Consider the following 72089-nt stretch of genomic DNA (forward strand, 5'->3'; position numbering starts at 1 on the left):
ATGTTTAATTTACAATGCATTATATCCAAAAAATGATTTTAGATTTCAGAAACATAAAATCATTAAGTATAATTAATGTAAACTTCTTGGAATCATAAGTGTTTTAGATTTAAATTTTTAAATATTAGCATTTATACTAATTATGTTTGTTATATAATATATATACAATGTATTTGCTTATATCATATATTATATAATATATGTAGAATAATACATAAAATATAATATTTTATAATACATATAATTTATAGGCATGTGTTCTATATTATATCCTATATATACTTAATATTATACATGGTATAAATAATATATTATTTTTTATTATTTTTCACTTTTGTATACTTATTTTTTTATTGGATGTTTTATTTGCATTTCATATGTTATCCCTTTACCCCATTCCCACTTGCCCAGAAACCCCCTATCCTATCATTCCTCCTCCTGCTTCTCTGCGGATGTGCCCCTACCTACACCCCCATTGCCACTTCCCCACCCTCAAATTCCCACCCACTGGGGCATCCAGCCTTCATGAGACCAAGGATCTCTTCTTCCACCTATGCCCAACAGGGTCATCCTCCCTTACATATACAGCTGGAGCCATGGATCCCTCCCTAAGTGCTCCCAGGCTGGTGGTTTAGACTCTGGGAGCTGTGGTTGGTTGGTATTGTTGCTCTCCTCATGGGGCCATGAACCCTTTCAGCTCCAACAGTCTTCACTTTGATTCCTCCACTGGGAACCCCATGATCAGTTCAATGGTTAGCTGTGAGCATCTGGCTTTGAATATGTCAGACTCTTGCAGACCTCTAAGGAGACATCTATATCAGGCTCTTGTCAGCATGCACTTCCTGACTTCCATATCAGCATCTACCTTTGGTGACTGTACATGGGATGGATACCCAGGTCTCCAGGTCTCCAGACAGCCCCTCCTTCAGATTCTGTCCCTCACTTTGTCTTCATATTTGCTGCCTTGAGTATTTTCTTATTCCTTCTAAGAAGGACCAAAGCACGAAATTCTCAAATTCATTTGGAATTTAATATATTATAATATAAATATAATGTAATTTATAGATTAGTATTATATATTATATCCTATACACTATCAATATTATATGATATATATTATTTAACATATAGAGTGCTTACATATGGATCTATGTCTAAAGATAGAACTCACCTATATTATATTCAACTATTATATGCCTTGACTCTTTGAACTTGGAAAATTTAGCAATACTAGCACAGTTAATACATAATAAATACTCTTGGACAAGGACAGAATATACTCTAATTTTGAGATAATCATGAGTCTCTGATAATCAGAGAGAGATTACTGTAGTTTCAATTTCATATATCATGGGTTAAATGCTTGGTTCCCAGTCAATGGTGTTATTGGATAGTGGTAAATTTCAGATACCTTGTCTTAGTGAAATAAGGCAATCAACCCTGAAAATATCAACAAAACAATAGATGATCTGAGGAAAAAAAAGAACATGGAGTTTATTTTCCAAAATTTCCACTTTCATGTTTTAGCTGAGCAGTGGATGATATATATCTTTAGTTTATTACTCTTGTCAGGTGACCCTCTATTTTGAACACAGGATATATTAGGCTATAGGAAACACATGCTTTCTAGAAATACCTAAATATTCTCTTCTTACAAGTATCTCAGAATACCCAACAATTTCTTGATTCACTCATGCTTCTTGTTTATTATTAATTTTATAGCTATATAAAATATCAATTTTTTATTATTTTTTATAGTCATCATTAATGTCATATTATATCTATTTTTATTTTGATACTTGAAACTTATACACAGAAGGCAGTTTTCTTCCATTTTGTTCTCTATAAATCTATCTATCTATCTATCTATCTATCTATCTATCTATCATCTCTAAAATCAAGATCATATAAAGGGGAGTATTTTTGTTATATTTGTCTTTCTGAATCTAGTTTATATTTCTTTATACAAAATTCATCAAATCTATCAATATTTTAATTTCTATAAATGGTCTTTAACTATATAGGTAGTCTTATTCTAACACTGTAAGTGTCATATCTATTTTTGAAAGAACTCTGTAGAAAATATAAGAAAACTCTAAGGTGTAAAGGGGAAGAACAAGCTCCTGGAATATCAATCTGGAAGATACTGATGTTAAGATTTTTAACAATAAGTTACTATAGTCACATCATTTCAACATTAATTATTCAATCTCTCCTTCCATCCACCTTCCCTTTTTTGTTCTGAAAGAATGGATGACACTCCATGTAATTTCCCCCACCCTACCATATCAAGTCTCTTCTTTGAGGGGTTCCTGTCTCCCTATAGGATGTAGCCAGTAGCCTCTTTCTTTCTTTCTTTCTTTCTTTTTTTCTTTCTTTCTTTCTTTCTTTCTTTCTTTCTTTCTTTCTTTCTTCCTTCCTTCCTTCCTTCCTTCCTTCCTCTCTCTCTCTCTCTCTCTCTCTCTCTCTCTCTCTCTCTCTCTCTTTCTTTCTTTCTTTCTTTCTTTCCTTCTTTTATTTTTTAAAATTATTTTCATTGGATATTTTATTTACATTTCAGATGTTATCTCCTTCCCCTATTCCCCACCCCAGAAACCCCCTATCCCATGCCCCTTCTTGGCTTCTTTGAGGATGTACCACCACCCTCCCACCCACTCCCATCCACCCATCCACTCCAACCTCCCACAGTTGACTTCCCCCACACTGGGGCATCCAGCCTTCATAGAACCAAGGACCTCTTCTCCCACCTATGCCCAACAAGGCCATCCTGACCTACATAAACAGCTGGAGCCACGGGGCCATCCTTATGTGCTCCCAGGCTGGTGGTTTAGACCCTGGGAGTTCTGGTTAGTTGATATTGTTGTTCTCCTAATGGGGCTGCAAGCCCTTTCAGCTCCTTCAGTCTTCTAACTCCTCCATTGGGAACCCCATGATTAGATCTATGGTTAGCTGAGAGCATCTGCCTCTGTATATGTCAGGCTCTAGCGGAGCCTCTCAGGAGACAGCTATATCCCACTCATGTTAGAATGAACTTTCTTGCATCCACATCAGTGTCTGATTTTGGTGACTGCCCAGGTGGAGCAAGGAGGTAACCTTTTTAGGTTCCATATCCACACTTCTGTGAGTCTCAGTTAATGTTACCACAAATGATTTGTGGGGGTTGCCCCTATCCCAGGTCTTGGGAAAGTAATCAAAATGCCCCCTAACTACCACTCCTGCCAGATTCATATTTCCATTCATTGTTATAGCCATCTGGCCATCTCCCCAGTCTTACCCCACACATGATCTTGGAACCCAAACATGTTTTCTTCATCTAATTAAGTGATCATGTAATTTTTTTCCTTCAGTTTGTTTCTATGATGGATTATGTTATTAGACTTTTGTATACCGTACCATCCCTGCAGCCCTGGGATGAAGCCTTCTTGATCATGGTGGGTGATATTTTTGATGTGTTTTTGGTTCAGTTTGTGAGTGTTTTTAGTAAATTTTGCTTCAATATTTAAAAGAGAAATTGGTCTGAAATTCTCTGTGTAGAGTATTTGTGTGGTTTAGGTATCAAGGTATCTATGGGCTCAAGGAATGAATTTGGAAGTGTTCCTTTTGTTTCAATTTTGAGTAATAGTTGAAGGATTATTAGTGTTAGCTCTTATTGGAAGGTCTGGTAGAATTCTGCACTGAAATCATCTGGCCCTGGGCTTTTTTATTTTGCTTTGTTGTTTTGGAGTCTTTTAAAGACTGCTTTTATTTCTTTAGGAGTTAAGGGGCTATTTTCATACATTACATGATCTCATTTTAACTTTGATAAGTAGTATCTGTCTAGGAAATCATCCATTTCATTAAGATTTTCCAATTTTATGGAGTACAGGCGTTTGAAGTAAGACATAATGTTTCTATGAATTTCCTAATTGTCTGTTGTGTCTCCTTTTTTATTTCTTATTTTGTTTATTTGGATACTGTATCTCTGTCTTTTGGTTAGTTTGGATAAGGATTTTCTTTCCTTTTTTTCCTTTCGCTGTTGTTTATGTTTTTTTTTTTAGTAGTTTTCTTTCATTTTTAGTGATTATTTTATTTATATTTCAAATGATGTTATCCTTCCTGGTCTTCCCTCTGTAGACCAATGCCCACTCTCCTTTGGCTCTTAGAGTGTACTCACCCTCCCACTCACTGAGTCCCACCTTACATCTCTAGCATCCCCCTTCACTGGGGCAACAATGCCTTCACAGGACAAAGAGCCTACCCTCCTACTGATGCCAAATGTGTTAATCCTATGCTACATATGTAATGGGAGCCATTGACCCAACCATGTATACACTTTAGTTGGTGGTTTAGTCCCTAGGATCTCTGATGGGCCTGGTTAGTTTATACTGTTGTTCTTTTTATGAGGTTGCAATCCCTTTCAGCTCCTTCAGTCCTTTCTCTAATTCTTCCATTGGTGTCCAGGCTCACTCCAATGGTTGACTGTGTCTCTATCTATCTTAGTTAGGTACTGGCAGAGCCTCGCAGAGGACAGCCCTACTGTGTACGCTATCTGAAAGGAGTTCATGGCATCAGCAATAGTGTACAGGCTTGGTGTCTACGGATGGTATGGTTCAAAAGATCGGGAGATATATGTAGGGCCTTTCTTTCCATCTCTGCTCCAATTTTTTTGTTGGCTGAGGGATTTTCTATCTTGTTGATTTTGTCAAAGAATCAGTTCTTGATTTCATTGATTCTTTGTGTTATTTTCTTTGTTTCTACCTGATTGATTTCAGCCCTGATTTTAATTGTCTCCTGATTTCTACTACTCTTTCTTGTGTTTGCTTCTTCTACTTTATTTTTGTTTCTAAGTGTACTTATAAAGTGCTAGTATGAGAACTCTCTAACTTGTTTATGGAGGTATTTAGTGCTATGAACTTGCCCCTTAGTACTGCTTTCATTTTGTACCATGATTTTGAATATGTAATGACTTCATATCATTGAATTCTAGAAACTATTTAATTTCTTTACTTCTTCCATAACCCAGAGCTCATGAGTAGAGTTGTTCAATTTCCATCAATACATAGGCTTTCTGGTGTTTCTGTTGTTGAAGTTTAGCTTTAATCCATGGTGTTCTGATAAAATATAAGGCATTATTTTAATTTCTGTATATCTAAACAGATAGACTTGGTTTGTTACTGACTATATGGTCAATATTGGAGAAGCATCTTGGGTAAAATATTCTTTACATGTCTGTTAGGTCAATTTGATTCATAGTATCAGTGAGTTTCACCATTTGTCTGTTTAGTTTTCATCTGGATGATCTGTCAATTGGTGAGAGTGGGATGTGACAGTCTTCTACTATGAATGTATGGGGTTTGATGTGCAATGTAAGCTTTAGTAATGTTTCCTTTACAGTAGTTTGTGTCCTTGTGTTTGGGGCATAGATATTCAGATCTGAGGGTCAGTACAAAGAAGCTGTGTTCTAAAGGCAGCCAATGTAATACCTTGTATTGGCAGCCAACCTTGTCACATAGAATCTAGTAGGGGCTACTAGCTTTGAAGACATGAATGTGTCTTGGAGAAGAGCTGAGGCTTGAAACTGTGAGAAGCCATGGGAAACCATTGATGATGGTGTAGCCTCAATATCAGTTGAAGTCTCAGGATTGATGGGATCATGAAGAGAATTTGTCACCTGGTACTATAAGGAAAGCCCAGGAGATGCACTTGGTTTTGACAGGCCATTTCAAGGAGTTGAGAAGATATGGCATAAATCCTAGAAATCTTAAACTAAAATTTATATTGTTGGAGTTTCATTTTGCTTTGATATGATTGTAATTATGTCCTTATTCTTCCTTCTTGTCATAAAATATTTAACTTATTTTAACTTTTTAAGAGCCCACACTTGGGAGACTTTGAACTTTTAAAGAAACTATGGAATTTTTAGAGACAATGGTATAAAAATGAGAGACGGGGAGAGAGAGAGAGAGAGAGAGAGAGAGAGAGAGAGAGAGAGAGAGAGAGAGAGATAGAACTTTTACAGTAGTAGAATTTATTAAGAAAAATTGTGGGACTTTGAAAGTTTAAGTTTAAATGTTTTATATTGCAAAATTAATTAAACTCTTGGGGACAACTAGAAAGGAAAAGATATATCTAAAATATGATAACGTTTGTGTGCCAAGTTAACAAAACATTAATTTTGTTGGATAGTTTTGGTCTATGTGCCACAAGCTAGAGTCATCTTGGAGGAATGAAACTCAATTGAGAAAATTATTCCATTAAATTGGATTATAGGCAGGCAAGCATGAAGGGTATTTTCTTAATGGGTGATTAATGTGGGCAGGCCCAGCTCATTGAGTTTTGTGTAAAAAAAAATGACTATATAAAGAAGAAGCCAGTAAGCAGCACTCCCCTATGCTCTCTGAATCAGATCCTGCTCCTAGATTCCTGCCTTTTTTGAGTATAAATCCTTTCTGCCCAACGTTGCTTTTGACACAGAATTTTTCAAACCATTAGAAACACAAAGTAAGACAGTAAATCAAATTGTTCACTCAATATTATAACAATGTATTTGTCTGAGTTCCCAGACTCAAAATAGAAATTCTGTGTCATCAGGATTTATTGTATGTTTGCGACAAATAGGACAGGTAGTGTTGTCAGACAGCCAGCGATCAATGCATTTATCATGATATTCATGAAAGCAAGGTAGTACATGAATCTTACTGTTTTGTGTGTATTGTGTAAGACAAATACTGCAGTGGCTTAATTTATCATTTTCAGAAAACATTTTTACTGGTAAAGTATTAATCTGTTCTTTGGTAAGTCCTTTAGGGTGGTTATTATGAATATCATTGAAGTTTGAAAAATCAGGCAAAACTGGCCAAGAATCACTATCATTAGATGTTTCTGTGCTTGTAACATACATTTGCTGACTGACCTCAAAAGGTTGGTAATGAAATACAATGAATTAATTACTTTCTTGATTAATTTGTGAGGTATGTGGTGAACTTATATCATTGCCAATAGTACTGGCACTTGTACTACAAAATGGTAAAAAGTGTTCACTGAAATTTGACAAAGAAAGTGGTGAGTAATTCATTCTAGAATTACTGGTAGAATTTGAATTAGAGCTGGAAACAGAACTAGAAATACAACTGTGACCAGAATGAATGCTTCTATTATTTTGATTTGACAATAAGTCACAAGACTCTAAGTTAATCTCAGTGAAATTATTATTATCTACTTCAAAAACTCCTGTCATGATGTTTCCTGATGTTCTGTAAGGAGTTATAGCTATTGTAAAATCTAAATTAGTATTTAAAGTTTCATCATCAGAAATTATTTCAGAATTTCTTATGCCTGTTTGGTTAGAACAGGAAGAGATGTCTGTGAGTTCGTTTTGATCAGTTTCTGCAGTGGTAAAATTAGTTGGTGTTACCAATGTAGACTGATTTCTATGAGCAGTGCTCTCTGTCAACATGTGTTCACTTGTTGGAAATGATGCAAAAAAATATAGTTTTTGCAACTCAGATATGGCTAAATCGTCTCTCAATGGTAAAACTGTGTGACTATTAGAAAAATTGCAAGCCTCATCATAACTAAGATCTTCAAATGTTTCAGGTGATAAACAATGATGAGCTCCCACTAGTGACACATCCTTAGTATCTGGAAGTAGCCAACTTTCAATTGTTTCTTCAAGTATCAGAACTTCTGGACTCTTGCTTCTATCGTTACTAAATGTGTCTTCCATTAAAATTTCAGTTACATTTCCTTCTTGTGTAAATGGAATTAAACATATTGACTCAAGTTGTTGATAGTCCACTTGCTTCTGGATTTTCCTGTTACTGTCATGACAGCTAAGCCCTGAAAGGTCATTTTGTGGATTTTTGTTCCCTTCATGAAAGGTAGATCTCATCCCTTCAGTGATATCATTATTGCTCAGGTTACTCTCACTTTTTGCTGTACAAACCCCCCATTCCTCTATTCCCATTTTTGTTATCTTTTCAGATTGTTGAAGGGAATTAAACTGGCCTCTTTCAGAATCACCACTATGCAGAGCATCTGCAGTGTTTGTTCCACCTGTAAATATAAGATAGAAACTAATCAGAAAGAAATTGTCAAAGTTAGAATGTATTCTTCTTTGGGAGTGCTTCAAAATAGAATTAAAACAAACACGTAATGATTAAACACTTAAATCTGAATTTGATTCAGGTTTTGTATAGAATCATACAAATGCAAAGCATGAAACCTAAATTTACAAGGGAAAAGGGTTTCAAAACTACCTTTGAAGTAACTTAGCTTATTCTAGATAAATTTATGAAAAATTAAAGTGAATCAAAGGGCATTTCATTAATTTTCAGAATTTTATATATTACCATAGAGAACAATATAATTAAGATAATAATATAACTATAAATCCACTTAAGATTTAAAAAAAATAGATTTTTAAAGCTTTACTTATGCTATATACAAGTGTATGCATCTGTGTGAGTATATATTAAATATGTTCAGATGCCTATTAAAACTAGAAGGAATCATACTCCTGGATCTAGCTTCCTAAACAGTTGTGACATTCCCAAACTGGGGAATGAAATTGAACTCAGGTCCTCTGAAATAACACAAGGTGATCTTAACTGCTGGGTTATCTTTATAACATTCAAAACAAATTCTGCACTAGATACAGCACTTGTATCAAGTACAGTTTTCATTTTGTAAATATTTATTAGTATGTAAATTTATTTCTAGACTCATGAAATACATGGTTTCATTAGAAATTTAAGAATCAAATAAAACATAATAGTGAGTATTAGTTGTATAGTGATATTTGCTATTGCTTCCTGAGAAAGAAACACAAATTGGTGGTTTCAAGTAAGATTTTTAAGTGAAGCACCAACAGTATTGTGGTCCACATGATAGTGTTAGATAGGACTGTGTGGCAAGATGGCTAGAAGCATTCTTAGCCTTGTCACACTCGATAGAATAAACACATCCACAGGTACTACCCATCATCATCATCAAAATAGTTTTGGAGACATTAATTGATGGCCCTGAGGAGGAAAATAGAATTATTCTAAATTTCATTTGTTGTTATAGATTTTCTTTTATGAATTCTCAAAAGAAGAAATACAAGTAACTAACAAATGCATGGAAAATGATGAATATCATTTGCCATCAGGAAGTAAGGGCATATCAAAACTACATTGAGAAGCTCTCTCACTTATTTACCATAGTTTAGTAGGACAATTACTATTACTAATTATAATAATATATGGTTTACAATTTACTGTCAATAAAAACTAAAATAATAGTGGATTGTTCCTGTATAACCACTATTGTTTATAGTGTTTTGAGAATATTCCTTGTTGGAAAAGCCTAAAAAAATCTACAATTTGCAACTTAAATCTTCTTATGCCAACAAAATCCTTGTCTTGCTAAAATTTTATAGCTTCATTCACTGTAATATGATCAAGAAAGTCAGGTAATATATTAGACAGAAATTACCACAATATTAAATTTGGAGAATTCAAAAGTTACTGACATCTACTTGATATGTTGGATGTTGGAAGTCCTTGGCTCCTCCTTCTTGTTCTTCTCTGAGATCTATCATATACCGGCAATATTTCAGGTTCAATTTCTTTTGATAAACACGTTGTTTTTATTATTGACTCAGATTGTGGATATTCCATTCGCTTTTGGTTATTTTGTACGTATTTTCCTGCAAAAAGTTTACAAATAATAGTGTTTTATGCAGTCAAGGTTGTACCATACACATTAATTAACACTTACCATTCTACTGACACTAGGGATGTTTGAATTATTGTGAGCTGTTGCTGTCCAAGTTGGGTATTTTCTTAGTTCAATATCTGCCATATTTTAATAATGCAAAAATCAGGTTAGACAGACCCTTAAAAATAACACTAGGTACATCCTACAAAGGATTGCCTACACCATTTACCATCAAACATCACAAGATTGGAAAGAAACTCCAAAATAGAGAGAAATAATATAATTGTGCTTTGAAATTTTGCTCTAAAAAAGTAGTAGCAAGGGGAAAAGAGGATGATATATTACACTGTATCAAGGTTTGGTATGGTTTCCAGGGCTTAATAATGATAGTAAGAGAGCAGCTATCAAATAAAGTAAGTCATGGGAGTAAAAGATGGTTGTCCGCAACAACAACAACAGCAACAATGACAACAACAACAAAACAGTGATATATTCATCTTGAAAGTCTCATTGTCAGTAGGGGCTACTTCTACTGTGAACCGAATCAAACTTATGTTTGGAGATGGAACTGAAGATGAAGAGTAAGTCTCCAAAAATTTGGATAGTACACTCGGTACCAGAAAACTTACACAGTACACTCGGTACCAGAAAATTTACAGAGTGCACTTGGTACCAGAAAATGTGCAAGGGGGAGGTAGAAAAGAGAAAAGAGCTCCTTGTGGTAGCTGTATGAGCAGATGGTGATGTGAAGACCAAAGAGAAAATAACAGTATAAAACAGATGTGAAAAAAAGAACCATACACAAATCACTGTACAGATGTTAAGTGCAATGAGATACAAATTTGGGTGTCTACATACCTTAAAAGTGCCCAGAGAATCTTTGCTTTTTGTATTTTATGGTAATAACTGCAAGAAGATATTTTCTTTCTTTCTTTCTTTCTTTCTTTCTTTCTTTCTTTCTTTCTTTCCTTCTTTCTTTCTTTCTTTCTTTCTTTCTTTCTTTCTTTCTTTTTCTAAATCTGGATTTCAACAAACTTTCTGCTGAGTGTCTATGGCACTCTACAGTTAGACATACTTATGCATAGGTGAAAGGGAAAGATCCACTTACTGGCATAAGGCATGATCTCAAGCAGGAATTAAATATGGGGAAGAACACATATTTGTGTATTTCCTGCAGAATGCTGAAGGAGCATGGTGGCTGCCAGAGTGATGGGTGAGACATGCTGATGCTAGGACAAAGAATGATGTTGACCTCTGAGCTTGCTTAGTTCCCTGACAATGGTGACTAGGAAGCTGTATTGAACATAAGTTCCTGACCCATCATTGCTTACCTATACCCTTGATGGGACAAGCTGCCTTGCCTCAAGTTCTTAGACCTTGTGGAACAGAGAATCAAAAAGAGAAGAAGATATTTTGAATATGGTTGCTTAAATCAGACTGCATAATTACTTTACCAGTATATATGTCAATATGGATAGGATATATCTAGTAAAAACCCACTCCAAGATGAAGAGCAATAGGCAGTCAGTGGGTACGGAGAGTGTATGTATAGTGAGTTTCCTCTAGAGATGAGATTCTTAACATACTTAACTCATTCCACAATCCAAAACATGAATCTGAGAAATATTCAGTGATACATGTGAGGAGTTTCAGTGAAGTGAGAAGTAGAAATGATGTAAATACAGTGTACTCATGTATGAAATTCTAAAAATAAAATAAGTCTATTAAAAGTTTAAAAAAAGAAGAAAAACAAAATAAAGCAGACTCCTGTTGATAAAATAACTAGGTAAATTCAAGAAAGAAAAATGTTTTTCTTTCTATACAGTCCACCATGTGAATCCAAGGCAAGAGACATGGTATTATTCTTTGGATCCTGGTATGTAGAATAATTCTACTTGGAGAGAAAATGCTGAATGACATTAGTGTGATGCTCCATTTAGTGGAAATATAGAGTGAGCTAGGATATAGAGAGACTAACTTTTCACCTGAATGATAAGCAGAAGGAAGTGACTGTTAAACGATTCTAGGCCCTAACTCTTGCCAGGGAAAGCTTGATGACTGCCTTTCCAGCACCTAGAGAGTTAAAAATTCCTTAACTATAAAATCTACTGTCTAGCTTACCTCACTGCTTGTGAGATGGATAGTACAAAGGGGAATATATAAAGGAGTTTTGTGATATTTTATGGTGGAAGATATGCCAAAGTCCAATTTCTTATATCTTGGGGTCATGATATTCATATGTTCAAGTAATGTATATTCTAGGTAAGATAGAATACTAGTTTTGTAATTTAACTTATATTGGCATGTAATTTTCACTATCACATGTAATTATTTATAGGATACTGTCATGATTTTGATATTTGTGATCTTCACAAAATATGACTACTGTAGAGATTGAAAAATAAAGTAATAGCTATATAGATTTGAAATCATTTACATACGTCTTTGTGGTGATTCTTATTTTTAATGTACATTTGCCATAGTGAGATAACACTTAAAGTTCATATAACTGACATATAATGCACTGCAGAAATCAGTATGATTTTTCTGGTTTCATCATAAGGAAGGAAGAACTGAAATGTGGTTTACAACAATTGGTAAGCATATTAGGATGTAAGTGATAAACATAAAGAAGAATTTGGATGGAACTTGATTTTCAAAATTCCAAATCAGTGTCACCAAAGATACAATCACTTTTTTTTTTTTTGATTTAGGCAATTTCTGGAATCCTAGAAAAATCGGTGTATTTTAATACCATGCAAAATGATGTTGCTTATATGTGACAAAAATTTAAGTTGTTTTCTCAGATAATGTATTGGTTAGTGGGTTTTGTTGTTGATTTTCTGGTTTGTTTTTGTTTTGTTTTTTTGTTTTGTTTTGTTTTTTTCTGTCAACTTGTCTGAAGCCAGAGTCATTCAGGAAGAGAGAAGCCCAATTGAGAAAATGCCTTCATTACACTTGCCTATAGGTAAGTCTGCTGTGAATCTGCCTAATTAATGATTAGAGAGAATACAGCCAAATGTGATTGTTTCTTCCCCTTGAAAAGGAGGCCCTAGGTGGTATAAGAAAGCAGGCTGAATGTGTCACCAGAGTAAACTAGTTAGTAGCATTTTTTATTGTCTCTTTTTCATTTCTCCATGTATCCAGGATTCTGCTTTGAGTTCAGATCATTAATTCCCTTCAGGAAACACTGTAAATTACAGTATCTTATACTATAAATGAAACAAAACCTTCTCTTTTGATCATTGGGTTGTATTGAAGCCATAACCTAACTAAGGCATATGACAATTATAATTTTTTCACTATTAGTGACAAATTATGTCTTAGGAAAGACAAGAAATACACTACTTCTGTGTTATGTTTTATTAATATTTGAGCAAAAGACTGCCAGGGATGAGGAAATGTTCAAACAAGACACATTTGCGCTATTTTCCATATGTTTCTTAGTGACTTGATGATTATGATTCTACATAAATTTCATATCATATTAAGTCAATATGTTGGACCTAATAATATAGAAAAGGATATTCTGTAGAATCTAGAATACTGTTGACTAACCTGCTGGATTAATATGCCAGTTTTAAGAAGAAAAACTTTTTAATCACCTTTGGAATGAGAGTAATAATCTATGTTTCACAATGAGAAAGCAATACAAATTCTATGGATAGAACATATTTTGTTTTTCAAAATCAGCAATACTGAACTTATAACAAGATGAATGATGGGAAAATATTCTTTGCATTGTTAGATATGAGAAACATTACAAATTACGCTATAATATATCACTAATAGATTGTGCCTAAACAGTTTAAGGAGTTCACAATTATTCCTCAAGATTAAGAATGCCTTCATAGAGAAACATACTTTTCTACAAGTAAGAGATGCTTGATTAACATAATGCAGCATTTCTTGCACTTTCCAAGATATTAGGAATCTAACTTTTCAAAATAGAACTATAAATATCTAACATATATGTAAAAATGATGACTTTTATTAAACAAACTGTACAGAGGATTATCAAAATAAATGGATATGTTATGAAATTCTATTGAAAATAGCTGTCAAAAAATTGATAAAATTTTCATGTCACAAATTCACTGTTGCCTGTGACACATACTGCTTAATAGTAATTCTTAGCTTAAAAAAATGAAAAAATTCTAAAACATTTTACCTAGTGAATTTAAAGGTGACTTATGTCAGGTCCAAAGGAAACACGAATTACTCAATCTCAAAAAGGCAATTCAAATATCATGAAATCAGATCCATCTAGACTATAGAAGGATTCCTGGAAGTTAGATAAAAGCTAGCATACCTTAGGAACTTAGGAAGCTAGCTCCCTGGCTACCAAAAGGAACAATTTCCTTTACTTCTAGCTGAAGGGACATATTACTCTCCAATTAACATATACTAATGTTGATTTTCTTCATATTAAGGTCCACATCTCTAGGATCCTTCCTTGTCTACAGACCAATACATATTAAAGCCCACACAGTTCTTCTGGCCCTTTTATCCCCCAAGTACTGATTCTACTTATAATCTCTCTATTCCCACTATTCTGTGCAATGTTTTCTGCAAATCTCACTAGGCTTTCTCTTTTGTCTATTTCCTGCTATTCTCCCATCTCCCACAGAAATATCTGGCTTTGTCCAGAATGCTGTCCATGTTTCTTCTACTTTTTTTTTCTGTTGTGTATTCCTCAAAAAGCCTCTCACTGTTCTCTCTCTCTTTCTCTCTGTCTCTGTCTGTCTCTCTGTCTCTCTCTCATAATAAAATAAAAACTTTCTATACCATGAAACAATCATGTTATCACTTGATACAACTTACGTTCCATCCTTGGACTTTCTCTTGAATTTTGTGGGCTTTTGCATCTTTTTTTTGTCTGACTTCTGGTATATGGACTTGTGATCAATGTGTGAGTTGCATTTCCTTTTGATGCATGTGGCCTTTCAAACATAGAATTGGATTGCACATTTTCCACTTGCCTCTGGTTGTTCTCCATATTTTCTTCCACAAGAAGTCCTGAAAAATATAAATGGTCATGTTTAAATCTGGATTCTTATAATTATCAACACTCTGTATGTTTCTGAAATTATGACTATGAATTTCTCAGAGATGTTGCTGTCTGAGATGGGCATTGTTTTTGTTTTTCTTCTGGTATGACTTAAAATTGTTCTATAGTAATTGGCTGCAAAATAGTGGTATCTCAACTAAGCATATCATGTATAGGATCTTCTTTACCTGTTATCACAAGAAGGGAAGAATTATGAAGGAATTCTAAATATCAAATTCATCATAAAACATCTCTCAAAAGCTGTATTTTATAAACTACATGTACCAGGTTCTCTGCCTATATTTTCTGGCTGATAGCTTGGTGTTTTTTGGGACTCCTAACAGTGAGAGTGAGTGTGTCCCTGACTCTTTTTTTCTTTCTCGAGACACTATTCCTCCTATTGGGTTGCCTTGTCTATCCTGGATAAGAGTTCTTTTGCCTTTTCTTACTGTATCTTGTCTTACCTATTTGGCTGTTGTCTTTTGGAGACCTGCTCTTTTCTAAAGGAAAACAGAGGGGCAATAGATCTGAAAGAGAAGAAAAGTGTGAGTGGAAGTAGGGAAGTTTAAAGAGGGAAAACTGTGGTAGAGTGTATTGTAATGAGAGAAGAATCTACTATCAATAAAAATATACTGCATGAAGAAATATATACATATATATATATATAATGAAAATATAATATTTTCACAATCAAATATGGCAATGTCAACTGGATTTAAGTAAAGAGAAGGATAGTACAAATTCATATTAGCAAGCTTAATATTTTCCTGGATAAATTTAGGAATTTCTTAGAGAAAATCAGAAAATATATCTTAAAATTGTGTCTCTTATGTATACAACTCTGTAATAATTATCAAAAATTATGCTTTTTAGTTAATTGTAAAGATATAACCAAAAAAATTTATTACAGTTAATATTCAAATACTAATGTTTTAGTTTAAATTTCAATATTATTTGATTTTCATTGGTTATTTACACTTTTATATTAGTTACATATACTTTTATTTCTAAGATACATTTAATAATACATGTAATTTTGATAATGTATGAGATTGTTTTAAAAACATCTATTATAAACACTGGAAAACTAAAAAATACATTTTTAGTAGGAATTTGAATTGCCCTAAAATTGTAGATGACATCAAATGAGTATTTAGATCAATTGTGATATGTACAAAATGCTGTTAAAGAACCAAACTATTTAAGTAGACTAGTAAAAGCAAGTACACAGTTAAGCAACCACTGGAATGACCACTTCATAGTTGGGAAGAAGGTAGATATGAAAGAGAACAGAGGAATCTGAAAGAATCAACTTTTACTCACCAGGGCAATCTCTCCAGAAAAGAGAAAATAGCAAAAATAATGTAAGAGTCCTGACAGTTATAAGAAGTTATGTTGAAAAGGGAAAAGGTTTAGTTATCTGAAACAGCTTGGGAAGTAACATAATAGTAGAATAGTGGAGGAGTTCAGAAGGGCCAGAGGAGGCTGTGATATGTATGTATGTGTATATATATATATGTGTGTGTGTGTGTGTGTGTGTGTGTGTGTGTGTGTGTGTATAATAGCTATAAAGTACCAGAGAACAGAGGAGCCTAGAAGTTAGAAGTTAGTTTTAGGCTTTGACATGTATATGCCAAAGGAAGTGGTGCTTTCTGACTGATGAAAACATATTTTACTGGTGCCTAAGGAGCACCAACTGTAGGTTTACATCTCCCCACAAGCAATCCCTTTACACTCTATCTTGAGCTAAGTCAAGACTATAATTTTGAAGTTTGTACAACCATTTGAGGAATTGTGATTCCCCTTAGGCATGAAAACTAGTAGACTCTTCATTGTATGCATGTAAGAGCATAGCCAAGGACTAAAGTATTTTACTTACCATTTGTTTGGTTGTAAGATTCCTTATTTCTCACTGGAAGAGAAAAAATCTTGAGGTTAGAGCAAGGTTTCAAAACATTAAAACTAGTAGCATTTGGGGGTAGATGAATTTTATTTTGAAGCCATCTTGTATGTCAAAGATATTTGATAGCATTCATAGTTTCCAGAGTGTAATAAATATCTGTACTTCCAGCCTCAATTGTGTTAATATAATCATTAAAAAAAAATAAGACATTCGGATATGCCCACTAGGAACAAACATCATTGCTCTCAACTGAGACTTATTGGTTAACTGTATGCAGAATTTATTTTTTTGTTGAATAATGCTATATCTATGACTTCTTCAAAATTGAAGGGGAAATAGTATACTAAAATAATGAGTAATTTTAAACACTGGTGGGTGCATACCCAATGTGTACTAAAATGCCACCTGAAGCTATTTATAGTGGCTACCACAAAAATATGTTTTCCAAATTCACATTATGTAGTTGTGTCCAAAGAATTTTCTACTGAAAAGACATTCTTTGCTACAGAAAATTTTAAAAATATTCCTGATTTATAACTTATTGAATTTTTAGCCTCTTTTTGTATAATTCTATCAGTATATCACTCACATTTGTTACAACATAGTTAGAAGCCTCATGTCATGCATAACCAAAATTTATAAAATATCTTGAGCTCATTTGTTTTCAGTCCACAGTTCTGTAGACCAGGCTGGCCTCGAACTCAGAAATCCGCCTGCCTCTGCCTCCCAAGTGCTGGGATTAAAGGCATGTGCCACCACCACTCAGCCTTCAGTCCACAGTTTTAAGGGCTCACTTTTTCCTCTCATTTTTTCTCTAGTAGGTGCAACTGAAATCATTGCTTTGGTTATATCTCCTGGTGATATGTATGTCTTTGAAAATTTAGACTCCGATTGTGGATTTTCTACTTGCTTTCAGGTGGATTCCAAATTATGTCTTTAAAAATTCCATATAAATGACAAATGCTCACTTTGTGGGCATTAATTCCCTTTAGTAGAATTCTCAATATTATTGACTTTGGGGTCTACATGACTCTATTGGAGAGCAGTGCCAGTTATTTGGCCATATTTCTAATCATTATTTGACAGATGAGTATAAAATTAATATTCTAATCCATAACTGACCCAACTCACCATTATTTCATAACTAAGAAATTTGTCCACTATTTCAGAGCCACTTGATTATAGTTTTGCAACATGTCAGCTTTGTATTAGGATGTTGAATTCTTCCATTTTAAAAATAATAATGATGAAAATGAATGTTATGAAAGTGGTGAAGCTTGTATTATTAAATACAAGACATGTCAATAAATACTAAAGGTTCTCCTCATCCCACTTATAACAAAAATTAACTCCACAGATAAAATTCACAGAATCATTATATGACTAGAGAATATTTTACTGAAAAGATATGTATTATAGAAGGAAGCTCCAAAAGTTGAACTCAAGAGTTGTTAGATGCTTTGTTAATATGGTAGTGGTACTTACCTGCTTGGTACTCAGTTCCACCAACTCCATCACAGTTGGGTCTACCCACCATCCCATTTGGACCTGATTGGGAAACAGACTGAAGAGTATGGTCTATTCAGGTCAAAGCCTACAATATGGGGTCTTCCTGAGACATAGCCAGCAGAGGCACGTACCATGAATTTCATTGTTTGGGCCACAGATTTGAACACTTTCTCAAGAAGTTCTGCTGCCATTAGCATCACACAGCCAACACAGGGAAAAATCAGATGCCTGGAGGACAGTGGAAGAACACATTCAACAAGACCAAGGGCAATGTGGCACTACTAGAGTCCAGGTATCCTGATAAAATTAACACTGGATATCCTAATGAAACTGAAACACAAGAAGAACATCTTAAATATCTTATAAAAATGATAGAGGCCTTTAAAGTGGACAAGAAACAGGAAAATGCATTCAAACAAGTAGAAGCATTGAAATAGGGAGCTAGCAAATATAAAGAAATTTAGGAAATAAAAATCAAACAGGTAAAAGATATGGATAAAACTGTCCAAGACCTGAAAAAGGAAATAGAAACAAAAAAGAAACCACAAACTGAGGCAATCTCGGAGAAGAAAAACTTAGGAAAGAGAACAGGAACTACAGACATAAGCATCAATAACAGAACACAGGAGATAGAAGATAGAATTTCAGGTGTAGAAGATACTATAGAGAAACCAAGATATTCCATGTCAAAACCAAATTTAAACAATAATTTTCCATTAAACCAGGCCTACAGAGGATATTAGAAGAAAAATTCCAACAAAAGGAGGCTAACTACACTCAAGAAACCATAAAAATAATTTTAATCATTAAAAATAATAGAAGAGAAACACACACACACACACACACACACACACACACTAAACCACCACCATCATCAAAATAACAGTAATAGCAGTCATTGGTGATTAATATCTCTTAATATCTCTCAAAACTCATTGGACTCAATTCCTAAGTAAAAAGACACAGGGTAACAGAATGGATGTGTAAGCAGAATTCATCATTTTACTGTATATAAGAAACAGATCTCAGTAACAAAGATAGACATTATCTTATGGTAAGGGCCTAGAAAAAGGTTTCCAAAGCAAATGGATCTAACAAACAAGCTGGAATGCCATTTTAATCTGTAATGAAATTGACTTTGAACATAAAGCATTGAAAAGAGACAGAGAAGAACAGTTCACACTCATCAAAGAAAAAAATTTTGTCAAGAAAACATCTAAATCCTCAACATCTATACACCAAATGCAACTGCATTTGTCAAAGAAACATTAATAAAGTTTAAATCACATATCAAACTGCAGACATTAATAGTAGAAGACTTCAATACCCCACTCTCACTAATTGACAGGTCATCGAGAAAAAAGGTAAACAGAAATAATGAAACTAACAGAGGTTATGATTCAAATGGACTTCATAGACATCTATAGAACATTTTATACATACATAAAAGATTATACCTACTTCTTAACACTTCATGGGACCTTCTCCTAAACTGACCATATAATCAGTCACAAAGAAAGCCTCCACAGATACATGAAGTCTGAAATAACTCTTTTCCTTTTACCAGATTACCATGAATTAAAGCCAGACTTCAAAAACATAAGAAACAACAGAAAACTTACATATTCATGGAAACTGAACAACTCTTTTCTTAATGATCACTTGGTTAGGGAAGAAATGAAGATATCAAAGACTCCCTAGAATTCAATGAAAATGAGGTGCAGCATATAGAAACTTAGGGGATGCAATGAAAGCAGTTCTAAAAGGAAAGTTCATAGCACTAAGTGCCCTCATAAAGAAATTGAAGAGATCCCATATTAATGAAATAAAAGTACATCTGAAGGTTCCAAATAAGAAAAAAGAAACAAATACACCAATAAGGAATACACAGCAGGAAATAATGGAACTCATCACTGAAATCAGTCAATTAGAAACAAAGAAAACCATACCCCCCCAAAAAAAACAATAGTGCATTCTTTAAGAAAACCACCAAGATAGATAAACCCCAGCTTGCTAGCATTCCTTCTAGGCTCTGCCCCAGTTACTTGACAATAACTCTTTGCCCCTTCCTCGCTGTCTCAATCTCTTCCTCTCTTCCTCTCTTACCCACTCTGTCTCTTCTGTCCTCATTTCCCTAGTCCCTCTGTACTTGTTCCTGGCTGGCTTCTCCTCTCTGTCTCTCTGTCTCTCTGTCTCTGTCTCTGTCTCTGTATTTCTCACTCCCTCTCTGCTTTTCTCTATCTCTATTCCCTCCTCTACTCTCTTTCTCATGCCCTAAGTAAACTTTATTCTATACTATCTTATATTTCGTAGTTCAGGGAGAAGGGATGAGTTAGCATGGGCCTACAGAGGCACCCCTTTCCAACTCACCATACTACACTGTACTGCTATAAACATATCCCGGTTCTTCTTTATTATTTTATAAAACACAACAAACCTCTCAAAAAATTTAGAGAGATAGTACCCAAATTAACAAAATTAATAAATGAAAAAGGAGGCATAACAACAGATATTGTGGAAATTCAAAGAATCATTAAATCTTACTTTCAAAGCCTATACTTGACAAAATTGGACAATTATAATGAAATTGATGATTTTCTAGACAGATGCCAATTACTAAAGCTAAATATAAATCAGGCAAACTATCTGAATAGGCCTATAACCCCTAAGGAAAGAGAAGCAGTTATTAAAATTCCCCAACCAACCAACCAACCAACCAATCAATAAATAGATATATTTTTTAAAAAGCCCTAGCCCAGATCATTTCAATGACTTATTTTACCACTTTTTCAAAAAAGAACTGATATCAATAGTTCTCAAACTATTCCACAAAATAGAAACAGAAGGAAAACTGCCCAACTCATTCTCTGAGGCCACAGTCACCCTGGTGCCAAAAGTACACAAAAACTCAAAAAAAAAAAGATAATTTCTGACCAATTTCTCTTATAAACATTGATGCCAAAATACTTGATACAATACTGCAATTTGAATACTCATCAACGATATCATCCGCTATGATCTAGTAGGCTTCATCACAGGATGCAGGGGCACGGGTAGGGCAATTTATGAAAATCCATCAATGTAATCCACAATATAAACAAATTGAAAGGGAAAAACCCCCACATGATTATCTCACTAGATACTGAAACAGCATTTGACAAAATGTAACACCCCTTTAAGATAAAAGTCCTTCAGAGACCTGGGATACAAGATGCATACCTAAACACAGTAAAGGCAGTATATGGCAAGCCAATAGTCAACATCAAATTAAATGAAGAGAAACTGAAAGCATTTCCAGTAAAATTGGGACAAGACAAGTCTGTCCACTCTCCCTCTGTCTCTCCAATATAATACTTGAAGTTCTAGCTAGAGCAGTAAGACAACAGAAGGAGATCAAGGAGATAAAAACTGGAAAGGAAGATGTCAAGTGATTGATATTCACCGATATGATTCTATAAATAAATGACTCCAAATATCTAACAGAGAACTACTGCAGCTAATAAATACCTTCAACATATTGTCTGGATACAACATTAACCCAAAGAAACCAGTAGTCCCATCCACACAAGGAAAAAATTGACTGAGAACAAAGTTATATGGTATCATTCATGATAGCAACAAATTATATTAAACACCTTGGTGTAACTTTAACCAAGCAAGAGAAAGACCTATATGACAACAACTTCAAGTCTCTTAAGAAATTGAGGAAGACATCTGAAGATGGAAAGATCACCCATGTTTATAGATTGGTAGAATTAACATAGTGAAAATAGCTATCTTACCAAAAGAAATTTACGGATTCAATGCAATCCTCATGGAAATTCCAACACAATTGTTTACAGATATTGAAAGAAAATTTCTCAACTTCATATGGAGAAACAAAAAATCCAAGATATCTAAAATGATCTTGAACAATAAAAGAACTTCTATAGCTATCACTAATTCTGATCCCAAGATTTACTATACAGCAATTGTAATAAAAACTTGCACAGTATCAGTATAGAAACGCACAGGTGGACCAATGGAGTTGGTTCAAAGACCCAGAAATAAATCCACATACCTTCAGACACTAGATTTTTGACAAAGAAACTAAAACCATACAATAGAAAAGGGTGATTATCTTCAACAAATGGGGTTAGTCTATCTGGATGTCATGTAGAACACAAATTGATCCATATGTATCAGCCTGCAAAAACCTCAAGTCCAAATAGATTAAAGACCTCAATATAAAACCAGATACACTAAATCTAATAGAACAGAAAACAGAGAATAGCCTCGAACTCAATGGTACAAGAGACAATTTCCTGAACCAAAGACAAGTATCTCTGGCACTAAGATTAAGAAGTAATACACGGGACCTCACGAAACTACAAAGCTTCTTCTGTAAGTGAAAGGACACTGTTCTAAAACAAAACAACAAGCTCCAGATTGGGAAAAGGTCTTCAGTTACCTTACATCTAACAAAGGGCTAATATTTAAAATATATAAAGAACTCAATAACTTAGACACCAACAATCCCAATAAACCAATTTAAAAATGGGGTATAGAGCTAAACAGATAAATCTCAATTGGCTGAGAAGTACCAAAAGAAATGTTCAAAGTCCTTAGTCCTTAGGGAAATGCAAATCAAGAACACAATGAGATTCTACCTTACACCCATCAGAATGGCTGTGATCAAAACTCAAAAAACTCAAATGCTGATTTGACTGTAGAGCAGGGGCAACACTCCTCCATTGCTAGTGGCAGTGAAAATTTGTACAACCACTCTGGAAATTAATTTGGAGGTTTCTCAGAAGACTGGGAATAGTTCTACCTTAAAATCCAGCTATAGCACTCCTGGGCATGTTCTCAAAAGATTCTGTACCATCTCACAAGTACACTTGCTCATCTATGTTTATAGCAGCTCTAGTTGTAATAGCCAGAAACTTGAAACAACCTAGATATCTCTCAACTGAAAAATGGATAAAGAAAATGCAGTTCATCTACACAATGGAATACTAATCAGCCATTTTTTTAAAAAGGATGTTTTGAATTTCACAGGCAAATACATGGAACTGGAAAATATCATCTTGGGTGAGGTAACCCAGACCCATAAGGATATACATGGTATGTACTCATTTATTTGTGAATATTAGCCATAAATTACCAGAAACCATGCTATAATCAAGAAACTCAAAGAAACCAAATATGAAGAAAGGATCAAGGGAGTATGTTTTAGTTTTTCTTAAAGAGGAAAATAGATGACTGTGGTTGGTGGAAAGAGGAAAATGGGTGGGAGAATGGATGGGGAAGGGGGTCATGATGGAGATCATGTTTAAGAATAATAAGAGATAAAGGAGGGAGATTGTTGTGGGGTTGCTAATCTCTAGGATGATTAAGGATTACAACCTACCCACAAAACTACAAAGTGTGTTCTGCCAAGCAGATGTTCAGGGACAAATATAAAGCAGAGACTGAGTGAATGGCCAACTAAATTTACTGCCCTAAACTGAGACCCATCCCATGGATAAGAACCAATCCCTGAGACTATTAATGATTCTCTGTTATTCAAGAAAATAGGAACCTAGCAGAATTGTCATCTTGGAGCCTCTACCCAGCCTCTAATGGAAAAGGATGCTGCATTTAAAGTGGGACTTCTGCTTCTCAAAAGATAAGAGGAAGGTGGAATGAGGAAGGACTTGCTTGAGGGGTTATTGGGAGAAGATAAATAGCTGATATTGGTTTATAAAGTGAATAAGTAAGTACATTGAAACAAGACTATTCTTGAGACTCACATAAGTCTATCAGAATCAATAACTAATTTTAGGGAAATGTTTTAAAGATAACATTCACTCCCATTTCTTAATGGGAGAAAATTGTAGCCTTGTGATTAAAACTGAAATTCTTAACATAAGTATGTTTTAGTTTGGGAGCCTAACAGCTGGATTAGGAAGCTATCTTTAATGTAGGAAGTATAACTGCATTCCTAGACTCTAGGGTAAGCTAAATAAGTATAGCACCACCCTTATTATGGCAACCAACAATTATTTCATGACATTTATGTATGCCCTCTTGGGGAATACAGTTGTCTCCAATTAAGTTTTATTTGATTAGAGTTTTATATTTCTATTTGCTGTTAAATGTGTGGCATGTCTGAAACCACCAAAAATACAATAAAATTGCTACCCCAGATATATGAAAATGGTAAATAGTATTAATCAATATGTAAAAACAGCTATATTAAGATAAGTAAATAAATACCACGTCTCACATATTTTTCAATGATGCTTTTATACGTGACATTTTCTACTACAAAAACATTTCTTGTCATTTCTATAATAACATTTCAAGTTTTGGACATCAAAAAGTATATTTTCCTTCATTTCAAAGGCAGAATGACAGATTCAAAGCTACTTCTGGGTGGTGCTGTGAATCATTAAATGCCAGATACCATAAAAATGAACTCCATTCCAAAATAAAAATATGCTAAAACATTGTGAATCAAAATGTCTGATAAGACATCTGAAAACTACAAAGGAACAGAAAGGTACACAGTGAAGAGCAGTAAATAGCAAATAGGTTTGTGTTATTAGGACTTGTGAGAAATTATCAAGGTGCCAACATGAGTACAAATACAAAAAAACGAGCTGAAAAGTAAAATAAAATAATTGAGAATCTATTCAATACAATTATAACAAAAGTTTACCAAAATATTAGAAATACATAGCCAAGCACCTGATAATAATGAACCGGTAAAAACCTCTGTACAGTACACTAGCATCATGTGAAACTCAAAACACAACTTGAGAAAATATTTCACAAACAGAAAGGGATGTTTTAAGAAGGAAGTTTTATCAGAGAGATCTCAAATAAATAACTCAATAATACACATCAAAGTCACAGAAGTAAAAAACAAAGTAAGTAGGCTGATGTAAATAATAAAAATCAGAGCAGAATTTAACATAATGGACACCAAAAAAATACAAAGAATCAATAAAGAGATTATTTTTGAAAAGGCAAACAAGACTAACAAACCAATAGCCAAATTAATAAAAAAAGAAATGGGGGACTTAAATCAATAATATTAGAGATGAAATAGAGGACCTTACAATATATAGTAGTAAAATTCAGGAAGATATTAAGGAATGTTTTGTGAACTATATTTAGAAACATAAACCTATGGAAACATAGATAAATTTGAGGACACATATGATGTGAAAAATTTGAACCAAGGAAGACATCAGTGTCATAAGCATATATCTATAGCAACATGATTGGACCATTAAAATAGATTACACTTAAAAAGAGAAATTGGGGAATAGCCTTCAACATATTGGCACAGAAGACAACTTGAAACACCAATAGCTGAGGCACCAAAATCAACAATTAATATCTGGGACCTCATGAAACTGAGAAATTTATATTAAGCAAGGGACATTATCATAAGTCAATTATTTTTATTGGATATTCTACTTTTTTATATTTCAGATGTTACCCCAATTCCTCATTTCCCCCACCCAGAAACCCCCTATCCCATCCCTCTCCTCCTGATTCTATGGGGATGTGCTCCCACCCACCCCCTACTCCCACCTCTCCATCTTCGAATTTCCCCACACTGGGGCATTCAGCCTTCACAGGACAAAGGACTTCCTCTGCCACCTATGTCTGACAAGGCCATCCTCCCCTACATATATAGCTGGAACCATGGGTCCCTACATGTGTCTTCCGAGGCTGGAGGGTTAGACCCTGAGTGCTCTGGTTAGTTGGTATTGGCACTCTTCCCATGGGGCCAGAAACACTTACAGTTCCTTCAGTCTTCTCTCTCACTCCTACACTGGGGACCCTATGATCAGTTCAAAGGTTAGCTGTGAGCATCCGCATCTGAATATGGCATGAAGTCAATAAGGAGGAAGAGGATGGGTTGTGAGATTTCTAGGGAGGGGAAACAGAGAAAAAGCATGACATCTGAAATGTAAATAAATAAAATATCCAGTAAAAAAGAAATAATTGATACAGTCTATAATTGTTTTATTTATTTTGTTCAAAATAATAGAAATATATATGCTTTATTACTTTTTTATAAAAAATATTATTATTTGCCTGCTTAACAATTCACCTCCAAAATCTTGGTCTATTTGGTTTAGTACACCTGAATCAACTGTCCTGTGCAAAGAGAGGGATATAGAATGAGCCATGTCTAAATAACCATTTTCTTTGCTAGTAATAATAATTGGCATAAGCTTGACATAAAGAAGTCAAATTAAATATTAAATTGAAATTCTCTATTTCAGAACTCAGAGGCAAAGGAATGGAAACCAGATAAAAACTTTTTTCTCTCTCCTGCCTACCACCATAAGTTTTGCAGCCTTGTTTCCAGCCTTATAGTAGGCCACTTGGAAAGTTCTGCCCTCCCAACCTCCCTTCCCTGGGCACTCTGCTTACAGTGAGCCCAGTATTCATTCATTTTATGAAACCATTAATTCCCCATTTCTAGTCTACCCTCTTCCCTTACTGTAAGTACCTATACCTAGAAACACTTTCTACACTACTAGCGAACACACTTGGCAGGAATTAGGTCCACAAATGATGTTATTTTTTTGTCCTCTGAAAAAAACTCCCCAGTCTCACCTTCTGGATAGTAACAACCTGCACATAAAATATTCTCAAAATCATAAAAGAGGATTTCACTAACATCCAAAGGAAATTGTGTATCCAGGCACAAAATGCATATAAAAATCAAATAGACTGAACCAGGGAAGAAAGTCCCCTTGAAACATGATAATTAAAGAAATAATGGAGGAAAAAAAAGAGAATATTAAAAGCTGAAAAGGAAAATAACCAAGTATTACATGAAGGAGGACCAGTTATATTAGCATGTGACTTTTTAATAGAGACTCAAATGCAAAGAAACAAAAGATGCCAACTATACTACTATATGCAGTAAAACTATCAATTACTTTGATAGATGAAAAAAGCATTCCATGATAAAACCAAACTTATACAATATCTATCTTAAAAATTCAGCTTTGCAGAAGGCACTAGCAGGAAAACTTCAACCAAAAGTGGTTTTCTAGACTCCATAAAACACAAGTAATAAATAATCTCTAGCTAGCAAATAAAAAGATTAAGGTGACTGAACCCAAACAATAGCAACAAAATACCAGAAATCAACAAGGACTTCTCATTTTTAACTCTCAGGATACTGAGAGTTAAAAATAATAATTCACCAATAAAAAGATACAATTTAGCATATTGGATTAAAAAAACAGGAACCATCTTTCTGCTGTATCCAAAGAATGCACATTAACATAAAAAATAGACATCACCTCAGGATAAAAGAATGGACAAATATTGTCCAAACAAATGGACACAAGAAGCAAGCAGGAGGATGAAAAAGAGTTCAATAAAACCTAATCAGAAGAGATAGAGGACACTATTATTCATCAAAGAAAAAATCTATCAAGGGGATATTGTAATTCTAAATATTTATATACCAAACTGAAGGGTACCCAACATCATAAAAAATATACTACTATAGATAAAACTGTATACAGTGATAGTGGGTAACTTTAATATCTCACTCTCTCCAATAGACAGGCCCTTCAAATAAAAACTAAACATAGAAATGCTGTAGCTAAATATCATCACAAATCAAATGAACTTTAGCAGGCTTTTGCATAATATTTCAACCCAGAATGTCAGTAGCTGGTGGAATTTATTTCACAGTTGACCAAAGGCAGGAACACAAAGGAAATATCAATGGTTATAAGAAAATTTAAGTAGCATCTTGTATCCTATGTGACCACCACAGATTAAAGCTGAATATCAACAAGAATAGAAACAACAACATGTTTACCAAGTCATTAAAATTGAGCAACTCACTGTTGAATGAAAGCTGATCATGATTTAAATTAAGAAGGAAATTAACAACATTTAGAATTGAATGAGATTGAAAATACAATATATCTAAATCTATAGGACACAACTGAACAGAGGCAACGGCTTAACACAAAATACCTACATAGAAAAAACTGGAGAGATCTTTTATTAGTGACTTAAGGGCAGACATTAATGCTCTAGATGAAAAAACAAAAAATAACATCTCTAAGGTGTATAGAATAATAAATAATCAAACTTATGTCTGATATTAATAAAACAGAAACAAACCAAACAATACACAAAAATCAATGAAATGAAGATGTGGTTCCTTATGAAAACTAGTAAGATTGATAAACCTTTTCTCAAATTAATGAAAAGGTAGAGAGGCAATATTCAAATTAATAGAGTCAGAGTCAAAATGGGGGAAATAAAACAGATACCAAGAAAATACAGAGAATAGTAAAGACATATTTTAAAAATTTGTTCTACAACAAAATGAAAATCTGAAAGAAATGGATAAAATTCCTGATATAAACAGCCTACTAAAGTTAAATGAAAACTGAATAATCAATTAAAACAGATCCTTAGTCCTAGTGAAATAGAAGTAGTAATTATGTCTCTAAACCAAAAAAAGCTCAGAGCCAGATAGGTTCAGCACAGAATTTTACTGGGGTTTCAACGTATTATTGATAATACTCATCAAATTATTCTGCAAAATAGAAAAAGTGGGAGCATTGCCTACCTTTTATGCAATTCCACAATTACCCTGATACATATATTATACAAAGAATCAATAAAGAGAAAAAATTATAGGCCAATTTCTCTCATGAACACACAAAATTTTCAAACCAAATCCTTCAAAATTCTTTCAAACCAAATCCAATAACATATAAAAAGATTATTCACGATAATGAAGTAAGCTCATGCCAGAGTTATGGTGTGGAAAGAGGGATGGTTTGATTAAATAGATGGGATGAAAGAGAGGTTAAGGCCGAAGTTAAGTGTACGAAGAGACAACCTAAATGAAGGACCAATTTAGGGGTCATATGGAAACCTACAATAAATGCCTCTTAAAAATATACTTATATAAAAGTAATATAAATGTAATCACCAAATAATGGGATGACAAAGCCCTGCTAGATATTGCATACCAGCAAGTGAAAATTTTAGTACTAGGAATGTGTCATATCTAATTGAGTTCTCATTCTTTCCAATTTGAAGATGTAAATAATTGAATACATTTCTGATCCAGTAATTTTATAATGGTAACCATGAAGTAAAGAATAAATAAGATGGACACTAGAAATAGTTCTAGCAAATCAAAGCACAAAGAGAAACAGTTCCAATAGCAGTTTCAAGCTTTAAAATAATCAAGTAATCTTTACTGGAAATGCCACCTTAATGACTAAATATACTTCCTCAGCAGTTATACTTGATACTTATAAAAATGTATAAATATTAGAATGGTGCCTAATAAATAATTTAAGAAAAGAATTCTAATTTCTTTGTACAAGTGAAAGTTTTATTATTTAGAGCAGAAAATAAATAGAGAAATTTACAGCATGTGTACATTTACAATTTTTATGGGGTTTTAACTTGAAAAGATGAAGACTATAAGGAATCATGTATAATCACCAAGTTTTAGATAAGAAAAACCACAGATATTGTCATAGGAGGCTTCAAATGATGCTAATACTCAGTTAACCATTTTAAAAAATTGAGCATTCTAAGGATTATTATTTTTATGTCAAATGTCTAAATAAGAAAATATTAAATCTTTCAACAATTTACAGCAAATTATAACATTAAAATAGCAGCTATAAAATTAAACTTAAATCATGAAAAAAGTTCACAATAAAATCTTATGCAATATATCATTCTTTTATACTTCTATTGACTTTTTTCAAAACCTCTTCCCCCTTTACCTTCATGCTTCCTACTACTCAGACTACTTGTTGAGGAATTTTTAGGCTATGTGTACCTACCTACTCTGGAAGAATTCTTGGAGGCACTCTTACATGAAGATTTCGATTTGGGTTTCTTCATTTCTCCTGGAAGGTTTCTGGACTTTGGAGAGGCTCTGTTTGGCAACCACTGAGTAGACACTGAAGACTGGGTCTTGGATCTTTTGGTTGGTGATGATCTTCTGTGCGAATGATTACAAGATTGAGGTTTGGATTCTGAGTGGTCTGGAGAAGATCTTCTATGAGATCTGGTTTGGATCCTAGTGTTGGAACAGTGCTGTCTTTCACATTGGCTCTGGAATTCATAGTTTTCTTCCTCATAATCATACTGCCTTCCCTGACCACAATCAGGTTGAGCGTAATGTGGATCATCATTGTCCACCATCCGTACCTTCAGTTTACAACCATCCAGTAAAATCCCATTTAGGGCATGTACGGCATCCTTGGCATCACATTTGTTGTAGAAATGGATGAAGGCAAAGCCATAGTGCTCTTCAGTTAAGTGATTTCGGGGGATATATACATCACTAACAGGTCCATAATCCTCAAAGACATGCTTCAGGTTACAAGATAAAGTGTGGCATGGCAGGTTTTCAACCTTGAGGCAGGTCATTCCATCTACATTGAGATCATGAGAGCAATCCATAGTCCTTGACAGTTTTGGATCATCTGAATTGAGTAGTTTTTAATGAAAAATACACTGGATCTGAAAGAGAAGAAAATCAGCTATGAACCTTTGCTCCGGTTGATTTGAGCAGGAGGGTTTGACCGTTAGTTTTCAGTTATATTCTCCCAGACATTCTAGAATGGTTCACATAATGCCACTGAGTCATAGAGCTGAAACAATTTAAGAAATAGGGGAATATAAATGCACGACAGTATTTTTAAAAGGTTATTTATTTTATGTATATGAGTGTCTTCCTGCACACCAGAAAAGAGAATCTGTACAGATGTTTGCGATCCACCTCCTATTTGCTAGAATTGAACTCAGAACTTCTGGAAGAACAACTCGTGCTCTTAGCCACTGAGCCATTGCTCTAACCCTCTGCTTGCCAGTTTAAACAAATCATATAATCACAACACAATTCATTTAACTTTTCCAGTATAAATTCAGATGTGTAACACCAATAAAAGATTAGATTTTGATTATTTTATATTTAATAAGCTTTCAGCTTCCAATGTTCTTACTCATAAAGTGGTATAAAGTTATTTAAGTTTTTATTCCCACCACACAATAATATATGGAGCAACAATATGAAAGAGAGGATTATGAATTAGAAAATAATTCTCTTCCAGAGTGGAGAATTGATGATTTATTTTGTCTAAACAATATTATTTATTTTAAATTAAATGAAATTTATATTTTTTATTTATTAATTTTGAGATAGAATTTCTCTATGTAGCCCTAGCTTTCCTGTAATTCATGTTGTAGATCAAGATGGCTTTAAGTTTATGGGGATCCACCTGCTTCTGTTTCCCAAGTATCGAGATAAAGAATATGTACACTCAGGCCTGTACCCCAAAATAACTTTTTTTACAGTATTACAAGTTGAACCCGGATCCTCACACATTCTAGTCAAGTGCCATTGACATACACATTTTAAATAAATATATTTAAATAAAGGAAAAATAAATACACAGACAAGTAAAATCTACTGAAAAATATAAACCACTGAGCATGTATTTTTCTCTATTTTTGGACTCAACAATTTCTGAAAATTTTTCATGAAGCTATGTCAGTTAAACCAAATTAATTTATTACTATTTTCAGCTAAACACCAATACTTTTTAATAGTGACAATGATAATTATTTTGTTTTAAGTTTAGATAATGCCATCCTTGCAAATGATGGTGTACATATCTAGTGAGAGTTCAAAAACAATTTTAAAAAGGAAAGCAGAAAGTGGAACCAATAACTTGTTTGTTATGCTTTGCATCTAAAAGTCTGGAAGAGAAGTAAATATTAATAAAAATGAAAGCATATTGAGAGAAATGAGTAAGAAACTCTGAGAAGGCAGTTGTAGTTTTATTGTTGTTTTCCATACTATACCGTACTAGGGCTCATTTAGGTATATATATATATATGTATATATGTGTGTGTGTGTGTGTGTGAGAGAGAGAGAGAGAGAGAGAGAGAGAGAGGAAGTTATCATGAAAGAAATAAGCAGTTAATGCATTACAACAAACTGTTTATTCTACTTGGATCACTTTTGGAGGTCCTTGGTTTTATAGGTACAATAATTTTAACAAATATACTCATAAGGGAACTGGAAGCTGCCTTTTGAAAATGGAGAAAGAAAAGAATAATTTAAGCACTCAAGCATGCTGGAGATCTTAACACTTGGGCAAAGGGAGTTGGGCAAAGGAGAAAAAATAGAAAGAATAATTTCTGAGCCAGAAGTAAAAAAAAAAAAAAAATGTACCAACTCAGCAGTGAAACTCCATATGTACTTTGGATGTTTTAGGCTGGGAAATGATACTTTAGACAAGTGGCAATGCCCCAAGTATCTGAAAAAGGTTATTTAGGATTTGGGCGTTTGTAGAGAAGAGGGAAAGAGATGAAAGAAAAAAGAGTTATGAAAGCATATAGGCTTAACCGTGAGGATTCAGGCAACTACCTCATACAATAGGGTTTGGGGTCCATACATATATCTAGTTAAATTTATTTCTCTCATTTATTTTCATTTATGTGTTTATCTGTATAGGATTACATGCCTCACATAAGTGTTCAATGAGGTTAGTGGGTATCAGACTGTCTGGAACTGAAATTACAGATATTTGTAAACTGCCCAGTATGGGATCAGGGAGCTGAACTCAGGTTCTCTAAGCACACTTGTCCAATGTCCAGCCCCATTTCTTATTATGTTTTACTATTCATTTACCGTGTCTTGAAGAATAAGTTTTTTTTTTTTACTGGGTTTTTTCTCACTTTTTTTTTTAATTTCTTTTTTTTTTTTGAACATGAAATGCTTTTTTTATAGCATGTTTTACAAGGGGAGGGGGTAAGAGGGTCCAGGTGGTGGAAAAGTACAAAATCTTCTTGGCCTGTGCCTTGAAACATGTCATGGTCTATATGGTATACTGCCTTGAATTATGATCTACCTGCAGTTCTTCAGAAGATATGGTACACTGCTTGAGTTATGGTCTCCCTGCTATTCTTAAGAAGACATGGTACTCTGCTTTGAGTCTATCTGCAGTTGCTAAGCAGGATCTTGCAGTTGCCAAGCTTCAGAGGACATTGTGCAGGTGGGGAAAGGTAGGGGGTAAGGGTAAGGGCGAGGGTCCTGGCTTCTGGCATCTCCCCCTTCTCTGTTTAGTTAGAGAAGGCATCTTATGTTCAATCCCAACTATGTGAATTTTGAATTTGGATGTCTAATTATGGGGGGTCTTAGACAAGTTCACAACCCCATAACACTGATGTGAGACGAGTCACATCGATGGTCGAAGGCTTTAGGCTGTCGACGATGGGCAACGTCAAGGGACTCTGATGTGGGTGAAAGGAGGGTGAGAGCCCTGTCTTAGGCCATGTAGGCTGCACCCACTCCCAGCACCACGCACTCCTTTTCGGCTGCATTGGGTGGGCCCCTGGGAAGTGGACCTACAATAATCCCGTCATTGGACTAACTCACAGCCATCCTAGTCTCTTGTAAATGTTCAAGTTACCAACCATTTGTCAGTTTGGGGTGTAATATTGTCATAAAGGAAGGCTCCCCAATGTTAGCGGCCATATCAAGGGTGGCCTTGGTTTAGGAAAAAGCCAATTTTTGTTGTGGTGATCAAGAGGCCAAGCTCTCTAGCGAGAGAAATGAGGGCAAAGCCAGGCATACCAGGAACCCTTTTGGAGGGCATGGAAGTCTAGGGGTAGACCGTAGGGGGAGGCAGGGGAGCTGACAGCTGTGTCAGTCTCCTGCGGAGTCACTTCTGGATCCTCTGCAATTTTCAGCTGATGGTAATGAACTTCAACTGCCTTCTTGATGGCAGCATCAACCTGGTTCCGTGGACGACAGGTCACGGGCGATGATCTCCATAACTCAAGCAGTGTACCATATCTTCTGAAGAATAGCAGGTTGCAGTCCTCCTCGCCCCCACGAATAACCAGGACCCGCCGGTCGGGTCAAGTGGCACCCAGACATGGGGCTCGAGGCACAGACCCATCCGGACGGACCCTCATTGAGAGGATGTGCGCACGACATCAAGATTGAGCAAGAAGAATGAGTTTTTAAAGCTTTGTTTTCTTTAGAATTTAAAACAAAGCCGGGCCGTGGTGGCGCACGCCTTTAATCCCAGCACTCGGGAGGCAGAGGTAGGTGGATTTCTGAGTTCGAGGCCAGCCTGGTCTACAGAGTGAGTTCCAGGACAGCCAGGACTACACTGAGAAACCCTGTCTCGAAAAAACCAACAAAACAAAAAAAAAAAAAAAAAAAGAATTTAAAACAAGATTTTATAAGTAACACAAGAGGTCTATTCCCTTGTCCAAGTAAGGGAAATTTCTTCTATTTACATCTAAAATGTATAATCCAACAGTGACAAATTTTAATAGGAAATACTGACTATTGCTACTTACTTAAATTAGAAGATGTCAGCATTCTGATAATATGTTTCATGTGGAATCTCCAACAAGTAAGACATCCACTGTCTACATCTTCCATACAACAGACTATATCTTGCATAGGAAGCTGACAAATATATTTATGTGACTCAAATATTGCCAAGTTTGTTGAATAAAAAAATGGTTCTTCCCTTTCTTCTCATTTTGGTGTCATTGATACGTTCCTCTTACAAAGAATTTTGTTTGTGAGTATAATATGCATTTATAAAACAACAAGAAAGACCAAGGCTTTTCAAGCTAATCATAATAAACAAAGAAATTGTCTATTACTCATTTTTCCTTTCTTTGGCTCCTTGTTTTCATTAAGAAACATTAAAGATCCTCAGTGGCATGTCTTTCCTGAACCTATAGATTTAAAACTTTCAATGTATTTCTTTAGAGGGCTTACTCTTATAACCAACCTTTCTCTTGGGTATTGGAATAGAATATTAGTTATCATAAAAATGTGCACACTGATAGCTCTCTTTTATTATATGAGCTAAATAATTCTCAAAGTATATAAACTTTGATTTCCTCAATCATGCCCCTGAGAGATGAGAGATTACATGACAGTGGAAATATATAAAGTGTATTTTCTTAAGCAAAATTAGAAGCATTTCTATAGTCAAAGAAAATACAATCACGAAGGAAGAGGAACTAGTGAGAGATGGGAAATGGAGAGAAAATTGAAACAATTTATATTTCTTCATTATTACTCCTTTTAATAGAAAAGTTTTTTTGTAAGACAGATTTTCTTCAGAGGACTCTCATACCAATAAGTGAGGATTTATACCTGAAGAACAAAGTAGTGAATGGGTGTGGGGTTTATCCTTGTTCTTGTTCCTGTTTTTGTTTTATTTTGTTTTTTTCTTTTATTTTGTTTTAGTTTTTGAGATAATGCCTAACTACATAGACCAGGATGGCTTCAAACCCAGAAAGATCTGCTTGTCTCTTTCTCCTGAGTGTTGAGATGAAAAGTATGTGTGACCAGCCCCAATGTGGACAATAGTTAGAAAGGAAGGACTCCTCCTATCAGTTTTATAGTAATTTACAATATGCCATGTACACAATTAATTATTTTACATTGATGAAAACTGAAGTCATAGTACTCACATGTATTTTTTGATGCTTTCTGTTCTAATTATTTTTGAACAAAAACGAGTGATATAACATACTGTGATGGTTTTAGAAATCATATGCCAGGGTAGTTTTTAAATGGAAAATAATCATAATATTCATTAAAGATAACAGATTTTATTCAGAGGACTCATAGTACATGAACAAGTGAAAATTTACAACCAAGAAATAAGGCAAATAATTACAGACTAGTGACAAACTATAGAACAAATAGCATTCTGGCATTTTGGGCAAACAACTTAATAGGAGTGTTGTTGAAAGAAGATTAATGTAATAAGATGTGCAAAGTAGGTGGTACAGGATTTAATATCAAAGGTGGTCAGATACAAGAGCAATGAAATGAGGAATTTGATCAGCTGTTAAAAGTAAGAGACATATATTTTTAAATTGACCCATTAGAGTTCTTGCTCAAATCCAAAGGGAGATGATAAAGTTCATATATATTGGAAGTAGTAGTCAGAAAAGTAGTCAGAAATTTTTAGTTATTCATGGTCAGCAGTGGCTTGAAATCATTAAAAAGAACATTGGAGAAATCAACAACTTATAAGTTTTAATTGTATGCTTTACTGAGAATGGGAATAAAATCCCATACAGCCATGTTCTCCTTACTTAAAACATGGATTTCTCAGTTATTCAGTATATCTGTGCTGTATATAACACACACACACACACACACACATATATGCATATATATGAAATTGGTTATGTAATCTGTACTAAGCTATTGCTACATAATGATGCCTAAGTGACTCAATTTTTAAAATTATTATATAAGCAGCATATCATCCTATATAAGAACAAAAATTGGGATACAATAAAATACGAAAATTTGAAAGATAACCCTAATTTCCATTTACCACAATATATTATTATAAATGCTTGATATTATTCTGCTGTAATTAAACTCTTAATATGTATAATTTCCACATTATTTACTATAAAATATGTGTACATATGATTAACACTATATTCTTCATATTGGTGATTTCCTTATTTGTGGACTCAACCAACAAAGAATCAAGAATAGACAGGAAAAATTATCTGTTCTGAACATATGAATACAGAGAGAAAATTGTATATACGTAGATATTTCAGCTCTGTACAAAGTCTTTAGTATCATCTGGGGGTGATGTCTTACAATATATATATCACTTTGTATAAGAAATTATGAAATATATGTTGATATTATTATGCAGACCAGATACTATCAACTTATTTTAAAGGTAGTCATTTCTATTTTCACCTAAAGTATAAATGTCTTTTATTAGCTATTTTTTCTGTTAATATCTTAGATGCTAGATAATGTTGAGTTAATTATTTTTTCTGTAAGAATTTCCGATGTTATAATGCACTCATTTTTATACTATCTAAAACACAAAATACAGAAGAACTAGAAAGGAAGAAAACTACTTCACAAAATGATTAAATGACCTTGAAGCACTTAGCACATAGAAAATAATCTTCTGTCATTCTATCAAAGGCATTAAACTTATGAGATCAAATCAATGTAGGGATATAGAACAGTCAGAAAAATTTTAATTCCAAGAATATATATTTAAGCTCATTTAAAAAAGAAAATACAGAAAATTCAAACTAAAACTATTTATGGAATAATTATATAACAGGCTGAAAAAATAGAAGATTACTCATTATTTCCTAAATTAATAGTCATGTCACTTTTTTGCAATTAAAACACTAAAGAAGCAAAATCAAATCTCATAGCTCCCTCCTGTGTTTATAGAGGGACTATACTTTTTTTGTTCACTTATACTATTTCTTTAGCTAGTCCATAAAATCTGCACTGAAAACATTTCTCAAACATCATTCTTCATCCTCAAATAGAAATTAGAATAATTTTTAGGTGCTGGAAAGTACTAGGAAATAATTTTATCATGTAGTCTCAATATTTATTTGAATTAAAAGGTGTATCATTCATTTTTTCATATAATATTGGGTATAATATTTCCAGGTATAGAAATTATTGTCAGATTTTTAAAAACTTATTTCAAAGCTACTTATGTAGAGCATATGATTTATAAGCTGAAAATTAATTCACCATTAATTTATCAAGCAGTTGATTACAATTTAGTATGGAAAATATTACAATAAATTAATAAACACTTCCATTTTATCTCCCTTTCAGGGTTAATAGAGTCATATGTGGAACAAGTATACCACAAAAATTCCATTATCTCAGCCTTGGTAATGGGATGGATATACTGGGTTAGTAATAAAAACCAATGCAGGAGATTCTTTTCAATAAATGACTTAGTTAGGCAAATATAGAAGCAACCATCTAAATTTGTTCAATATGAACTACACTATCATATTTTTCAGTGAGATATATGATAACATTAAAGTAACATGCATATATGACTTAGGCTTATGAGAAATCAAATAATCATGGAAGTATGTACTCTTTAGAATGTAGATTTGATGTTAATATCTATCAGAAAAAGAATACAGTAAGTAGGGATACATAGTGAGTAAAACATTGAATATTGTGTAATAAAAGCAAATGTAATTTAAGGTTGGTAGTATACTCTATTTTTTACTAGCATATGGACTACCTAAAGCAAGATAAGGTTAAACAAAGTACATTATTATGCACCTAACCTCGAGAGACTTGGAGCCAAGGGATGAGTGGAAAAGTCTAGTGGAGTGGGAGTGGGGTGGGGACATCCTCTTGGAGATGGGAGGAGGAGGTTTGTGATGTGCAACAGTCTGAGGGTGGACCAGGAGGAGGATAAAGTCTGGATGTTTAAAAAGATTAAAGAATGCATGCACACACACACACACACACAAACATATACATATATATGCATAAATATGTGTGTGTTGTAGCTTAGAAGTTTGTACTCAATGTGTCTATGAATAAAATTCAGTGAATGTTTTGTTTTACAAATATTTAAGATAAAGCTTTGTGTTTGCAAAGGGATATATTTAAAGTATAAGAAATAAAGGCAAATGGGTCTCAGTGGAAAAACATTGAAACAGATGGCTATAAGCTAATGTAAACAGGAAGTTTTTTGGAAATTTACAAGCCTGAGTAGTCATAGACCTTGTAAATAGGTAGCCTTGGCAGACAATACCAACTTAGATAAGGACAAGCGAGTCATAGGCAGAGTCATAGCGACTTGTACCCTGGACCTTCACCCAGCCGATACCCGGTTCTGAAAGATATCTATAATACCCCTGAACACCACACTCCAGTGTCATTCCCTTCCCCACATCCTGCCTTTCTGTGTTTATAACCCCTGTGTGAATCAATTACGATTTGAGAAAAAGTAAATTATTTAAATAAAAAAAGGAAATAAAGGCAAAAAAGGATGTATTTTGTAATGTTTTATATTTCATTTGTTTTCCAAATGTCTATGAATTTGAGAGTAGATTTCCAGCCTCTTCTTGACACTTGTTTCTTAGGCTTTCAGTATGTGTATAAGGTCTAGAACCTTAACAGGTAGGACTTAATATGTGGTTCTCAGGTCAACTGAGGGTGCAGCTACTTTCCAACATTACAGTTGCTCTCATGGGCCTCTTAAGTTTTTTGCGAGTGAGTTAGTTTAAAAAACTAAGCCTTAAGGATCAGTTTGGCTTCTTGTTTTAAGATATCATACATGCTTCTTCCTCTACTTGTGCCAACTGTGAGACCCTCACCAGATGTCACTATAATGATACTAGCCTATTATTTGCTTTTAGATTCCAAAACTCTAAGCCAAATAAAACTATAAAGTTAGGTTTCCTCAAGAATTTCACTGCAGTGATATAAAAGAGACTTGTAAGCTCCTTAATACTTTGAAATTGGATGATATAATGGTGGTCACAGTGAAGACACAGTTGAGGGTAGGGATAACAGGCCAGTGCTAAGGAACACCTGTCTTAGAAGTAAACTCATTGACATATGAAAATTCAATGAGGCATCACATTCTATTTTTACATATTTTAAGCTCTGTATTAATTTCAAATATAAAAATGTTGAAAATGGAAAACTCATAACATATTTTCTATGTAATTGCAAAGATAATTTTATATATCATAGTCAACCACCTTTTATCTAGTTTTGTATAGGTGTTTCTTTTTTTCAGGATACAGCTCATTTCAAACACTGATAATATAGTCTACATGTGTCATTTACTTCCTTCTCCCTATGTTTGTTCAACAAAATACTCCAGAGAAACATCTTATATGGAAGCTGAGTATGATGCATTTTAGTCTGTAGTCAGTTGGCTTTTTTGCTATAGGGCTTGAGGCAAAGTAGTTCATAATATTGTGAGTATAATGTAGAGAAAGTTGCTTCTTTTGGTTTTAGAGGCAAAAAAAGATCTAAGTATCTCCTTCCAGCACTTTCTTAGAATTACATAGCTTCCTTCCATTAGTCTCACTCTCAAATGTTGTAGACTACAAGTTCTGGAGACCATTTTTCACAGGGATCTCAGAAGGATACTTATGTGAACAATACAACTTCCTGATTTATCAAGAATGATTCTGGCTTAAAATTAACAAACAAAACAAAAATAGACTTTCACAGATAGTTGTTTTACTATTTTATAACACTGCTCTTCACATTGCTCTGATTAGGAATTCTCCTTTGTCAGTTGTTTTCTGCACACCTTGTCTTATTACAACATTTTGAAATTGCTTGAGTATATTCTCCACAAGTTCTACAAATCCTTTCTCAGAATCTGGGATTTTCTTTTATTTCCTGAATGATTTCTGTCAGTCGTGAATAAGACCACATATGAGATACTATTAAATAGTACCAATCATGTGTTACATTAATAGTGACAATCACAAAACGTCACCAACAATAGAAAAAAAGGACAAAGGAATGTGTTATACACAACACTCTTTACTCATAGTTCCCTTTGTCCTATATGAGGTGAAGTTGAGAATTTATTAAAATATCTGCAAGAATCTCACAATACGTTTTGGCACTGACTTTAAAAGACTGATTAGAAATAGAATTGTTCCTAATATATGTATAGATTTCCTGGGGGTAACAAAACAAACTACTATCAGCTTTACAGACTGAAATAAGAATAACTTAATTTTCACAATTCAAAATACCAGCTATCCAATATCAAGGCATTGATAAAATTGTATCTTTCTCTAAGTTCTCACCAGTTGTTGGAAGTTCCTTTCATAGACACTTGGGATTTCCTAATAATTATTGGTATGCCTTGGCTTGTGGCAGCATGGCCCTAATCTTAGATACTGCCTTCACATGGCTTTTACATTACTCTCTGTCTCTGTAAAAATAAATCTAAATTCCCTCTGCTTTTCTCTCATAATGATACCAGTTAGAAATGTAGTACCTACCTGAATTCCCATATTGTTTCATCTTTGAGGCCTTCAAATAAATACTCACAACTACAGATATAATTTAACTAAATAAGTCCACATTCCAGTATGCTTGGTGGATATGAGTCTTATAGAGATATGACAGAATCTATTATTTTTAGGTTTCAATATTTGGGTATTTTTAAAATAAAAACCCACATAGAACTGAGAGGTATGTATAATTTCTAAATACACTACAAAAATTTGCTCTGGAAAGAAAAATTATGTTCATTACTTTTTTCCTGAGATTCTGTTTTTAATTTTCAGAACAAAACTCATCAAAATTTTAAAATAACCAAATTGTAATAATGATTTATTGTTCTAAAAAAAATGAAAATATTTTGGAATTAACAGTGTAAAAACATGTATAAAATGCCATAATGAAATGAATAATTGTTGTATGCTAACAAAAATGTAAAAGAAAACTACAATCATGCATTCTATAAATATATCCCAACCCTGATTATTCTTAGTAGAATGCTGATTATCCTTATCCTACTACTGAATTTTTTATTGTTGAGTGTCAAAATGAAACTTAAGTATATTTGCAAATAATCAGTACCTTTTTGACTCAAATTAATGTTTCTAAAGATAATTTAAATTTAAAAATAAAATAGTTATATTCTATATCTTGAGCCTGCCTCTCTAACACCAGGTTTAGTTTTTGAATTATATCAAAGATTCAATAAAAATGAATATAAATGAGTTATGGAATAAAATATATGAAAAATGAGTTTAATATATTAAATTCAAACTTTTCAGAGTAGAAAATACTGAGACATCTTAGGCACATCTTCCAGGTAGAATATATGATATTATATTTTATAATCTTATTGCTTCTGGTCCTTTCCATATATTATACAGTAGTATTGCTCCAACATTGTCAATACTAGGGTGGCAGCAAATCTCCCTTCTTTTTCATTGCTTCTTTTTTGTTCCTCTTTCCATAATAGTGGCTGAAAGCAAACTGAGAAACTCACACATACCCTGAAAAACACTCTCTCAGTGATCTATTTAACAAATCTGTCTCATTGTTTGTGTTTTTTAAGTAACTAATACTAAACTTGTTCTTTTACAATTCCATACTAATATATTCTGATCAATGTAATATTCCAATGACTCTCATACTACTTCTACTTCTTATGCACCCCTTCCTAAAAGTCCCCTTTTCACATTCATACCTTCTTATTTTGAGATTCACTGAGTTTAACCAGGACTGTTTGCATTACCATGAGTTTTGAACTATCCAGTGGAGCCTGAAGGACTACTTTTGTGATGCATTATGAAGATAATGAGTGTACCTCCCTAGAATCTACAGCAATTATTGCTTCTGCAGAGAAGGGTATGGCCTTCTCAGGTATGGCCCCATCTGTGATTTACTCTTTAATGGCTCACTCTTGTGCAGCCTCGTGGTAGGTACTCCAGATGTTGTGTGATCATGATTTTATTGGCTATACCATTCCCAGAAAATAATGTTTTCAATGTTTTAATCCCTAAATTATAATTATTTGCAATTCAGAAATATAAACATGCATACAGAAAGGCTACCCAGGATACATTATCTGATGACCCCTCCCAGTATACTTGGGCTTAGCAAATCTATTCTGAATGATATCACTCTGCTATTTGGTTAATGATCAAATACAACTATCACTCCATCTGTATCAGTATAACTTGTGGGATATGAGAGCCATGTCTATTTAAGATCATAGATTGAACTCCTCAAGCTAACTAATATTTAAATCAAGTATAATGTGATACAATTTAATCGTTCCTCAACCTCATCTGTAACTTTGGAAACAAAAAACAAAACCAACAAAAAACAGTAAATGTTCTATGGTTTCCAGATAAACTTTGGATTAAGTCACATAAACAACACATCTAACATGTACTGTGAGCACCACCCAGTGGCAGAAACATAGACTTGAAATTATGTATTTACATTTTTTTGCAGTTGGGTATCCCAAATGCTGTAGCAAGGAAAAAAGGGGGAAAGAAATCAGAAGCTGATGAAATCAACTCGTATTAAATTTGGGCTACAGTCTACACTATTAAAATTAACTGTTAGGCTGAAAATTAAAAAAGAGAGAGAATAAAAAGTAAATGCTAAAATGGAAAGTGCGTCTCTAAAAAATCTAAGTCCTTTTATAGTTTCATATGGTATATTTTAACCAACTCTTTTTTCTCTACCCACTTAAATTTTTGTTCTCTTTTGCTTTCTTTAAACAAGTTTGTATCATCCATATATTATTCTTGGATGTGTGAGTCTTTCAGTGCTGAACTTACCAGGAGCTACATTCCATGCATAGAAAACAAAACAAAACAAAGAAACAAAAAAAACCAAACAAGGAAAATGAACAAACAAACAAACAAAAACCAAACTTTATCAATATGAGTAGCTATCAAATTGCCAACTGCATGTTGGTTAGAGAAAAACAAGTTTTTAAATGTTTTTTAAAAGAATGTAAAAATGCTGATGGGGGGGGAATCCAGAAGCAGTGAGGGTCAATTCTATCCTGTCCCCTCCCCTGACTATTGTGCAGACCACAGCTATGCCTCCATCACTGGAACCCTGTTGGCACAGAAGAAAAACAGGTGAGATCGTCATGCTTGCTCAGGGTGTCTCCTGGCAATTCCAGTAGCTATGAGATCTTCCCCTATCACCCCTGTGCTCTATCTTCCAGTACACACTTCTACTTGTAATCCTCAAGCTCTGCAGCCATCAAGATACATCAACCCTGCCTGCCTCCCTGGAGGATTGCTGCCTCCCAAAACATCAAGAAGCCTGAAGCCGTCAGGCACTACCAGCTCTGCCTGCATCCCTGAAAGCCTTCTGCCAACCATGGCAACCAGCTCTACCTGTAATCCCAGAGGCCTGTTGCCATCAAGGTCTACCAGGTCTGCCAACACCAGGGACAACCAGAAGGCTAAACACCTGCATATAATAACAAGCATCAAAATCCAAGTCAATTTGATACCATCAGAACCAAGCTTTCCAACTAGGACAAGTCTTGGATATTCTAAAATACCTGAAGCACAAGACAGTGACAATACATCTAATCATAAGAAGATGATACAGGCCTTTAATGAGCCAATGAATAAATCCCTTAAAAAATTACAGGAGAATACAATCAAGCAGGCAGAGGTCTTTAAAGAGGAAATGAATAAATATAAAAAAGTACAAGAAAATAAAATTAAACAGGAAAAGGAAAAGAATAAATCTGTTCAAGACCTGCAAATAGAAATAGAAGCAATAAAGGGAAAATAAATGAGGCAATCCTGAAGAAGAAAACCCTAGAAAGAGAACAGAAATTACAGATTCAAGAATCACCAAATAATAAGAAAGATGGAAGAAATAATTTCTGGCTTAGAAGATATAATAGAAGAGATTGATACATTAGTCAAAGGAAACACTAAATATAACAAATTTCTAAGAAAAATATCCAGGAAATTTGGCACAGTATGTAAAGACCAATCCTAAAAATAATAGCAATAGAAGAAGAAGATTCCCAGATGAAAGGCCCAGAAAAATATCTTCAAAAATCATAGAAGAAAATTTCCCTAAAAACAGAATTGCCTATAAGTGTCTCAGAAGCTTACAAAACACCAAATAGTTAGACCACTAAAGAAAATCTTGTGGCCACATAAAAATCTAAACATTAAATTCATAGAACAAAGAAAGAATATTAAAAAGCTACAAGGGAAAATGGACAAATAACATACAAAGGGAGACATATCAGAATTACACCTGACTTTTCAACAAAAGCGCCAGAAGGGTCTAGGCAGATGTTTTCCAGACCCCAAGAGATCACAGATGTCAGACTACTATACGCAGCAAAACTTCCAACATCATAGAATGAGAAAATAGGATATTCAATGACAAAATCAAGTTTAAGCAATATCGTTCCACTAATACAGACCTACAGAGGTTACTAGAAGAAGAAATATCACCACAAGGAGGGTAACTCATCCCAGGAAAACCTAAGAAGTTAATGACTTAACACCAGCAAATCCAAAATGAGGGGTGTGCGTGCACACGCACGCACGCACACACACACACACACACACACAAGTACACACATAAACATACACATGAATACACACTAGCAACATAAACATCAAAATAATAGGAATTAACAATCATTGGTCATTAATATATACCAACATCAATAGACAGAATGTGCCAATAAAAAGACACAGGATAACAGAGTGGATGCCTAAACAGGATCAATCATTCTACTGTATTTAAGAAATAAACTTTAGCAACAAAGATAGACACTTCTTCAGATTAAAGGCGTGACAAAAATACCTTTCCTGAAAACAGACTCAAGAAACAAGTTGGAGTAGTCATTTTAATATCTAATAAAATAAATATTCAACCAAAATTAATCAAAAAAGATTCAAAAGGGGACTTTGTATTCATCAAAGTTGAAATTGACTAAAATCAATTCTGAGCATCTATGCCCTAATGCAAGGGTACCGTCATTCATTAAAAAAACTTCATTGGTCTCCAAGTCTTTTGTACATGCTATAATCATGTGATTGTCTCATCCAGGTCCTTTGTGTTCTCTCTCCCTTTCCCAACATGGCGGCCTCAGCATAAAAGAAGGGGAAGACCATCTACCTAACAGACTTTCTACCTGAGGATGGGGGAACTGGTGGAGGAAGTACCTATGTCCCCAAAGCAGTCAGCTGGGCTGATGAAACATACGATCTGGAAGGAGATGTGTCAACAACTTGGCATGTAATGATGTTGGTGTGTACAGGGAACCTCCAATTGATGTGTCCATCCTTCCCACTGCTCCAAGGGCTGCCCTGGAACCCAGTAATGACCAGAGCCTTTCCTAGAGAATCTGAGAACACTCCATTAAGAATTTCTTTAGAGGATTAAATATCACCACTATAAGCTTACCACACAAACCCATCAATTCAGAGAGGTTGAAAGGTTTTGGCTATGCAGAATTTGAGGACCTGGATTCTCTGCTTAGTGTTCTGAGTCTCAATGAAGAGTCTCTAGGTAACAGAAGAATTCGAGTGGATTGTGCCTGATTGTTGATCAAGCACAAGACAATGACAAGGATGACTATTCTTTTGGTCAAGATAGAAATCGGGATTCTGGCAAAACAGAAACAAAATGGATGACCCATCCGGCCACAGACAGCTTTGATGACTACCCACCTAGAAAAGGTGGTGATAGCTTTGGAGACAAGTATGGAGATCATTACGATTCAGACCAGTATGGGGATAGATATAGGGACAGATATCAGGACAGCCCACACAGAGACATGGACCACTATGGGGGCAGGGATCACTATGATGACCCAGGCAACAGAGACTATGACAGAGGCTATGACTCCAGGATAGGGAGTGGCAGAAGAGCGTTTGGAAGTGGGTACTGAAAGGATGATTACTACAAAGAGGGTGGAGACAGCTATGAAGACGGATTTGACAGAGGGGATGATTGGTCATGGAGTTCCAGGGATTATTACCCTCGGGATGATTATAGGCATGATGACAGAAGTTCCCTCCCCCCAAAGAACAAAACTGAATCTAAAGCCTTGGTGTACTCATAAAGAATATGATTCCTCTGCTAGTACCTTCCAGTCCAGCTGAGCAGCTTCTATCTTTGGAGAGGCGACCCTGTTGACACAGCTGCTAGAGAAAGACAAGTAGAGGAGTGGCTACAGAAGGAGCAGGAGAAGCTGCAGTGACAGCTGGATGAGCCAAAACTAGACTTCTGGCTCAGGATAGACAAACAAGTTGGCAAAGTGAAGAAACTCAGAAAAGAGAACTGTTGAGGACAGGAAGTGAGTCATTGTAGGCTTGGATCTGTCAGAAACTCACGAAGGAGAATGAGAAGTTTATAGAAAATGAAACTCTCAATAAAGAAGAAGACTGCATTCTCCAACCTCTAAGCCTCCTAAACTTTACCTGCCTCTAAAGATAATGCCAGTCCCTCCACTAAAGGAGAATGCAGGGGTGAAGCAAAGCTCTAACCCTCCTGCTCGATATGAGAGCTCAGCCACAGAGCAGCAGTCCCCTACAAGTGATGGAGGGAAAGTAGCTCCAGCTCAGGCCTCTGAGGATGGACCATCAAAGAAAGATGAAAATAAAGCCGATGGGATGAGTGCCACAATAGGCCAAACTGGAAACTCCAGCCATGGTCCTGGGGATGGAGGGAACAGAAACCACTGGAAGGAGTTGGATAGAAAAGATGGCAAAAAAGATCAAGACTCCAGATCTGCACCTGAGCCAAAGAAATCTGAGGAGAATCTAGCCTCCAAGTTCAGTTCTGAAAGCAAGCATGCCATTCTGTCTGTGGACAGTGAGCCTGATGATGAGGGAGATGACTGCACTGAGTAGACCTCCACAACCTGTGATTTCTCCTAGTCTCCACCCCGGAACATTCAAGAGCAAATCAAACCTCTATCCAGACAAGACAAAATAGACTCATCATCTCCTGAAAAAAAAAACTTTATTAAAACAAAAATTACTAAAGCTTAAATCGCATATTGAACACCACACAACAACAGGGGGAAGACTTCAACAACCCACTCTCACCAGTGGACAGATCATTGAAACAGAATCTAAACAGAGAAATAATGAAATTAACAGGTGCTATGAATCAAATGGACCCAACATATATCTACAGAACATTCTCCCCAAACACAAAAGAATATACTTTATTAGTGCCTCATGAAATCACTTCCATAACTGACCATATATTTGTTCACAAATAATGCCTCAACAAATGTAAAATATTGAAATAACCCCTTGTATCTTATCAGACCACCATGGAATAAAGATGAACTTCAACAACAATTGAAACAACAGAAAGCCTATGAAATCATGGAAAATGGTTCTCTGGAATAGGAGAAGCTCTAGGGAGTCTATGAGTGTGACTCTAGGTGATAATTTTACCATTGATGCATAAGTAATATGAAGTGGCCACCTACTGTAGCCAGACATGACTCCCAGAGAAGGGTTAAGGACACCAACTCACATATCCATATAACATACCCAGGAATACAAACATACACATATAGATAAATAAAACTTCTAAAACCAGTTTCATTAAAATTTGTTAGAAAATGGAATACAATTTTATATTTATTCACACACACACACACACACACACACACACACACACACACACACACACAGGAGGACATCCATGAGCCTATAAACGTTATAAAACATGTCGATCTTCTGGAAGTAGAATGACAGGTAGTTGTGAGCTGTCATACTGGTTTTTGGGAATTGAATCTGTATCTTCTGACAGAGCAGCCATTTTTCCTAACATTTTTTTTAAAGCTGTACTTTGAAACTACAGGTTTCGATAAGATTTTTCATAGGTTTATAATTTGGGATTTTTCACATTCCTCTCTAACATTTCCTTGCTAACATCTCTGTTTAATGCTCTAATTCTGTGTTCCCCTCCCTTCTTTTTTATTTTCACATATATTATATTTGCCCTCTACTTTTAAAAAGTTGATATGGCTTTTAATATATCCTTTATTTGGAGTTGTTGCCCTTTTATCTCTTGACTTTATTTAATACTACTACAGTCCTCTCTGCTTTAGTAATTTTGTCACCAGTCTTCAACCATACCATGCACATTTTAACTGTGTTCTGTTATTTCCCTCCCACTAAGAGGATGCTTTTTTAATTTCCCTTTCTAATATCCTAATTTCTACTTGTACTTGAAGCTTATAAATATATCAAAATATTTGAAGCTAAAATCCTCATGGAAAAGAACACACAGAGCTTGATTTCTAGGCCTGAACAACCTAATTTAGTATGAGTGTTTCACTTATACTCATTTTTCTGATAGAGCAAAATGACAAGCAACAATCTCAAGGGAACACGTACAGGAACGAATGAAGTCAAAATATTTTTTATTTGCAGATAAAATGACTGAACAAATTAGTAAGCATAAGCATCCCATCACTTTAAGTATAGTCGTAGGATACAAAATTAATAAGCAAAAATCAATAGCCTTCTTTTATATTAGTGACAGACTGGAAACAAAATAAATAAAGGTTGTCTCTGTGAGGGAACAGAGGAGTTCTCCCAGGGAAGGGAACAGCCTTTGGGATGTAAATAAGTTAATTAAATAAAAAAAATGGAGTGCAAATCTAAACACAGAATTCTCAGTAAAGTAATCTAAAATGGCTGAGAAAGATACAAAGAAATGTTGAACTTTTTTAGCCACCATGGAACTACCAATCAAAACTATTCTGAGATTCCATCTTATACCTGTCAGAATGGCTAAGATCAAAAATAAATACGTAAGTGAAGAAGTGACAGCTCCTGCTGGTAAGGAAGTGGAACAAGGCGAATATTACTGGTAAGACTGCAATATTATGCAAACACTAGGGAAATCCATATAGAAATTCCTCAAAAACTGGAAAGTGATCTACTCTGAGACTCAGCCATACCACTCTTGGGCATATACCCAAAGGACTCTCCATCCTGCCACAAGAATATTTGCTCAATTTTGTCCATTGCAGATTTATTCATGATAGCCAGAAACTAGAAAAAAACATGTTCTTCAAGCAAAGAGTAGATAAAGAAAATGTGGTAAATTTTCACAATGGAATATTGCTCCTCTGTTAGGAAAAAAAATGACATCATAAAATTTGCAAGCAAATAGAAGAATAACAACAATGACAAAATCCCAAGTGAGGCAAACCAGTTCTAGAAAGACCCACAGCCAAATATTAGGCAGAGCTTGGGGAACCCTGGGGAAGGTGGGGAGAAGTGATTGTAGGATCCAGAAGGGTCAAGGACACAAGTATAACAAGGCCCAATCAAATTAGCTGGGCTCATAAGGGCTCACAGAGATTGAGAAAGCAGAGCTTACATGGGGCTGTGCTCTGTCTTCTATAAATATGATATTTGATAGCTTGGTGTTTTTTTCAGACTACAGGGTGGGAGGGAGGGTGTTTCTGACTCTTTATCCTGCTCCTGTGACCCCTTTTTCTTCTACACGGTTGCCTGACTCGGTCCTGATATGAAAGTTTATGTCTTATTGCATCTTGTTAATGTTTTTAATTGATATGCCTTCTCTTTTTGGAAGAGAAAGGAAAAAGTAACAGATTTGATGGAGAGAAGAAATGGGGCTGTAATTTTGTGGAGTGGAGGGAGGGGAAACTGCTCTCAGGGTATATTGTATAAGACAAGAATAAGAAAAGAAAAGGGTAACAGGCTATTTTCCCTATTTTCTAATGTAAAGAACAAATTGAAGGATAATATTGTACTCTAGACTTCCAGTTTGGTGACATTTTCTCTATCCCCATCTCTTATTGTGGCCACACAGTATTTACATTCATTAGTTAGCTTTAGAGGGAGCATATTTTTTAACCAATTCATTTCCTAGATTCAAGACCTTTGGAACCCTGTCTTTTCTATTTAATAAAAAAGCAAGATTAATTTCTCCAACCCCTGTATTTAAGAAAGAATCACTACTTAATTACATCAAATATAAAACATCTGATAGATTGAAATTACCTTTTTTTCAGATTCTGAGGCAGGAACTGATAAAGCATGATAATTTTTTGACTTATTGGTTTTTGCATGAGGACATAATCCTTTTGAGTACCACGAAGTAGGAAGTCATGCTTTTTTCTGAGTTCTCAGTATACTGACAAGGGAACCCTATATTCTGGGCCAAATGAAGCACATTCCTTTAAGGTAGATAACTGGGGCCAAGAGAATTACAAACACATCTCTACAGTGGGAAAAATGGTACTCATTCTGAGGATAAAGATAAAGTAATGAATGGTGTCCAGATACTGACTATGATCTTTAGTCTTTCCAAGAGGGAGAAGCTGATGGATGTGATTTTCATCATCTTTCATAATTGCTACTTAGAAAAGAAAATAAGGCAGAGATAAAATTCAGGGCAAATTATGGTACATATAATTGTGAATATTCTTAATATATCTCCAAAAGGCTGAGGGAGCTTGCTTAAATGGTAGAAAATTTAACAGTGAGCAAAAGACTGCATCAAGTATCTCACAGTCTTATTTTCTGTCTGTGGAAAACCTAGCTCAAACACCTCACATTGGAAATTAAATGTCATAACCCCTGGATAAAGCAAAATGTCTAAGATTCTAATGACCACTCATTAATAGACCATCTTCTGTATCCACAACTCTTACTGGAGTGGAAGGTCAAAATAGAAGTCATATTCCTAACAAATAGTAGTTCCCTCCAATGGCTGTCAACAAGAAAGCAGTGAAATTTTGAAGGGAATAGAAAAGCTAATTAGTTGTCCTAAAGACACCGTTTGTGTTTCTTATTCTTCTGTTATCCAGACATTAGAAGAAAGATATTCCAGTGAGAGGACTTGTTATAAACATGGAAGAATTAACACTGTCTTTCATGCAGTGACTGTTTCAAGGTGTTTACAGTAATCAGAACTGAGAATCACTATAAGATTACTATATCAGGGTTCCACATAAATACGATTAACAACACAAGACTCTAACCACAACTATGGTTAAATGTAGTTCACACTTGAGGCATTTCCCTGGAAAAACCAGACAATTAGATTTTACTCATATGCCAGTCTTCAAAGGCTATAGCCTCCAGTTATTACAGTTAGGTGTCTTTGCAGAGTGGGTAGTCTTTTCTATTTGAACTTAGCATAATAATAAAAAGTATCCCTCCCTTTCCTTTAATCAAACCCTCAGTTACAACAAAATGACAGTATACCTACCTTCACTTTACAAAAAAAAATCCTATAAACTGACAAAAGGACTAAGGCATTCAACATTAAGTATTACTTACATTCTTCTTGGACAACATCAGTCTTCTAGAGAGTCAATTAAATCTAAAAGTGTATCCTAGAAAAGCTTTGTAGAACAACCTCAGAAAACACCCAACTCTACTTATCACTTTAATGAAAATTTAAGACACCTCAAGAACAAAAAAGAAAGTATCTCACAAAATGTTAAATGCAAGGTCATTTTTATATAAAGACCTAAAAACCCATAGACAAAACAAATTCTTTTTTTTAATTGGATATTTTATTTACATTTCATATGTTGTCCCCTTACCCCGTCCCCCACCCACTCAGGAACCCCCTATCCCCTCACCCCTCCTCCTTCTTCTCTGTAGACGTAATTCCTACCTACCCCCCCCACTCCCAACTCCCCACCCTCAAATTCCAACCCCCTGGGGCATCCAGCCTTCATGAGGTCAAGGATCTCTACTCCCACCTATGCCAAGCAGGGCCCTCCACTCTTACATATTCAGTTGAAGCCCTGGATCCCTCCCTAAGTGCTCCTAGGCTGGTGGTTTAGACCCTGGGAGCTGTGGTTGGTTGGTATTGTTGCTCTCCTAATGGGGCCACAAAACCTTTCAGCTCCAATGGCCTTCACTCTAACTGCTCCATTGGGAACCCCATTATCAGTTCAATGGCTAGCTGTGAGCATCTGCCTCTGAATATGTCAGATTCTTGCAGACCTCTGAGGAGACATCCATATCAGACTCTTATCAGCATGCACTTCCTGCCTTCCACATCAGTATCTACCTTTGGTGACTGCACATGGGATGGATACTCAGGTGGAATGGTCTTCAGACAGCCCCTCCTTCAGTTTCTGTCCCTCACTTTGTCTCCATATTTGCTCCCTTGAGTATTTTGTTGCTCCTTCTAAGAAGGACCGAATCACCCCCACTTGGTCTTCCTTCTTTATGAGCTTCATGTGGCCTGTGAGTTGCATCTTGGGCATTTCAAGGTTCTGGGCTAATATCCAATAATCAGTGAGTGAATACCATGTGTGTTCTTTTGTGATTGGCTTACTTCACTCAGGATGATAATTTCTAGTTCCACCCATTTACCTAGGAACCTCTCGAATTCATTGTTTTTAATAGCTAAGTAATACTCCATTGTGTAAATATACCACATTCTTTGAATCCATTCCTCAGTTGAAGGACATCTGGGTTCTCACCAGCTCCTGGATATTATAAATAAGGCTGCTATGAACATAGTTGAGCATGTGTCCTTGTTATATGTTCGAGCATGTTCTGGGTATATGCCTAGGAGTGGTATAGCTGGATCCTCAGGTAATGCTATGTCCAATTTTCCAAGGAGCTGCCAGATTGATTTCCAAAGTGGTTGCACCATCTTGCAGTCCCACCAACAATGGAGGAGTGTTCCTCTTTCTCCACACCCTCACCAGCATCTACTATCACCTGAGTTTTTAATCTTAGCCATTCTGACTGGTGTGAGATGGAATCTCAGGGTTGTTTTGACTTGCATTTCCCTGATGACTAAGGATACTAAACATTTCTTTAGATGCTTCTCAGCAATTCGAGTTTCCTCCATTGAAAACTCTTTGTTAAGCTCTATACCCCATTTTTTAATAGGGTTATTTGGTTGTCTGGAGACTAATTTCTTGAGTTCTTTGTATATATTGGATATTAGCCCTCTATCAGATGTAGGATTGGTAAAGATCTTTTCCCAATTTGTTGGTTGTCGTTTTGTCCTATTGACAGTGTCCTTTGCCTTACAGAAACTTTGCAATTTTATGAAGTCCCATTTGTCAATTCTTGATCTTAAAGCATATGCCATTGGTGTTCTGTTCAGGAACTTTTCCCCTCTGCCCAAGTATTCAAGGCTCTTCCCCACCTTCTCTTCTATTAGTTTCAGTGTATCTGGTTTTATGTGGAGGTCCTTTATCCACTTAGACTTGAACTTTGTACAAGGAGATAAGAATGGATCAATTTGAATTCTTCTACATGTTGTCCTCCAGTTGAACCAGCACCATTTGTTGAAAATGGTGTCCTTTTTCCACTGGACAGTTTTAGCTCCTTTGTCAAAGATCAAGTGACCATAGGTGTGTGGGTTCATTTCTGGGTCTTCAATTCTATTCCATTGATCTTCCTGCCTGTCTCTGTAACAATACCAAGTAGTTTTTATCACTATTGCTCTGTAGTACAGCTTGAGGTCAGGGATGGTGATTCCTTCAGAAGTTCTTTTATTGTTGAGAATAGTTTTCGCTATCCTGGGTTTTTCGTTATTCCATATGAATTTGAGAATTTCCTTTTCTAACTGTCTGAATAATTGAGTTGATATTTTAATGGGAATTGCATTGAATCTGTAGATTGCTTTTGGCAAGAATGCCATTTTTATTATATTAATCCTGCCAATCCATGAGCATGGGAGATCTTTCCATCTTCTGAGATCTTCTTCGATTTCTTTCTTAAGGGACTTGAAGTTCTTTTCCTACATGTCTTTCACTTGCTTGGTAAGATTCACACCAAGGTATTTTATATTATTTACAACTATTGTGAAGGGTGTCATTTCCCTAATTTCTTTTTCAGTCTGTTTATCTTTCTTGTAGAGGAAGGCTACTGATTTGTTTGAGTTGATTTTATAACCAGCCACTTTGCTGAAGTTGTTTATCAGGCTTAGGAGTTCTCTGGTGGAAGTTTTGGGGTCACTTAAGTATACTATCATATCATCTGCAAATAGTAATATTTTGACTTCTTCCTTTCCTATTTGTATCCTTTGACTTCTTTTTGTTGCCTAATTGCTCTGTCTAGGACTTCCAGTACTATATTGAATAGGTAGGGGATGAGTGGGCAGCCTTGTCTAGTCCATGATTTTAGTGGGTTTTCTTCAAGTTTCTCTCCATTTAGTTTGATGTTGGCTACTGGTTTGCTCTAAATTGCTCTTACTATGTTTATGTATGGGCCTTGAATTCCTGATCTTTCCAAGACTTTTATCATGAAGGGATGTTGAATTTTGTCAAATGCTTTCTCAGCATCTAGTGAGATGATCATGTGGTTTTTTTTCTTTGAGTGTGTTTATATAGTGTATTACATTGACGGATTTCCGAATATTGAACCATCGCTGCATTCCTGGGATAAAACCTACTTGATCATGATGGATGATTTTTTTGATGTGTTCTTGGATTTGGTTTGCTAGAATTTTGTTGAGTATTTTTGCATCGATGTTCATAAGGGAGTTTGCTCTGAAGTTTTCTTTCTTTGTCGGGTCTTTGTGGGGTTTGGGTATGAGTGTAATTGTAGCTTCATTGAATGAACTGGGGAGTGTTCCTTCTGTTTCTATTTTGTTGAATAGTTTGAAGAGAATTGGTATTAGGTCTTCCTTGAAGGTCTGATAGAACTCAGCACTAAAACCATCTGGTCCTGGGCTTTTTTTAGTGGGGAGACTTTTAATGACTGCTGCTATTTCCTTAGGGGTTATGGGACTATTTAGATGGTTTATCTGCTCCTGATTTAACTTTGGTACCTGGTATCTGTTTTGGAAGTTGTCCATTTCATCCAGGTTTTCCAGTTTTGTTGAGTATAGTCCTTTGTAGTAGGATCTGATGATTTTTTGAATTTCTTCAGTTTCTGTTGTTATGTCTCCCTTTTCAATTCTGATTTTATTAATTTGGATACTGTCTCTGTGCCCTCTGGTCAATCTGGCTAATGGTTTATCTATCTTGTTGATTTTCTCAAAGAACTAGCTCCTGGTTTTGTTGATATTTTGTATTGTTCTTTCTGTTTCTATTTGGTTGATTTCAGCCCTGAGTTTGATTATATTCTGCTTTCTACACCTCCTGGGTGTATTTGCTTCTTTTTGTTCCTGAGCTTTTAGTTGTGCAATAAAGTTGTTAGTGTGTACTCTCTCCAGTTTCTTTTTGCAGGCACTTAGAGCAATGAGTTTTCCTCTTAGCACTGCGTTCATGGAGTCCCACAAGTTTTGGTATGATGTATCCTCATTTTCATTAAATTCTAAAAAGTCTTTAATTTCTTTCTTTATTTCTTCCTTGACCAAGTCATCATTGAGTAGAGAGTTGTTCAGTTTCCATGCGCACGTGAGTTTTCCATTGGTTTTGTCATTATTAAAGACCAGTCTTAGTCCTTGGTGATCTGATAAGATACAAGGGATTATTTCAACGTTTTTATATCTGTAGAGGCCTGTTTTGTGACCAGTTATATGCTCTATTTTGGAGAAGGTACCATGAGGTGCTGAGAAAAAGGTATATTCTTTTGTTTTAGGATGAAATGTTCTATAGATGTCTGTTAAGTCCATTTGGTTCATTACTTCTGTTAATTTCAAAGTGTCTCGGTTTAGTTGCTATTTCCATGACCTGTCCATTGCTGAGAGAGGTGTGTTGAAATCCCCCACTATTATTGTGTGAGGTGTAATGTGTGTTTTGAGCTTTAGTAAAGTTTCTTTTATGAATGTAGTTGCCCTTGCATTTGGAGCATAGATGTTCAGAATTGAGAGTTCACCTTGATAGATTTTTCCTTTGATGAGTATGAAGTGTCCTTCCTTATCTTTTTTGATTAATTTTGGATGAAAGTCGATTTTATTTGATATTAGAATGACTACTCCAGCATGTTTCTTGGGACCATTGGCTTGGAAAACTGTTTTCCACCCTTTATTCTGAGGTAGTGTCTGTCTTTGTCACTGAGGTGCGTTTCTTGTATGCAACAAAATCCTGGGTCTTGTTTGTGTATCCAGTCTGATAGTCTGCGTCTTTTTAATGGGGAATTGAGACCATTGATGTTAAGAGATATTAAGGAAAAATGATTGTGGCTTCCTGTTATTTTTGTTATTAGAGGTAGAATTATGTTTGTATAGCTATCTTCTTTTTGGGTTGTTGGAAGATTATTTCCTTGCTTTTTCTAGGGTGTAGTTTCCCTCCTTGTGTTGGCGTTTTCCATCAATTATCCTTTGAAATGCTGGGTTTGTGGGAAGATATTGTGCAAATTTCGTTTTGTCATGGAATATCTTGGTTTCACCATCTATATTGATTGAGAGTTTTGCTGGGTATAGTAATCTGGGCTGGCAATTGTGTTCTCTTAGGGTCTGTATGATGTCAGTCCAGGCTCTTCTGGCTTTTATAGTCTCTGGTGAGAAGTCTGGTGTAATTCTTATAGGTCTGCATTTATATGTTACTTGGCCTTTTTGCCTTACTGCTTTAGTACTTTTTCTTTGTTTTGTGCATCTGATGTTTTGATTATTATGTGAAGGGAGGTATTTCTTTTCTGGTCTAGTCTATTTGGTGTTCTGTAGGCTTCTTGTATGTTTATGGGCATCTCTTTCTTTAGGTTAGGGAAGTTTTCCTCAATAATTTTGTTGAAGATATTTACTGGCTCTTTAATTTGGGAGTCTTCATTCTCATGTATACCTATTATCCTTAGGTTTGGTCTACTCATTGTGTCCTGGATTTCCTGGATGTTTTGAGTTAGGAGGTTTTTGCATTTTGCATTTTCTTTGACAACTGTGTCAATATTTTCCACCATATCTTCTGCATTTGAGATTCTCTCTTCTATGTCTTGTATTCGGTTGGTAATGCTTGCGTCTGTGACTCCTGATCTCTTTCTTAGGTTTTCTATCTCCATGGTTGTCTCCCTTTGAGCTTTCTTTATTGTTTCTATTTCCATTTTCAGATCCTGAATGTTTTTGTTTAATTCCTTCTTTGTGTTTTCTTGCATTTCTTTAAGGGATTTCTGTGATTCCTCTTTAAGGGCTTCTATCTGTTTACTTGTACTCTCCTGTATTTCTTTAAGGGAGTTACTTAATTCCTTCTTATAATCCTCTATCATCATCATGAGAAGTGATTTTAATTCTGAATCCTGATTTTCCGGTGTGATGGGGTGTCCAGGGCTTGCTATATTGGGAGAACTGGGTCTGATGGTGGCAAGAAACATTGGTTTCTGTTCCTTATGTTCTTGTGCTTGTCTTTTCCCATCTGGTTAACTCTAGTGCTACCTGCCCTCACTATGTAAGACTGGAGTCTGTATTTCCAGTTATCTTGCTTTTGGTAGAGCTCCTCAGAGTCCAGATGTCTCTGTGGTCTTATGATCCTAATCTCCTGGGTGGAAGAACTCCTGGGACTCAGGCCACCTCTTGGATCTGGAAATCCTTCTGCGCTGGGTGCAGTGGTTCCTCTAGGATGGCTCAGGATTCAGTATCTCCACAGGAGCAAATCAACTCTGTGTTGGCTGCTCTGAGTGCAATGTCTCCTCTAGGATGGCTCAGGATTCAGTATCTCCACAGGAACAGACCAACTCTGTGTCTGCCCCAGCCCAAAGGACCAGGCAGGGGCGGAAGGGAAGTGGAATTCCGGAGGGCGGGGTTTGGGTAGCTGGTGTGTCCTCAATGTCCCTGGCTCCCAGATGTATCTCTGGGTCTTAGGGAGTGAGACGGAATTCTTCCTGGCTGCTCTGAGTGCAGTGGCTCCTCTAGGATGGCTCAGGATTCAGTATCTCCACAGGAGCATACCAACTCTTTGTCTGCCCCAGTCCAAAGGCGACAAAACAAATTCTAAGATTTCTTTTGAATTAGGGACAATTTCAGAAGGCAATTGGAGAATTTTGGTGGTCATGCTTTTTACATCCAATATCATAGGTCCACTGAGCTCAAGATTAGCCTTGGGGAATAAGAAATAATAATGATATTTAAGGAAGGCTTCCATTACACCAACTTACTCCAATGAGAAGATGTTACAATCTCATCCCCATTACCCTGATGTCACTGAAGTATATTTGTATGAAAATCTAGGTTTATCTTTTCATGGTTAAGCCCATCCAAGACTCCAAATATTCAGTGACAATGGAGTGCTACTGTGAGCTACCTGAAGGATCTAGCACTGCTCTTTAGAAAACAATCTAAAATAAAACACCCAGATAAACATGGTTTCAATATGGCTGCTGACCTTTATCATTTTTCTAAGCTTCTATGCATTACTTTTATTTAGAGACTGTTATCAAGAGATCCTAGTGCTTATTATTAATCAAACCACTCTTTTAATTTCAGTAACACCTACTGGTTATTTTGCTACACATTAAGAAGTCACTATGTGTAGCCAGAACCATCACAGAAAATGTCCCTATCAGAAGCATAAGTGCAAGGCATCACTGAGGTCCTTCTCAATACTCAATAACTACTCCCAAGTTCTGGGTACTGTCACCTCAGAAAGAAATGAAAAAATACTTATAAATATGGCCCATTTTCTGAATTAACCCCCTGTGGTAACTGTTTTCTTTCTGTGGGTCCATTATTCACTCACACATCCACTCAACTATTAAATTCCCTTGCCTGTGCAGTGAGAAGCGTTCAGATCCCTAGGTGGAAAGTCTAACAATCCCTGCATGTATATCTTTCTTGTAGAAAGCCATAAACTGATTAACCATTTAGCCAGAATTATACTTAAATACCCTTAACTTTATATTTTCATGAACTTTCTCCTTTTCTTCTTCTCTTCTCTTGATACTCTCCTTAACCTGTCAGGTTTTCAACTCAACTCAGACTTCTGAGGAGGCCCTATATCTAAACCATTTTAAAGTCAGTTCCTAGAAAAAAATGTTAAAATGACAATTGTTTTTTTTCACACTAAGTGTAATCCCAAGTTTTCAAGCTTTTAAAAAGATCTTAAAATAGGTACTGTATACTTTCAAAGGCTAGACAACACAAATTTGCCAAAATATCCCAAAATACTGACTCTAGTTGATGCTAGTTTGATTATCTGCCAGGACAAGGCCTACCAAGTACTTGGATCGTTTACTGATCCCATCATTATTGCCTAAACATAGATACTCATGATTTGGCTTTACATTTTACACATTAGAAGCAAGCTGCCTTATTAAATACTTTTATACTGTACTGCATAAGACCCCCCATAATTAGACATCCAAATTCAAAACTCACATAGTTGGGATTGATCATAAGACGCCTTCTCTAACTAAACAGAGAAGGGGGAGATGCCAGAAGCCAGGACCCTCGCCCTTACCCTCACCCCTTACCTTTCCCCACCTGCACAATGTCCTCTGAAGCTTGGCAACTGCAAGATCCTGCTTGGCAACTGCAGATAGACTCAAAGCAGTGCACTATATCTTCTGAAGAATAGCAGGGAGACCATAACTCAAGCAGTGTACCATATCTTCTGAAGAATAGCAGGTAGCTCATAATTCAAGGCAGTGTACCATATAGACCATGACATGTTTCAAGGCAGAGGCCAAGAAGATTCTGTACTTTTCCACCACCTGGCCCCTCTTACCCCCTCCCCTTGTAAAACATGCTATAAAAAAGCATCTCATGTTCAAAAACAATTTTAAAAAAATCTAACTCCATATATGAAAATATTTTAAACAACAAATAGAATTAAAAGTGGAAGTTCAGGTTATAAAAGAATATGTTAACTTCATACAAAATATTAACCTACATATGCTTTAAAATTATTCTCAAAAGCTGAAAAATACAAAAGTAAACAAAGAAACATTGCTATATCTACAGAAGCATATGTCATTGCTTTTCACTCCTGGGTTCATACCTAGGTTTTGTACAATGCAGAACCATCTGTCCAGGACTGCTACTACTATTTGTGGGTTGCATACCATTAGTCATTCATAAATCAAGGAAATACCTCCAAAGACCTGCCTATGGGACAAACTTATTGAAGCATTTCTCAATTTAGGTTCCTCTTTCTCAAATTTTAAATATACTAAACAATATGTTTAAGTAAATGCTCATTCTATCATTTGTCAAAGTACTTTTAATTTCGATATGTAGAGTGTGTATATACTTCATAGAAACACACTTTCAACAATGACTTTGAAAAGAATAAATTCACATAAATATATTATGTTTAATTTAATCAGTTTATTTCCTTCAAACAGCACTAACACCCTTTAATGACATTTATTTTAAATATAAGTATATTAGTATGTATTGCTATATAGTAAGTAGGGTTAAATTTACATTAGCATTCAATACAAACTGAATACATTTTTGCAGAGTAACCACCTTTATTTTAATGTAAAAATGCCCATCAATGAGAAGTTAGAATTATCAACTATTCACGTATTCTGAGAAGCTCAGAAATGAATGTAAGCTTAGCTGGTTAATCAATAAAATCATATAGTCCTAAAATTTGAACCAGTTATATAATCACAGAATATTAAATTTGGGAGAAGCTTCATTTTTTTTCTCTAATATTCCCATCATCTTCTTTTACTATAGACAGATAGATTGTTTGTGGTTGGGTTATTCATTGTTTGTTTGCATTATCTTTTTAATGAATCTCTTATTTTTTAATTTATTCTTATTTCATATATTACATTCCAACAGTAGTTTCTCCTTCCTACTTTCCTCTTAGTTCCTTTCCCCCACCTTCCCTCTTCCCCAGATCCACTTCTTTATTTCCATTTAGAAAAGGGCATGCCACCAATGAATACCAACTAAATATGACATATCATGTTGCAAAACGGCTATGCACATTACCTCATATTAGCACATTACCTCATATTAAAGCTGGAAGAAGCAACAGAGTAGTAGGAGGAAAAGGGTCACAAAAGCAGGCAAAAGAGTAAGATATATGCCCTGCTTACATTGTTAAATGTACCGTAAGAACATCATGCTACACAACCATACATCAGTGTATAGTACCTAGGTCAGACCCATACATACTCCTTGATTGTTGGTTCAGTTTTGGTGCAACCCTATAAATCTGGATTAGTTGATTCTATGGGTTTTTTTTTTACTCCACTCACTCCTACAATCTTTCCATCCCATCTTCCACAGGATTCTCCGAGCAGTTCCTAACATTTGGCATCTGATCCCATCAGTTCCTGGATGACGCCTTTCAGGTAATGATTATGATAAGCTCCTGTCTAGATGTATAGCAGAATATCATTAAGAATCATTGTTGAAGTAACTTTTATTCTCCTTGATATAATTTCATCTCTGAGGCTTACTGCCTCTATCTGCTTATCTAGGCCTAGTTCTTGAAGCTTCTAGCTGCTATAAAACCTAATATAGGCCTAGAATGTTTTCAGCCTCTGAGACTTAATGATGAGTAAGTGCACCCTTTCTAGTTCTTTGCGAACTCTGGCTGGCACTTCAACTCAGCTGTTCTGGCTCCAGCTCCTCTCCAGGCTGACTGATTCAATATAACTTCTCTCTGGGCCTCTGACTGAATTGCTCCTCTTTACTCCAAATTAACTCTGGAAATCTGTCCTAATCATCCGGTTCCTTCTCATACTCTGGCCTGTCTGTTTTCATCTGTGACAAACTTTTTCTCTCTCTGAAATCTGTCCCCCTATACCTGACTTCTTCCTTTATCTGACATCCCCCTAAGTAAGTTTCTCTTCCTTTCTCTTCTCAAGAGATTTGGGCATATCCTATTATATCAAATCTTTCACTTTGTCTTCCACTAAATTAGACATAGTTTCAAACATGGGTGCTTCCTTCTACAACCTAACTCTACTATTATTGTTTGGAATTAAATGTGTATAATAAGGATAAATCTCTATTCTAGCCAGTGGAATTAAAGGTGTGTGCTAAAGTCTAAGCCATACTACAACTAGAAACAGTTTTTTAGTAAATAACACAGTATTGGGGTTCACAATGTGATGAAATATCCTGTATCAAATAATTTAATTCTATTTTATGCCATTCATGCTGGGTTCTATCCTAGGCGTCTAGGCTGTTCAGGTGCTCTTGCTCTTGGCCTCCAGACAGTGTCTTGTATGGGCTTCATCTCATAGCATGGGTCTTAAGTTGGACCAGTTATTGGTTGGACATTGTTACAAGTTCTGTGCCATTTTTTTACCCTTGCACATCTGGCAGGAATGAAAAAAAAATTGTAGATGAAAGATTTTTTGTTTTTGTGGCTGAGTGGGTGTCCTAATCACGCCTGGTAGCCGGAGATGGTCTTTTAAGGTTCCTTACCCACTACTTATAGAAGTTTTTCCTCTAGGGTCCCCTTTGTAGATTCCTGGGAATTTTCATTGCACTAGGTTTCTATCTTATCCCACAGATGTTCCCCGTAATGACTTTCCCAGTGCTCTCTTCCTCCATCCCTCAACCTGTACCCTTCTCCTTCTGCTCCCATTCTGCCCTCAGTTCACCTGTGAAATCTATTCTCTTTCCCTTTCCTAGGCAGAATCACATGTCTCTCTAACCTTTGACTTTCCCATTTTGCTATCCTCTCTGGGTCTGTGGATTTTAGCATGGTTATCTTATATTCTACAGCTAATATCCAATTATAAGTGAGTACAAACAATGTTTGTCTTTTTGGATCTAGGTTACCTCAGTCAGGATAATTCTTTTTTCTAGTTCAACACATTTACCTGCCAATCCCATGATGTCATTTTTTGTAAGAGATGAATAATTCTCCATTGTGTAACTATATATCATTTTCTTTATTCATTTATTGGGTGAGCGACAGCTTGATTATTTCCAGTTTCTGGGTTTTATGAATAAAACAGCTATGAACATAGTTGCTCATGTCTTCTTGTGATAGAGCACAATTTATTTTGGGTATACTCCCAAAAGTGGTATGGCTGGGTTACAAGGTAGATCAATTGCCAGTTTTCTAAGAACTATCATTTTGATTTTCAAAATCACTGTACAATTTTGCACTCCCATCAGCAATGGAGGAACCTTTCTCCTTGCTCCATATCCTAGCCAGTACGAGCTGTCACTTGTTGTTACTGATTTAACCTTTCTGACTGGTATAAGATAGAATCTCAGTCATTTGATTTTCATTTCCTTAATGTCTAAGAAAGTTATACATTTCTTTAAGTGTATCTTGGCCATTTGAGATTTCTGTTTGACTCTGAAAATTCTGTGTTTAGATTTTTTCCTCTATTTTTAATTAGTTTATTTAGTTTGTTGATGTCTCATTTATTTATTTATTTATTTATATGGACATTAGCCCTATCTCAGATGTGGAGCTGGTAAAATTCTTTTCCCATTCTGTAGGCTGCAGTTTTGTCCTATTGAGGGTGTCTTTTGCCTTTCAGTTTCATGATGTCCTCATCAATGTTTAATGCCTGTACTATCATTTTGATCTTTAGGAAATTGTCTCCATTGCTAATGAATTCAAGACTATTCACTACTTTCTCTTCTATCAAGTTCATTGTATCTGATTTAATGTTTAGGTCTTATGCATGATGATGAATATAGTTCTATTTGTATTCTACATGCAGGCATCAAGTTAGACTAGCAAAATTTGTTGAAGATGTTTTCTTTTTCCATTGCATATTTCTCGGTTCCTTTTAAACAATCAAGTGCCATAGGTGTGTGGAATTACCTCTGTTTTCAATTTTATTCCATTGATCAACCTGTTTGGTTTTAGGCTGATGTCAAGTTGTTTTTTTTTTTATTACTATAGTTCTGTAGAACAGCTTGAAATCAAGGATGATGATATCACTAAAAGTTCTTTTATTATATTGGGATTGCTTTACTTTATTTAATTCACCTGTTGTCAGTTTCTCTAGAAAAATCTTTATAGTGTAGTGATGAGATTTCTCATCATTACTATACTTTGTACCAATAGAAAACAGACGCCTGCAGCCAACCATCAGATTGAGCACTGGGACCCCAATGGAGGAGTTAGGGGAAGGACTGAAGAGGCTGAAGGGGTTTGCAGCCCCATAGGAAGAACAGCAATATCAACCAACCAGACCCCCCCCACCAGAGCTTCCAGGATTAAACCACCAATCAACAAGTACACATGGCTCCAGCTGCATATGTAGGAGAGGATGGCCTTATCTGGCATCAATAGGAAGGAAAGCCCTTGGTCTTGTGAAGTCTCCATGCACCAGCTTAGGGGAATGCTAGGGCAGTGAAGCAGGAGTAGGTGAGTCAGTGGGTGGGCAGAGGGGCATCCTCATAGAAGCAGAGGAAGGAGGTGAGATTGGGGGTTTGTGGAGGGGAAACAAGGAAGGGGGATAACATTTGAGATGTAAATAAATAAAATCACCAATAAAAATTTTTAAAAATAATGCTAAAGACATATTTAAGCATAAAAAGAATTTTAGTGATGAAAGCATAATTTAAGAGCACTGAAATATTTTACTAAGTATACTTTATTTAAAGCTTGCTATAGGATTTTGCTTAATATGTAAATATTTTTAAACTAAACTGAGGTAAACATGAAATAAAATGAGAAATGCTGAGAGCTGTTCACAAAAGTTTTCATTAAATATCAACTTATCTTTTAAAATATATTTTTAGCTTCTGAAATTATCATATAATGATAGCACATAATCACATGTAAAATGCTGTTGAGTAGTTGGGGATCAGGCAAAACAAAGAAATTCAGCTATGGGAGACTCACTCAAGGAGAGAGAGCTCAGTATGGAAAGCAAGCTGACTACCTCAGCCTCTTCAGTAGATTTCTACTGCATGGTTTCAAGTTTTCTATTTGATGATATAACCTTGGTTTCAATCAGTCCATTTCAGTCTTCCAGTTGTGAACTCCTAACTTGATATTTTGCTGTCTACACACTGCTTCTATTTGATACTTGCTATTTTTGTTCTTTTCCTTCTGTTCCCTGCGTGTTTTTTTTTATTGGATATTTTATTTACATTTCAGATGTTATCACCTTTCCCCATTCCCCCCCTACTCAGGAACCCCCATCCTATCCCCCCTCTTCCTGTTTCTATAAGGATGTGCCCCCACCCACTCACCCACTCCCACCTCTCAACCCTCAAATTCCCTGACACTGGGGTGTCCAGCCTTCACAGGACCAAGGACCTCCACTCACACCTATGCTTTACAAGGCCATCCTACTCTACATATACAGCTGGAGCCATGGGTCCCTCCTTATGTGCTCCCAGGCTGGTGGTTTAGACCCTGGGAGCTCTGGTTGGTTGGTATTGTTGCTCTCCCCATGGGGCTGCAAACCCTTTCAGCTCCTTCAGTCTTCTCTCTAACTCTTCCATTGAGAACCCCATGATCAGTTCAATAGTTAGCTGTTTACACTGCATGCTTAATAAACTTCCTCATTTAAAACTAAAAAAAAAGGAAAGAAAAAAATCTTCACATATGTATGACTTTATATCTCAGATTCTCCAAAAGTTATAAAATAGTCATTGCCAATGAAGCACTTCAGAAACTATTACTTTATTTATGCTATCATAACAAAATTGATCATAGCACAAACTTTTCATAGAAAAGTAAGTATTCAATCCACCTATTTAGTAAAAATATTTTCTTGAAATATATCTAAGCCTATTGGTTTAGTGTTGTAAATGACTATTCTCACAAGTAAAATTGACCAGTTATTAGTAAGACCATATAGTTTGCAAATAAAGTACCTAGTACATGAAGAAAATATATTCTAATGTTTATAAATAAAATTTTATAGTTGTGGTTGTAGTTCGGTTGGTAGAGTACTTGTCCATCATACACAAAACCTCCTATTCTACTTGTAAAATTGCATTAGCAAGACATAGTTTTGCATGACTATAAAACCATGTTTTAGAGGTAAAGGCAAGAGAATCAGATGTTTAAGGTAGTCCTTATATAATAAGGAAGTAATATGCCTATTAACAATGCAGACTAATCTGTCTCCAAATAATAATAATAATAATAATAATAATAGTGCTAATATGAATACTAATATCCATCAATTATCTTACATTCATACTCAATAATGACTCAATTCCAATTACTCTTACAGTCTAGACCAGTGGTTCTCAACCTTCCTAATACTCCAACACTTTAATATAAGTTTTCATATTGTAGTGACTTAAAACTAAGTCCTATTTTTGTTTCTACTTCATAACTGTAATTTTGCTACTGTTATCAATCATAATGTAAATATCTATATTTTCCAATTCTGGTAGCTGACCTCAAATTGGGTTTTGACTCACAGGTTGGGAATTACTGGTCTAGACAAACCATATTTTATTTTGGATTTTCTGTTATCACTTTCTTCCTAGTGTCATACATTGCTCTATTGTTGCTTGCTAAACTTAAAATGCTCTATTAGATATTTAGATACACTTATTACTTTCCATGACTAAAATCTTTGCTGTGAATCTCTTCCAAATATGTAATGTTATTGTAAACAACTTCACACATTCGTAGTAAATGCCTTTGTCAATTTTTGTAGAATATATTAGCTACATTTCTACTAACTATTGCCATAATTGTTTTATCTTGATCTTACAACTTAATGATTTTTTCTTCAGGTAATAGAATTTTATAATTAGAAATTAATAGAAAACTCAGTAAATGTCTTATAAATATTCATATAATCTTCTATCTATATTTTTTAACACAAAGAATCCACTGATTATATCAAAATTCATAGTATTGGAGGTTTCAACTTCCAATCATCACATATTTCTAAATGTGGCAATATTTACTTCATTCTCCAAATTGCTAAATATTAGGCCAAAAAATGTCAAAAATATTTATGTGGGACTGGATAAATGGATTAGCGGTTAAAAAGCTCTTGCTCTTGTAGAGAACTCAGGTTTTGTTCCTAGCACTCATACAAAAAAAAACCACTCATTTGAAGCCCCTCTTCTGAGGAATTTCTTACCTTCTTCTGAGCTCTGCAGCCGCTAGGCATGAATGGAATATACATATATACATGAAGATAAACACTAATAAATATAAAATAAGATAATCTTAAAATTTCAAATTGATTATTGCTATAGTAAAGGTATATTGCATAGCAAAAGATCTCTTAAAATAGTAAGCAAGTTATGATGGTAACATTTGTAAGCATATCAAAAGGTGGTTTCTTCTTTAAGAAAGACTGAGAATATGGAGAATAGAATAAAGATCAGGCAGTGTATCAGATATGATTTTCCAGTGTCTCAGCTTATTATGAAGAGTAGTTATATGTCACAATATTAAGAATATGTTCAAAATTGAAAGACCTGGAGGAAAGAGAAAAAATTAACAGTTCTATACGTATGGAAACCTGTTCTTCTCATTTGTGAGATGTTATATATGGTTTTGCAATATCAGAATTTTAGAGCCTGGATGGTTCATTAAAAAAAACTATAATTTTTAGTTCATAGTTGTAGATTTAGCAATGTAGATTTATCAATCAGGACACAGCAACTGACAATAGCTTCATGCTCTATCCAAAGTGGCAGAAAGTAATAGGTGATGGAAGTACAAAAGCAGTAAGTAGGCAAGTGTGGAAGAGAAGAGGACCCAGAGGGTTTTTTGTAGAGAGCCAGAGAAACACCTACTCTTTTCACTAAATTGTATCACTCACTTCTGTATTCATGAGGGTTCTGCTTCTCGATGTGAGCACCTCCTTTTTGGCTTTACTTCCAGTATTTGGACATGAGGGAGTGAGTCCTATCATAAGTTTTGTTAGTCAAAACCCATATTAAAACCATAGCACGAAGTAAAAAATAGGGTTTTGGGAATTTTTGTTTTACTTTGTTGTATGTAGACAAAAGGCAATATCCTTGAATCTTCTCTAAGTCCTATTGTGTAAGTGTAGAGTTTTGCAGTCCACGTTGTTTTCTAGATTGCAAAGAGTAGGACTTCCTTAATCTCTGGTCACAATTTCCATGATTATACAGCTTAGATGAAATCTGGTATTGGCTCTAGTTTTAATATGTTTTGTATTGAAGGAAGGAGATTGCTCTGTATATGAATTTAATTTTTTTTCCTGTGGCTATCACTGCTAAATTCAACAGCTACCTTTTCTGTTAGATGTTTCTCCAAATTAAATAGGTCAGGAATATCTATAAAGAATTACATATAACTTGACTGCCTAAATCAACAGATTTAGGTTTGAGTATCCAGACTTATCAGAGATCTTTCAAGCTGAAGTGACCTTCATTCACTTGACAAGACTGTAGAGGTCACAGTTATAAAGGGATAAAGCTTGAGTGAAAAGCTAAGAACTTTATTACACAAACTACACATAGATAATACGTGATTGCAAGCTGTTAGCGATTCATATCTGCCTTTCAGAACACAGGATTTAAAAAAAGTCTTTTCGCAACAGAGTTTTGTTATTATTCACTCTGCTTTCTTTTTAATTAATTTCATTGCATTTCATGTGGGACAATGTTTGAAAAGAAGGGATTACAAATGAGCTCAGCTTTATTGTTCTATTCCCTCTGCACTAAAGCATTATTGAAAAATTCAGTCAAGGAGGGAAAATACAGGGCATTAAGAAAAGTTTGCTGGAAACAAAGAAAACTTTGATGGGAAATGAGGGCGTGAGGGGCAGGTTTTTATCATGCTTAATGTGGCCAGTGGGAAGATGAAAGAATTAGTCATTGTTTCATCTCATTATTTGTAACAAGACTTTATGCATAATAAAACATTTCTTAATGTCATTTCAATGTACACAGTCCCATAGTATATTTGGTGAATCCACTGTTAAGACAGAGAAGGCCATTTTTATCCCAGTCTACATTTTCCTTTCTGTGCACTACAATATGCATAAAACAATGGACAAGTATAATATTGTATTATCTAACAGTGATTTAATTAACCATTCTACTGATATTAGAAAGCATCATTGGCAATTTTATACTTCCTCAACACAAAGATTTGTACTAGTATCATTTACTTAAAAACACTCTTGGGGGAGGGTCATTATACTACCCAAGGTTTTTCTGAAAATCTTGCGAGTATATGCCATTTTATAATTCTTCTTAACTATTCAGCAAATTATTTTGTTACCTGGAGTGCTTCTTTATTTTATCCTTTCCACGTATCATTGTGTGCATTTTATCATTGTCATGTATTCCAAATAAGTTGAAATTAACATTTGGAAGATAGCTTAAGTCATTTAGTTTGTTGCTAAAAATACTTTATAGCATTGAGTGATTCTTTGTGTTAATTTTCAATTATTTTATGATATCAGCAGTTTGAAGTCTCATGGTTGTTTGTGTTCCTTCACCAAAGGATTATTCAACCTTATGATTTTAGCTAAAACTTGTGATTAAGTCTAGTATTAACAAAGAATGGTGATAACAGACTAAGAATTTATTTTCCTTCCTCTAAGTAAGGCTTATCTTTATCAAGCTTATCTTTAAGATAATAGTGTGTGTGTATGTGTGTGTGTGTGTGTGTATGTGTGTTTGTGTGTGTGTAGTGTGTGTATGCGTATGTGCACACATGTGGGCACTCATGTGTGTGAGCGGTGCATGCAACTAATTAGATGATTTTGTGTGCCTGTGTGGAGCTCAGATGTTGACGTTGGGTGTTTTATATTCCTTAACTCATCTCAATATTATTTTAGACATTGTTGTCTTACTGGTTATAGAACTCACATTTTTAGAGACTTCTTGGCCAGAAATTCTCAGGGATCTACCAATTTCTGTCCTTTCCAGCATGGGAGTTAAAGATGCATGCCACTGCACTGGCTTGTATTGTGGGTACTGATTAAATAAATGCAGGTTTTCATGTATGCCTAGCAAGCATCTTATCTACTATAAAACCTTCCTAGCTTTTATGTTATAGCTTAATTGGAAATTGATTTCTGAATATTTACATAGTTTCCTTGCTCCTAATTCAAAGCAAACTATTCCAAACCCACTTCTTCCAAAGCAAGTTTTTTTTTCCCTTTCTGGATGTTCTTCATTTCCCATGCCATAAATTTTGATCAAATATTGTGTGGATATTTTTCGCCCCCATATTTGCCATGCTTTATGTTCAAGTACTCTAGCTTCCAAGGTCATTTGACAGTAGGTCAAAGATGACCTAAGGAGATAATTAATTGAATAACACAGAAATTATTTTTCACACTGAGTGAATTCATTAAGCAGACAATAGTTCTGAACCTATATCCTGTTAATATTTAAGCTACTCTATATTTCATACTAAAATATTTTGTTATTTTTTATTATTTGTGTACATTTTGTAAATGTATATGGTATAGCTAGTTTTTGGAAATTTTCATGTGTATGTACAGTGGATTTTAACATTATTACATTCTTATACTTCTTTCTTTTGCTGAACCTCTTTTTCCAAAGTAGTCACTTTCCTACTTACACACACACACACACACACACTGAACATAACTAGGGTTTCTGGTATGATCATGTGTGGGAGCTAAATACTGTGGTTTAGCCAACTTAGTACTGGCAACACCACCATGACAAATAATTCCCATTACCTTACTCAACAGCTTATTAATTACCAATAGAAGCACAGAGAAAAATCTGGTTCTTTGAGAGTCACCTACTGATAACATGATGTTGATGGATGGAACCAATATTGTGCAGATTGTATAACTACAATTTCTAATATTTCATAGATGTAAGAGCCTTTCACACCCAGGATATAATGTTTTCAGAGCACTACACCCCTTTCTCTAGCTTCTCCAAATTACCACCCTTTCTCCACCTAGTTCTGTAGAACCTTTGAGAGATTTAGAGATTTAGATGAGTACTCATTAGTTATATTATTTCGATTGAGTGAATTTCATCCTTTGTCTAGATTTTAACATTGTTTATAGTTTCCAATGAAGATTAATTAATATGAATTAGATTGTGTATAATGGAGCTGAACAGCTTTTATTTGATCTTAGTTTCTTCCTTTACTAATTGGGATACAATATACATAATTTTTGTGCCTTGATATCTCCATCTGTAAAAGGGAATTAGTGACCAAAGTATCAGTGTTAGGATGAATAAATACAAGTGTCTGAAGCTTTCCAGCACTTTTTATTATTTATTAAATACTATGCTATTGCTATTACTATGACATAATTATCTCGTTTAACTTCATATTTAATTTGTGCATACATTACTTGTGATCACATATTTAATACAACATTTTCTATATTTTTAGCAAAAAACTAATGTACAAGATGTTAAATCATTAATTTTTATTTGGTTATTTGATAAATTCCCAAAGCTCCTTAACAAAATCTTTTAACTGGAAGGACTATAATTAGAAAACTTTTAGTTCAAGTAACTTTTGAAATAACTATTTTTAGATTCATTAAAACATCTCTAATACTATTAAGTAATATTTTAATAATTCATGTTACATAATTTGTCTAAAGAGAAGGTATAATGATACCAGTGAGGTATATTTTATAAGGACATAGATTTATTAAATTAATTATGGAAAGTTAATTAATTTAGATCAAAGAAGTAAATGCAATTAGTTCAGAATAAATGAGAAATAGGTTTGAATTAAAATTTTTATTTAAGTGGTTGAAGATTTGGGTTAATACATGTGTCATATAAGGAATATTGTTTGCCCTTTGAGACTTTTCAGAGGATGTGGAAAAGTAGTGGTTTCTGAATTGGGCCTGTTTTGTGAAAGAAGTATTTTCTAAATAATT

The 72089-nt window shown here is 35.0% G+C and overlaps 1 protein-coding gene and 1 pseudogene across 1 annotated transcript; one reads left to right on the forward strand and one right to left on the reverse strand.

Moving 5' to 3' along the window:
• Positions 1 to 6544: 6544 nt before the first annotated feature.
• Positions 6545 to 30611, reverse strand: LOC114626200 (E3 ubiquitin-protein ligase RLIM-like). Its single transcript, XM_028773540.1, is given in 4 exon segments — positions 6545 to 8034; positions 9494 to 9670; positions 14506 to 14700; positions 29987 to 30611. Coding segments are annotated over 4 exon segments (2487 nt in total).
• Positions 30612 to 45615: 15004 nt separating this feature from the next.
• On the forward strand, positions 45616 to 47393 carry LOC114626207 (annotated as a pseudogene).
• The last annotated feature ends 24696 nt before the right edge of the window (positions 47394 to 72089 follow it).

The sequence above is a fragment of the Grammomys surdaster genome, unplaced genomic scaffold (genome assembly GCF_004785775.1).
Source record: "Grammomys surdaster isolate TR1022 unplaced genomic scaffold, NIH_TR_1.0 230, whole genome shotgun sequence".
Lineage (NCBI taxonomy): Eukaryota > Metazoa > Chordata > Mammalia > Rodentia > Muridae > Grammomys > Grammomys surdaster.